The sequence below is a fragment of the Mustelus asterias genome, chromosome 8 (assembly GCF_964213995.1).
Source record: "Mustelus asterias chromosome 8, sMusAst1.hap1.1, whole genome shotgun sequence".
Classification (NCBI taxonomy): domain Eukaryota; kingdom Metazoa; phylum Chordata; class Chondrichthyes; order Carcharhiniformes; family Triakidae; genus Mustelus; species Mustelus asterias.
In genome coordinates, this window is record NC_135808.1 from 32041279 (window position 1) to 32113367 (window position 72089).

Below are 72089 nucleotides of genomic sequence, written 5' to 3' on the forward strand. Positions count from 1 at the left end.
ATCAGACCCCAACTTTTATACTCTATGCCCCATCCAATAAAGGCAAACATGCCATATGCCTTCTTCACCACCTTCTCCACCTGTGACGTCACCTTCAAGGATCTGTGGACTTGCACACCCAGGTCCCTCTGCGTATCTCCACCCTTTATGGTTCTGCCATTTATCGTATAGCTCCTCCCTACATTATTTCTACCAAAATGCATCACTTCGCATTTATCAGGATTGAACTCCATCTGCCATTTCTTTGCCCAAATTTCCAGCCTATCTATATCCTTCTGTAGCTTCTGACAATGCTCCTCACTATCTCCTCACTATCTTCACGACACACGACGGCGCAGAGTCGCTGAGCAGAAACTGATAGCCAAGTTCCGCACACACGAGGACGGCCTCAACCGGGATATTGGGTTCATGTCACACTATTTGTAACCCCCACAGCCTGCCTGGACCTGCAGAGTTTCACTGGCTGTCTTGTCTGGAGACAATACACATCTTTTTAGCCTGTCTTGATGCTCTCGCCACTCACGTTATTTGTATCTTAAAGACTTGATTAGCTGTAAGTATTCGCATTCCAACCATTATTCATGTAAATTGAGGTTGTGTCTTGATATGCTCTGTTTGTGAACAGAATTCCCACTCACCTGAAGAAGGGGCTTGGAGCTCCGAAAGCTTGTGTGGCTTTTGCTACCAAATAAACCTGTTAGACTATAACCTGGTGTTGTTAAACCTCTTACTGGGGAAGAATCGGCCAGGAATCCCATTCCTCATCAGTGAGGCCAGCTGGGAAGTCAGGGGGAGGGCAGGATGTGTCTCGGCTGTGACAGTCTCCATTGTCTCACAACATTCACTGTCTGGGTCTACACATGCTGAATGGCCACTCAAACAGAGCACTAGAGGCCAAAGTCCACAGTCTGTATTCCCGGTCTGTACCTTGAGGATCGGAGGGAATGTGAGAAGACAGCAGCTTGTATTTATAGAGTGTTTTAATACAGTCAAACGTCCCAAAGCGTTCCATAGAGATGTAATCAGAGAAAAATTAATGCCGAGGCAAAGAAGGTTATATGAAGAAGGGATGACCAGAAAGATGGCTACCTTTTTTTTTATTCTTCATGGGACACGGGCATTGTTGGCTGGCCGGCATTTATTGCCCATCCCTAGTTGCCCTTGAGAGTCCATTTCAGAGGGCAGTTGAGAGTCAACCACATTGCTCTGGAGTCACATGTAGGCCAGACCAGGTATGGACTGCAGATTTCCTTCCCTAAAGGACGTCAGTAACCAGATGGGTTTTTCCAACAATCGGCAATGGTTTCAAGGTCATTAGTAGATTCTTAATTACAGATATTTTTTATTGAATTCAAATTCTACAATCTGCTGTTGTGGGATTTGATCCCAGGTCCCCAGAACATTAGCTGAGTTTCTGGATTAATGGTCTAGTGATAATACCACTAGGCCATCACCTCCCCTGATTTAATCCATCAGCCATGCCACATGCATGTTCTCTCATCGGCCCAATTTCTCTTTTCACTCATAAAATGCCAATCGAAGACTTTTGGATTCCCTTTTGTGTTACCTTCCACAATCTTCTCATACTCTCTTCTCTTATGTGGTTTTCCAATTCCCCTCTGAACCTACAAGAGAAGAACTAGGAGCCGGAGTAGGCAATTCAACCCTTTGAGCCTGCTCTGCCATTCAATACAATCATAGCTGATCTCATCTCAACCTTCAGGAGCTTCAGAGTGAGTGAGATTTTAAAAATAAAACATACACAAAAGATCCTCAGACATTGTCTCAGACATGGCCTGGGGGATCGCTATAGTTTCACCTTAACTAAAAGGGACAATTGGACATATATGAGAATCTGTTAGAATGGGCGAACTAATCCACGCGGAGAAGTATAAACCCCTAAAAACAAAAATATAAATGTGTAACTCTGCATGGATGATACTCCAACCACATGGTGACTGGGCAGAATCCACAGGCAGCTCTGGGGGAAATGCAAATCTTTAAGTATTTGACTATCAGGAGCAATGGGAGAAACCTGGACACAGTTCGACTCATTACAACAAACAAAGGTGGATTGGCCATGCTAAAGTTTTCCTCCGTGTACCCTTCCACAGTAACTTCATCACGTTGCGAATGTAAGCCGACTGGGGACACGAATTAATTAATAAATAAAGAAATAAACCAATAAATTGTCAATTAAGCAATTTTTGCACGACCAACAAAAGACCAGCCCTCATATCAAACCCATAAACCATCCGAATAAACGGGAATGTCCCGACAACAACTTCCTCCGCCAACTAGTGCCCCCACACCAATCCAATAAATACTACTCGAATCCACACCACGACATCCTGCCCACCGTAACATAAAACACCCACAAAGAATAAAAAGTCACTCCAGCCCACCAACTCCGGGACCTCACCTCACCCACCCTCACAGGCACACACGGGAGACAAAAGCACCAAGACAGGGGAGGACAACAAGCCACCCTTCAATCAACAATCTACCCACCAACATCCCTATCAGGAAACCTCCAGGACCCTTTTTCCCACCACCTGACCTCTTCCCCCCCACACCCAGTAGCCCACCTACTACTCCCTCAGTAGCCCACCGACTAACAAAAATTTATTCCCCCCCCCCCACACCCACCTCCCAAAAAAACACAATCTGACTCAGCAACAGACACAAAACCTCCCCAGTCAAGAAACCCCCCCCCCCCAAAAAAAAACTCTCCAACACACACACACCACTTGGACATCCATCCCAGCCCCGGAAACATGTAAACACCAACCGAACAGCCCCCTCCTCCTAACACACACCCAACTCAACAACCACCCCTCCCCAACCACATAAAATACGACAGAAATAGACCATCACCATGTTTTCCTTTGTTCTTTCTTCCTCCTCCCCACCTACTCCTCTTCTGCCACACTGCGGTACTCCCCACGCACCACCCCACACAAGAAAAAAAAACTAACACGGATAATAATATATAATGTACAAGAAGAAAAAGGCCCAGGAGGCAAGGAGATAACAAGCCAAAAGATAAAGACAAGGCATCACAGGGAGCAAAAAGGGTTGGGCGTGAGCCGAAAGAAAAGTGGCAGAGCACGAAGAAAAGGGGACGTGTCCTCTCTCTGTCCGACCCCAAAAATCTCCTGCTCGTTCACCAAAGCCCTTCAATCCCTTACTAATTAAAAATCTATCCACCTCTTCCTTAAATTTACTCAATGTCCCAGCATGCACTGCACTCTGGGGTAGTGAATTCCACAGATTCATGACCCTTTGAGAGAAGTAATTTCTCCTCATCTCTGTTTTAAATCTGCTGCTCCTGAATCATAAAACTATGACCTCTTGTTCAAGGTTGCCCCACAAGAAGAATCATGCAGTCTACGTTTACTTTGCCAATCCCTTTTATCATCTTATGTACCTCAATTAGATCTCCTCTCATTCTTCTGAACTCCAGAGAGTCCACGCCTAAACTGCTCAATCTCTCATCTCTGGAATCAATCCCGTGAACCTCCTCTGAACTCTTTCTAATGCCACCATATCCTTTGCAAATATGGGGGTCAAAACTGTGCACAGTACTCCAGGTATAGTCTCGCCAATGCCTTATATAGTTGTAGCAATGTCTTACATTTATACTCTATTCCTTTAGTTGTAAATACCAAAATTCCACTTGCTTTCCCTATTACCTGAATACCAGTTTTCTACAACTCATGTACAAGGACACCCAGATCGCTCTGCACTGAAGCGCCTCAAAGGCTTTCTCCAGTTAGATAATTAGTTGCCAGCTCCTCTCTTGTATTTTCCACCTGACATGGGTCATAATCACATTTTTCCTCCATCACCTAAATCTCTGTCTCTTTTGTCATCCAGGGAGATCTGGATTTCTTTGTCCTGCCTTTCCTCTTTGTGGTAATACACCTTGAGGGCAGTTCCTCCATCCCGCTTTGCTGCTTTTGTAAAAACAATTTAAAATTACAAAGGGTTGTGAACGTAGCCCAGTCCATCACTCAAACCAGCCTCCCACTCATTGACACTGTCTACACTTTACACTGCCTCGGAAAAGCAGCCAGTATAATCCTACCCAGCTCCCTAAATCCTGGCAGCAGGAGCACATCGCTCTGTCTACCTGTGGCGTTAGTACTGATGTGGACCATGACCCCTGGCTATTCACCTCCACCCCCTCAGGCTGCTTTGCAGCTGTTCACTGACATAACTGACCTGGCATCAGGAAGTAAATATACCTGGATTCATGTCTGCAGCCACAGAAAGATCTGTTTGTAGCTCTAACTATTGAATCTCCGATCACTATTCCTGCTCCAGTCTTCTTTGTGTCCTCTGTGCAGCTGGTACCATGGACTTGACTCTGGCTGCACTCCCCCGATCAACCATCACTTCAATCAGTATTCAGAACTGAATACTGGTTGGGGAGAGAGATATACTCAGGGACTCCTGCTCTACCTACCTTTCTGTCACTTCCTGACATCACCCCTGAAACTCGAGACAGACAATGTTCCTTTTGGATGTGGATCAATTCTGAACTGTGCCTCAGGGGTGGTCAGGAGATTGCAGATGGGCCGAATGGTCTGTTTCTGTGCTTTAAAGACTGGAATCAAAATGAAGCAGGCTGGTAATACTTATCAGGTCAGGCACTGCCTCACTCTCGCTACACCAACCCGAGGATCGATAGTCTAAGTGAACCTTGTATTTTGTGAGATTTGGACACCCTCCAGTCAATCTCTGAGTCACCAGCAAGAGGAATTCCCAAAGTTCACACTGAGTCACAGTGTAACTCCATAAGTCCCAGAGTCACTCCCTGAGTAACAGACTCACTCCTCAAGCACTGGCTCCATTCTACACCCACTCTCTTTTCAGTTCCACCTTCGCATGTCCTTCCTCTCCCCTGTGACCCTCTCTAGTGTCCCTCGCTCTATTGCTCTCAGCTCTGTGTCCATCTCCCTCCTTTGCATGTACTGATCCCAGCAGTGCACGTCATCGCTGCCTTGGATACTGTGGGTCTTCCTCTTCTGATCTGCTGTCCAACACATCTGAGGCTACACATCCCACCCTGATTTCCGAGAATGCTATTCCCACATGAGCAATACACCAGAAAGTACGGCAAGCTGAAAGGCAGACGATGTTACAGTGGGAAACAAGCAGCTTGAGTGAAGATGCGAATATGAAGTTAGAAACTTGCCTCATTATCAACTTTTAAATTTTTTTTGTATGGGATGTGGGTGCTGCTGCAGCATTTCCTGCACATCCAGAATTACTCCTGACCACTGAGTGACCTTTTCAGAGGGTAATCAAGAGTCAACAACAGTGCTGCGGGTCTGGAGTAACATGTAGACCAGACAAGGTCAGGATGAAAGATTCTCTCAGTGAACCAGATGGGTTTTTACCACAATCAATGATAATTAATCACCATTATTAATGAATTCACCTTCATCGAGCTGTGTCTCAATGATTGAGTTGGATGACACAGAGAGAGCAGGAGACAGACAAACCCACGGCCCACCATCATAGAAATGGTGGCACAGGATAGGCTGGGGTCACGTTTCATGACTAAACAAAGAACAAAGAACATTACAGCACAGGAACAGGCCTTTTGGCCCTCCAAGCCTGCACCAACCATGCTGCCTGACTTAACTAAAACCCCCTACCCTTCTGGGGACCATATCCCTCTATTCCCATCCTATTCATGTATTTGTCCAGACGCCCCGTAAAAGTCACTATCGTATCCTCTTCCACTACCTACCCCGGCAACGAGTTCCAGGCACCCACTACCCTCTGTGTAAAAAATCTGCCTCGTACATCTCCTTTAAACCTTGTCCCTCGCACCTTAAACCTGTGCCCCCGAGTAATTGACTCTTCCACCCTTGGAAAAAGCTTCTGACTATCCACTCTGTCCATGCCTCTCATAATTGTGTAGACTTCTATCAGGTCACCCCTCAACCTTCGTCGTTCCAGTGAGAACAAACCTCTCCTCATCGCGAATGCCCTCCATACCAGGCAACATCCTGGTAAATCTTTTCTGCACCCTCTCCAAAGCCTCCACATCCTTCTGGTTGTGTGGCGACCAGAATTGAACACTATACTCCAAGTGCAGCCGAACTAAGGTTCGATAACACTGCAAAATGACTTGCCAATTTTTAAACTCAATGCCCCGGCCGATGAAGGCAAACATGCCATCTGCCTTCTTGACTACCTTCTCCACCTGCATTGCCACTTTCAGTGACCTGTGTACCTGTACACCCAGGTCCCTTTGCCTATCAATACTCTTAAGGGTTCTGCCATTTACCGTATATTTCCTATCTGTATTAGACCTTCTAAAGTGCATTACCTCACAGCTCAGTTTTAACATCTCTCTTCATCTCCTGATTCTGTGCACCCCCTCATGGGAGGTTAATATCAACACCATTCCCCTTCATATCTGACACATCAGGAATCTATGGTTCAAAGTGATGAAGTTTCAGAGGGGCAGCATTTTTACCCTCATCGTATGTTCCAGCAAAGAAATAAGGGAAGAGTTTCTCAGTGAATGTGTCAGTGAAAGTGTGGAGAACGGACATATCATCAGCATTGTAACAAGTCACCTGTCCCCACTCATAGTCCAGGAAAACTCCGATGGTTCTGGGATTCTCACTGGGGGTCAGGGGGACTGATGGGCCAGTGAGAGCTTCATATTCATTCCCGTTATTCAGCCACACAGCCCAGTAACCAGCTTCAGGACACACTGTTAGCTCTCCCTTCCTATTGGCTGACTCTCTGGTCACACCCACATCCCACTCAGTCTTGTTCCCGACCCCCACCTCCCAGTAATGTTTCCCCGATGTGAATCCCTCTGACCCCAGGACACAGCGACACACGTCAAATCTCTCCGGATTATCAGGGATAAGCTGGGTTCCTCTGTAACTGATGTTCACACTGCTCCGGTCCTCAGACAGGATGAGGTTAGGATGTGCTGTCTCTGGGTCCAGCGTCAGTGTGGCTGCAACTGGGAAATAAAAAGGACAAACAATCGATCTATTAAACAGAGGAAGCTGTGTGAACAGGTTACTAGCTGATGTCTGTGTATAAGGAATTGGCACAATGCATAATTTCTGCAAAAACAAATATCTCAGCCTGGGTACAGTGTACAGTTAGATATATTCCCAGACTCCAGTGTGTACAGTGAACAGATATTACAGACTGGGTACGGTGTACAGTTAGATATATTCCCAGACTCCAGTGTGTACAGTGAACAGATATTACAGACTGGGTACGGTGTACAGTTAGATATATTCCCAGACTCCAGTGTGTACGGTGAACAGATATTACAGACTGGGTACGGTGTACAGTTAGATATATTCCCAGACTCCAGTGTGTACAGTGAACAGATATTACAGACTGGGTACGGTGTACAGTTAGATATATTCCCAGACTCCAGTGTGTACGGTGAACAGATATTACAGACTGGGTACGGTGTACAGTTAGATATATTCCCAGACTCCAGTGTGTACGGTGAACAGATATTACAGACTGGGTCGGGTGTACAGTTAGATATATTCCCAGACTCCAGTGTGTACAGTGAACAGATATTACAGACTGGGTATGGTGTACAGTTAGATATATTCCCAGACTCCAGTGTGGACAGTGAACAGATATTACAGACTGGGTATGGTATACGGTTAGATATATTCCCAGACTCCAGTGTGTTCAGTGAACAGTCTACATCAACAGGGACAAAGTAGAAAGGGTCGAGAGCTTCAGGTTTTTAGGTACCCAGATCACCAACAATCTGTCCTGATCCCCCCATGCGGACACTCTAGTTAGGAAAGGCCACCAACGCCTCTACTTTCTCAGAAGACTAAGGAAATTTGGTATGTCAGCCAAAACTCTCACCAACTTACACAGATGCACCGTAGAAAGCATTCTTTCTGGTTGTATCACAGCTTGGTATGGCTCCGGTTCCGCCCAAGACCACAAGAAACTACAAAAGGTCGTGAATGTAGCCCAATCCATCATGCAAACCAGCCTCCCATCCATTGACTCTGTCTACACTTCCCGCTGCTTCAGCAAAGCAGCCAGCATAATCAACAACCCCATGCACCCAGGACATTCTCTCTTCCTCCTTCTTCCGTCGGGAAAAAGATACAAATGTCTGAGGTCATGTACCAACCGATTCAAGAACAGCTTCTTCCCTACTGCCACCAGACATTTGAATGGTCCTATTTCGCCTGAAGTTGATCTTTCTCTGCAACCTAGCTATGACTGTAACACTACATTTTAAACTCTCTCGTTTCCTTCTCTATGAACGATATGCTCTATCTGCATAGCGCGCAAGAAACAATACTTTTCACTGCATGCTAATACATGTGCCAATAATAAATCAAATCAATTATTACAGACTGGGTACGGTGTATGGTTAGACACATTCCCAGACTCCAGTGTGTACAGTGAACAGATATTACAGACTGGGTACGCTGTACAGATAGATATATTCCCAGACTCCAGTGTGTACAGTGAACAGATATTACAGACTGGGTACGCTGTACGGATAGATATATTCCCAGACTCCAGTGTGTACAGTGAACAGATATTACAGACTGGGTAGGGTGTACAGTTAGATATATTCCCAGACTCCAGTGTGTATAATGAACAGATTTTACAGACTGGGTACGGTGTACAGTTAGATATATTCCCAGACTCCAGTGTGTACAGTGAGGTGATAATCAATGATCGCAGTCTGAATGCTGACCAGCGATTCCTGATGGGTAGGCTGAGAGTTTGATTGTGAATTAAAAACCTGTTCAGATCCCCTCATTCTTCAGTCCCTCAAAGAACAAAGAACAAGAACAAAGAACAATACAGCACAGGAACAGGTCCTTCGCCCCTCCAAGCCCGTGCCGCTCCCTGGTCCAAACTAGACCATTCTTTTGTATCCCTCCATTCCTACTCCGTTCATATGGCTGTCTAGATAAGTCTTAAACGTTCCCAGTGTGTCCGCCTCCATCACCCTCTGTGTAAAATATGTCCTTCTGATATCTGTGTTAAACCTCCCCCCCTTCACCTTGAACCTATGACCCCTCCGTCACCACCGACCTGGGGAAAAGCTTCCCACCGTTCACCCTATCTATGCCTTTCATAATTTTATACACCTCTATTAAGTCTCCCCTCATCCTCCGTCTTTCCAGGGAGAACAACCCCAGTTTACCCAATCTCTCCTCATAACTAAGCCCCTCCATACCAGGCAACATCCTGGTAAACCTCCTCTGTACTCTCTCCAAAGCCGCCACGTCCTTCTGGTAGTGTTGCGACCAGAACTGGACGCAGTATTCCAAATGCGGCCGAACCAACGTTCTATACATCTGCAACATCAGACCCCAACTTTTATACTCTATGCAGTGAGATGTGTGATACTCTTATACTCAGTGAGATGTGTTATATTAATAACAGTCCTTTGAGTGATGTATCTGATGTTGCTGCCCCAGTGATTTATTCATAGTAACAGGCAACACCTTCTGGAGAGAGGATAAAGAGAGCAGGAAACTGTCCAGAGAGTGGACACAAAGCTGGGGAGTTTCCTACCTGGAGAGATGATCTGTTTCATTTCCTTCCACACTGCGTAGAGCAATGGGCCTCGAAATCCCAAGTATCTCCTTCTTCGTGCCTCCATTATCATCTTCTTCTTCCACTGAATCTCAAATGTTGTTATCTTCCTCATAAACATCATCTCTGCCATGTCCCCCTTCCCCTTCGTTAACCCGTAGCTGTGTGAATGGGATTGATTTAATCACTCTCTGCTGGATACAGACTGTGATCACAGTGTAAAACCCTGTGTGAGTTTGGAGTAGATACTCACCTTTCTCTCAATCTTTTCAGTTCCTGTGGGACAGAGAATCAGAAACATTTTAATAAATATACACGGTGCCATTTGGATTGAGTTAATTTGAATTTTTTCCTAATAAGGAGTCAGAGAGAGTAATTAGGATCTCAGAGTTTTCCTGGATACATTTCCGTTAGTGTTTCTCTGCTGTGATTTCAGAGACAGAAAATAACATTGCCTGTGCTGCCGGCTGTGTAGAAAAACTCGGTCTTCGGGATATAACAAATCTCCATGCTTTCTCCATTGCATTTTGATAAGTACATCTCATATCCTGCTGAAAAATATAGTTAAATCATGAATACTGGTCATTTGTACCTTGTTAGCTGACGGCACATCTGAGGAACCTATCATTCCAAATTTATAATTTAAAACTTACATCCAGTGAAAGATTAAACATAACTCTTTCCTCATGCAAATTGGACTTCTTAAAACAGGGTGACCTCAGCTGTACACAGTATTCAAAGTACAATCCAAGCATGGCTCAATATACACAAGAAGACAAGAAATAGAAGCAGGAGTAGGCCACTAGGTCCTTCAAGCCCGTCCCGCCATTCAATACAATCATGGCTGACCTACGCCGACCTCAACTCCTTTTCTGTGCCATTTCTCCACAACCCTCTATTCCTCGATCTATCAAGTATTTATCCACCTCCATTTAAGTTCTTCTAATGATCCACCTCCCACCAGCCTTTGGAGCAGGCAATTCCAGAGATTCACCATCCTCTGCGAAAAGAAATTTTTATGCACCTCAGTTTTATATGGCCGGCCCTTTATCTTGTAGCGGTATACCCTTGTTCGAGCCTCTCCCACGAGTGAAATCATCTCACATTGTTCGAGCCTCTCCCACGAGTGAAATCATCTCACATTCCTCCCTGTCAAGCCCCCTCAGGATTTTGTATGTTTGAGTAAGGTCACCCATCACCTTCTAAACTCCAAGGAATAAAGACTCAACTATTTAGTAGCTCTTGATAGGACAACACCTCATCCCAGGAGTTAGCCTGGTGAATCTCCTTTGGACTGCCTCCAATGTTACTGTATTCTTTTAAAGATAAGGGGACCAAAACTGTACACAGTATTCCAGGTGAGGCCACACCAACACCCTATACAATTGCAACAAAGTCTCCCTATTTTTAAACTTTGCAATAATGGCCAAAATGCTGTTTGCCTTCTTAACTGCTTGTTGGACCTGCTTGCTAGCATTTTGTGATTCATGCACGAGAACACCGAGACCCCTGCTTTCTTCATCCACCTGCAGTCTCGCTTCATTTAGATAATCATTTGCTTTTTGATTCCTCCTACCAAAGTGCATGACTTCACACTTCCGCACATTAAACTCCATTTGCCAGGTTTTCGTCCAGTCACCCAATCCATCTATATCCTGTTGCAGAATCACAATATCCTCATCACAACCTGCCCTTCCACCTATATAGATTTGAAACAACTTCAATGTTTGTAGATTATTTCTTCCAGTCAAGGTGGATGCAAGTTTACAATCTAATCACAACATTCTCTGGTGCTTGTGTCTGCACATGTGTGGGTGTGTGTGGATGTGTGCCCATGTATGTGTGTGCGTAGGTATGGTGTGTGGGTATATGCATGTATATGTGTGTAAGAGTGTATGTGTGTACCTGTGTATATGAGTGTGTATGCACTTGTGGGTGTGTGCATGTGTATGCATGTGTAAGCGTGTGCACATGTATGTGTGTGTGTGCATGCTGTCTGTGTATGCATTTGTGTGATGTGTGATGGTGTACACATACATGTGTGTGAGAGAGTCACAGTCCATGGATAGGAAGGAAAATTTGAGGAGAGTGGAAAAAGGTTCACCATTTTTGGTTTGGCAATGTCTCCCACTTGCACTTGACTATCTATCCTCTGGTTTGTTTCTATTGGATCCAGCTTGCCACCCCCATCCTCTATCCACCCCCCCATTCTCTCTCCCTCCCTCCTCCCTTCCCTGCCACACCCCCTGCCCCCCGCTCCTGCCCCATCTATCTAGTTTAAGTGATTTCTAATTGCTGTCTCAATGTTCCTCACAAACCCTCCCTGGTTTCAGTGCCCCATTTCTTCATTCCAAATCCCTTTCTGGGCCTTTTATTCTGGCTCCAGTCACAGTCAGTGTGAGGGGTTGTTAGTGTGGGACAGTCTCCTCAACACTCCTGAACTCAATCCTGACTGATCCCTTTGTGCCCTCAGTTATACTGCACACTGTGCATTGTTGTCATGGGGTTTGACCCTATTATAAAATGCAGTTGCAATCACACCAACAGTTTGGGGATTCGGTTACAAAGGGTCACCTTGAGAAAGGAGACGCTGTCTTGCTGCTCGATGTCTACACAAAGGTTCAATATCTTCCCCTCAAGTGAAGTCAGTTCCTCTTTAATTCTTCTCAGATTCTCCTCCATTGGTCGCAGATCTTCCTCCTTTTGTCTCCTCAGCCCTTCGATTAAATGTTTCTCTTTGTCTTCAAGATATTGATGGATTTTGGCAAACTGTGCGGAGATGCCTTGTTCCAGGGATCCAGTGAGTTGCTATGACAGTGAGAGAGATTGTTTAAACAGCGGGTTGTTAAAGGGTTGCAGTGTTGAAAGGGAGCTGAAGTCATACTCACCTCCAGTTCTGAAATCTCCCTCTGCTGCTGCTGTTTGAATTCACTTTGATTTTGCTTTTCATTCTCCATGGAATCCAAGGATAATTTCAGCTGGTCCTAAAAATGGAATCAGATCTCAGCGTGATCCATTGTAATGTCTGCTGTTATATCACAAACTGTGAGGACATATCAGATCCTGAGGGGTATTGATAGGGTGGATGCGGAGAGGATGTTTCATGTGGAAGAATCTAGAACTGGAGGTCATTGTTTACAAATAAGAGGTCCTGGTATTTAAGACAGAGGTGAGGAGAAATGTTTTCTCTCAGAGTGTCACGAGCCTCTCTTCCTGAAAAGACAGTGGAAGCAGAGTCTTTGAATATTTTTTTAAGGCAGAACTAGATTCTGGATAAACAAGGGGGTGAAAGATGATTGGGGTTAGGTGGGATGTTACAGTCAGATCAGCCATGATCGTATTGCATGGCAGAGCAGTCTCAAAGCCTGAGTGGCTTACTCCAGCTGTTATATGTGTTCATATGTTCGCCGGAATGGTCCTAGTTTGTACTCCTTCCTTGATAAAAGGCAGACTGAAAAGTATTGAATCAGACCAGCAACAATTTCAAACTAGAAAATGGCTTCTGATATAGAAAGTATATCATTAGTTACTGGACTAGTAATCCAGAGGCCTGTCCACCTCATACGTTGCTGTGATTCTCCAGTCCCGTCACAGTGAATGGAGATTTGGCTATGCACCAAATTCTCCATTCTCGCCGGCAGCGGTAGTGGGATGTGCAAGACCGGAGAATTCCGGCACTGGATTAAAGATACAGAGACATGATTTCATATCCCATCACAGGACTGTAAATATTATTTTCTGTAATTTGAAACTCTCAGTTAAAAGTTTAAAATCAATGATTTCAGGGCATCCTTTAGAGAAATCATAGAAATCATAGAAACCCTACAGTACAGAAAGAGGCCATTCGGCCCATCGAGTCTGCACCGACCACAATCCCACCCAGGCCCTACCCCCATATCCCTCCATATTTTACCCACTAATCCCCCTAACCTACACATCTCAGGACACTAAGGGGCAATTTTAGCATAGCCAATCTAGCATAGCGGCACGGTAGCCAGTGCTAACCACTGTGCTACCGTGCCGCCCCTGTTATGATGTGACTTTGCTGTAAATCAGTAAAGTTGAATGCAAATACAATCGTCCATTGTATCCTTTGCTTTCTGTCCAAGATCATGAACTGGAGCAGCTGAGATGAAGTATTTCCACTGATGAGTACATAAAATAAGAACATTTTCACAAAGTACTTTAAAAATCCAATTTCATATTCATAGAATGTACTCTGTGCTGTTAAATAATACACAATCTTCAATAATTTTATACAGAATGTTACTATGCTGCTTCATTGCTGTTTTATTCTTACTGGTGTCCGAGGTAATTTTGAAATGTTAAAATGGGGTCAGGTCGGAAGCTAATTTGGGAAACAGTGTCGGAACAGAATAGTTTCTACACCAGGAACAAATGATCTCTTAGACTCCTAACCATTGAAATTAAGTATTGAGAAGAAATGATCAGCAACAGGAGGAAGCAACATTTATCCATTAACTTCAAGCAACCCAATGAACAATTGGATGCAAATATCTGACTTTACCTTGTATATTTGACTTGCCATCTGGATCGGCAAAAATCTGTGGACTGAATGTGAGGGAGAATCTACACATTTGGCACAGATCAGAACCTCATCATCCTCACAGAACAACATAAACTTCTCCCCGTGTTTCTCACAGAGAGACTGCTCCCTCTCTGTGTCTCCATCCAGCTTCTCCCCGTGTTTCTCACAGAGAGACTGCTTCCTCTCTGTGTCTCCATCCAGCTTCTCCCCGTGTTTCTCACAGAGAGACTGCTTCCTCTCTGTGTCTCCATCCATCTTCTCCCCGTGTTTCTCACAGAGAGACTGCTCCCTCTCTGTGTCTCCATCCAGCTTCTCCCCGTGTTCCTCCGCCAGTTTCAGCTCCAGTTGCCTGGCTTCCTCACAGAGATTGGCCAGTACCCTGTTACTGGTGAAACCTCTCCGGGGGAGAAGCTGCTGACATTCCGGGCAGGACACAGCCTGACGCTGCTTTCCCCAACACTTCTGGATACAGGATTTACAGAAGTTGTGCTCACAGTCCAGCCGCACCGGCTCCACAAACAGAGACTGGCAGATGGAGCAGGTTAAACCCTCAAACAGGGATAAGATGTGTTTACTGACGGCCATCTCCGTTGTACTTCTCTATTTTTTTTGTCAATTTAATGTTAGTTTTTTTCCTCCCAGTTGAATGTCGAACCCACTTCACAATATGACTTTTTCCAGTCACAAGGCTGCTGTGCTCCAGGGAGTGAGAGACAGAGAAACAGGAGCAGATGCCTCTGTTCCCTGGAGAGGAGAGAGACTGACAAACACACAGAGTTACAGAAAGGCTTTCTTAGTGCTTTCGAAAGTACTCTCCAAAATCAGAAGCGGCTCTGAGAGTTCTCAGAGAGGCCTAAGGTTTGAGGATGTTATAAAGAGCTTTAATCCATTCATCTATAGTTCGAAGCTATTTCAAAGCAGATCTGGGCATCTCATACGGGAGTGTTTAGGTCTGGGATATAATTGTGTGCAGGATAGGGGCCTGGATACTTACCCCACAGCCTGGACCAGAAGAAGACCTTTGACAGAATATCACACTCTACATGATGGATGTGCTCTCCAAGTCAGATTTGGGGAGGGAATCCACAATTGGATCCAACTGCTTTACGCAAACTTCAATAGCGCAGTTTCAACCAATGGGTGGCAGTTTTCTGACCAAATCTGGGGTCAGGCAGGACTGTCCCCACTCCCCTGTTCATCTGTCGGATCAAAGCTCTTGCTGAGGCCATTCAGAAGGAGGTGGGCAGGAGAGGGCAGGCAATGCCAGGCAGCCGGCCATGTAGTCTGCTTGTAGTCAATGTCGCCTTTTTCTGCACAGATCCTTCCAGCTTGTCAGCTGATAGGCACCAGCGACCAGTTTGAACTGACCTCGGGAGCCAAAGTGACTCACAGCAAGAGCGAGGCCATGTTCTTTTATGAATTGGGCCAAGCGATCCTTTGTCCCCTTCATCGTCGGGTCAAACTGGGGCCAGGGTGTGAGCTAAAATCTGAAAGGATTGAGTAACCATTGTGAAACAAACATGAGAGTTGGGAACGATGCTCCATCTCTATTGCGGGAAGATCAGATGCCCAAGCACTCTCGGTGTCGGTCTAGCTAAGGCAGGTCTGGCCCACACCCCAGTCCTACGCTATGACAGTCACTGTAATAATCTTGTACTTTTTCTGGAGATTGAAACTGGACCTCCAGATAAAAATAGGGAAACCATACATATGTCAGCCCCACCCTGATGACCACCTTTGTGTAAGCCGAGCTGTGGAGCCTTGCAGCGCAAACGCCAACGTGTCAGCACGTGCTGTGATTTTACCTGTCCCCAGTGTTACAAAGGATGAGTCAATGACCACCTTGTCATGCAAGGCTCCTGTCAGTTCGACTGCGTCATACCATTTGTTCCTTATGGAGAATCTTATGTGGAAAAACTTCCTTCAACCACAACTCCGTTGGACTGTCTGCATGTCCACTCCTTGAGGCGACATGGGTAAATGACATGGTGGATCCAATAGGATGGTTCCCTGAGCAGACTGTCAAAGCCATCAGGCACAACATGTCACCATCAAAGCTTTCAAACGTGCACCAAGAGGTGGTTGGCTAGTAGTGAGAAAGACCCTGCCCACCAGTCCCTCCCTGTACATCTAGAGTCTCATCCCCTCTCCATATAGAGCATCATGGCAACGGAATGGGCAAGAGGCCACCACTTTACCAGCTTCTGCAACGTACCTTTGAAAAACAATCTGGAAAAATGATGCAGTGATTTTTGTTGAGGTTCACCCTGAGCGGTTTCATAATGCGAAACTCCCAGAAACATGCTCTAAGACTGCTGTGGGGCTGTTGGTTGTCATCCTTTGTTCCATTCAAGTAACCAGACCAAGTTTCAGAGTTTAAATCAGCTCTTTATTGCTAGCTATAGTTGGCACACTCGCATGTGGCAAACCAGAGCCTCAAATACAGGTTTACACAAACAGATACACTTCCAGATTCATTAACAGGTAATTAACATATACTAATCAAAGGGTGTTCATTTGCATAGGAGTTATCTATATGTCCACTTACAACTATTGATTAGGTTTACATCACGCATAGGATACTAATGTTAAAAACCTCTGCTTAATTATATTATCCAATCAGTGAAAAGATTTAAATATGCTGGCTGATCTAAGTTATCATAGTTACAAGTTGTCCTTAACACCCCAGCTTGTGCCTGGGTTTGTAGATATCAATTCTCTCTCCCATGTCTGGAGCATTCTGGGAGAAATCGATGCAGCAACATCTACTGAGAAGTGGGAAGCCGAAGATCTGGTATCAAAGAGAGGGTAAGCCCGAAACACTACATTGGTGTTTCCCACCCTCCCTCCTCATCTGGCCAAAAAAAGAAATGGGCGCAGACCTTACCGGTCAGAAAGTGACGTGAGACCAACGGACGCAGCTGAGTTGAGGCCTAGCTGAGAGGAACAGCCTGCAAGACCCGAATCAGCGCCTCATTTTCAGCCCCACCGGGAAGACCTTCAGGATCACTTCCTGCTGATGTTAGACTTTGAAAAGAGACAGAGGCTCCTGATTGGTTCTTGATTAGTCAGCTGACTCGTGTCCTTAACCCATTCTTTCCCAGGTTCACAAGAGTAGAATATGAGTTACGTTTTGTAAGGTAAGAGTTTTACTTTTTTTTCACAATTACTGGAGGGTAGCAAGCAAGACTCAATTTTATACCAACCTGTACTAATCAGGGGACACACTAATTTTACTGTCCTATTCGTGAGAGCAGCAGTAATTTTTGAGTGCCTAACTAGTATTTAACTTTTAATCTAACAATCGATAGAAGGAGAGAGATGTCAATTGGCGGGGTTGTGTGCTACTCCTGCGAGATATGAGGTTTCATGGACACTTCAGGACTATGTCTGTGAGAAGTGCATCCAGATGCTCACTGAATGCATGGATTAGTTAGAGCAACAGCTGAAAGCACTGAGGAGCACACAATTAGCGGAAATTGTTATAGATAATTGCTACAGAGATGTGGTCACACCCAAGGTGCAGGAAGATAGATGGGTGATGGGGTAGGCAGTCAGTGCAGGGATTCTCTATGTCTGTCCCCCAACTAACAAGTATGCCATTTTGGATACTGATGAGGAGGAAGGTCCATCAGGGGACAGCAACAGCAGTGGCCAGAGTGAAGGCACCATGGCTAGCCCTGCTTCACAGATGAGGGGTGCAAAGTGTAGCAAAGCAATAGTGGTAGGGGATTCAATAGTCAGGGCACAGGCGTTTCTGTGGCCGCGAAAGGGACTCCAGGATGGTAGTTTGCCTCCCTGGTGCCAGGGTCCTGGATGTCTCTGAGCGGGTACAAAGCATCTGACAGCGGGAGGGAAATCAGACAGATATCATTGTCCACATTGGCACAAATGATTTGGGTAGAAAGAGTAGCGAGGTCCTGCAGTTAGGTAGAAGATTAAAAAGCAGGACCACTAGGGTAGTAATCTCAGGATTACTCCCCATGCCATGTGCTGGTGAGGTTAGGAACAGGGAGATAGTGCAGCTGAACTGGTGCAGGAGGGAGAGCTTCAGATTTTTGGATCATTGGGATGTCTTCCAGGGAAGGTGGGGCCTGTACAAGAAGCTCGGGTACTATCTGAACTGGAGGGGCACCAATATACTGGATGGGAAGTTTGTTAGCATGGTTTTGGGTGGGTTTAAACAGGGGGGTGGGAATCAGAAGAGTAGGTCAGATACTGGGGATGAGCATGGGACCAAGGCCAGGCTAGTTAAGAGGAAGAGCAGGTTGGGGGAGGTCAAACTCAGTGGGGCTGGAGGTCTGGAGTGCATCTGCTTCAATGCAAGGAGTATAACGGGTAAGACAGCTGAACTTACAGCCTTGATTCATGCGCAGAACCTGGATGTGGTTATGGTCTCTGAGCCTTGTTTAAAAAAGGACAGGACTGGCAGCTAAATGTTATGAGATATAGGTGTTTTAGGCGAGACAGTGGGGAAGGCAACAGAGATGGGGGAGTTGCAATACTGGTTAGGAAACATATTACAGCTGTACAGAGGGAGGACACCTTGGAAGAATCATGTAGTGAGGCACTGTGGGTAGAGTTCAGAAACAGGAAGGGGTTGTTCACTATGATGAGGGTATACAACAGGCCTCCCAACAGCCCACGGGAAGCTGAAGAACGGATATGTAAGTAGATTTTGGACAGATGTAGAAATAATAGGGTTGTTGTAGTGGGAGACTTTAATTTCCCTCATATTGACTGGAAATCCCTTCAGGCTCCGGGCCCGGATGGTGAGGAATTTGTTAAGTGTGTCCAGGAAGGTTTTTTGGAATAATATGTAGATAGTCTGACAAGAGAGGGGGCTATACTGGACCTGGTACTCGGGAATAAGCCCAGCCAGGTCATCAAAGTTGCAGTGGGGGAACATGTGGCGAACAGTGACCACAATTCCGTAAGCTTTCGGATACTCATGGAAAAGGAGAAGTGTTGTCCTAGGGTTAAGGTGCGAAACTGGGGAAAGGCTAACTACAACCAGATTAGGCTAGATTTGGAGGCTGTTGTTTGGGAGAGGCTGTTTGAAGATAAATCCACATCTGGCATGTGGGAGTTTTTTAAGGAACAGTTGATCGGAGTGCAGGACACGCATGTGCCTGTGAAAAGGAAGGACAGGAAAGACAGGATTCTGGAACCGTGGATGACCAGGGAAATTGTGAGTCTAGTCAAAAAGAAAAAGGATGCATACATAAGGTCTAAGCAAGTAAAAACAGATGAAGCACTTGAAGAGTACAGGGAAAGTAGAAAAGAACTCAGGGAGGTAGGAGGGTAAAAAGGGGTCACAAAACATCCTTGGCAGCAGGACTAAGGAGAATCCCAAGGCATTTTATACATATGTTAGGAACAAGAGAGCAAGTAGAGAAAAAATTGGTCCACTCAAAGACAAAGGAGGGAAATTATGTTTAGAACCCAAGGTAGTGGGTGAGATCCTTAAATCAGTACTTTGCATTAGTATTCTCATAGGAAAGGGACACGTTGATGGATGGTGCCTCGGAGGGATATGTAAACTCTCAAGAGCAAGTCACCATTATGAGGGAGGAAGTGTTAGGTGTATTAAAAAGCATTAAGATAGACAAATCCCCAGGGCCAGATGGCATCTATCCCAGATTACTGAGGGAGACAAGCGAGGAAATTGCTGGGCCTCAAACAGAAATCTTTGTTTCCTTGTTGGCCGCAGGTGAGGTCCCAGAGGATTGGAGGATAGCCAATGCCCCGTTATTTAAGAAGGGTAGCAAGGGTAACCTGGGTAATTATAGGCCAGTGAGCTTGACTTCAGTGATTGTGAAATTGTTGGAGAAGATTCTTAGGGATAGGATATATGCACATTTGGAACTGAATGGTCTCACTAGCGACAGGCAGCATGGTTTTGTGCAAGGGAGGTCATGTTTCACTAATTTGATTGAGTCTTTTGAGGAAGTGACAGAAATGATTGACGAAGGAAGGGCTGTGGATGCTGTCTACATGGACTTTAGTAAAGCATTTGACAAGGTCCCTCATGGTAGGTTGGTACAAAACATTAAATCACACGGGATCAAGGGTGAACTAACTGGATGGATTCAGTGTGGGGCGGCACGGTAGCACAGTGGTTAGCACTGCTGCTTCACAGCTCCAGGGTCCCGGGTTCGATTCCCGGCTCGGGTCACTGTCTGTGTGGAGTTTGCACATTCTTCTTGTGTCTGCGTGGGTTTCCTCCGGGTGCTCCGGTTTCCTCCCACAGTCCAAAGATGTGCGGGTTAGGTTGATTGGCCAGGTTAAAAATTGCCCCTTAGAGTCCTGGGATGCGTAGGTTAGAGGGATTAGTGGTTAAATATGTGGGTGGGATTGTGGTCGGTGCAGACTCGATGGGCCGAATGGCCTCCTTCTGCACTGTAGGGTTTCTATGATTTCTATGATTTCTATGAGAACTGGCTTGGCCATAGAACAATAAGAAGTCTCACAACACCAGGTTAAAGTCTAACAGGTTTATTTGATAGCACAAGCCACAAGCTTTCGGAGCGCTGCTCCTTTATCAGGTGAGTGGGAGTTCTGTTCACAAACAGGGCATATATAGATACAAACTCAATTTACAAAATAATGGTTGGAATGCGAGTCTTTCCAGGTAATCAAGTCTTAAAGGTACAGACAATGTGAGTGAAGAGAGGGTTAAGCACAGGTTAAAGAGATGTGTATTGTCTCCAGCCAAGGCGGCCTTCACAACACACAACGCAGAATCGCTGAGCAAAAACTGATAGCCAAGTTCCGCACACATGAGGACGGCCTCAACCGGGATCTTAGGTTCATGTCACACTATCTGTAACCCCCATGACTTGCCTGGGCTTGCAAAATTTCACTAACTGTCCTGACTGGAGACAATTGAGTTTGTATCTATATATGCCCTGTTTGTGAACAGAACTCTCACTCACCTGATGAAGGGGCAGTGCTCCGAAAGCTTGTGGCTTGTGCCACCAAATAAACCTGTTGGAATTTAACCTGATGTTTTGAGACCTCTTACTGTGCTCACCCCAGTCCAACGCCGGCATCTCCACATCTTGGCCGTAGAAGACAGAAGGTAGCGATGGAAGGGTGTTTTTCTGAATGGAGGTCTGTAACTAGTGGTGTTCCGCAGAGATCCGTGCTGTGATCTCTGTTGTTTGTAATATATATAAATGACTTGGAAGAAAATGTAACTGGTCAGATTAGCAAGTTTGCGGATGATACTAAGATTGCTGGAGTTGTGGATAGTGATGAAGATTGTCAGAGAATACAGCAGGATATAGATAGTCTGGAAAATTGGGCGGAGAAATGGCAGATGGAATTTAATCTGGACAAATGCAAGAGGATGCATTTTGGTAAATCCAATTAAGATGGGAGCTATAAAATAAATAGCAGAACCATCAGGAGCATAGACACACAGGGAGATCTGGGAGTACAGATCCTTAAAAGTGGCAGCACAGGTGGAAAAGGTGGTGAAGAAAGCAAATGTCATGCTTGCCTTCATCGGCCGGGCTATCAAGTATAAAAGTTGGTAAATTACATTACAGTCCTATGAAACATTGGTTAGGCCGCATTTGGAATACCGTGGAATCTGGTGAACTGGTGCGGCAATAATAATCTCTCCCTCGATGTCAACAAAATGAAGGAGATTGTCATCAACTTCAGGAAGCGTAAAGGAGAACATGCCCCTGTCTATATCAATGGGGCCGAAGTAGAAAGGATCGAGAGCTTCAGGTTTTTGGGTGTCCAGATCATCAACAACCTTTCCTGGTCCCCCCATGGCGACACTATAGTTAAGAAAGCCCACCAATGCCTCTACTTTCTCAGAAGACGAAGGAAATTTGGCATGTCAGCTACGACTCTCACCAACTTTTACAGATGCACCATAGAAAGCATTCTTTCTGGTTGTATCACAGCTTGGTATGGCTCCTGCTCTGCCCAAGACCGCAAGGAACTACAAAAGGTCGTGAATGTAGCCCAATCTATCACGCAAACCAGCCTCCCATCCATTGACTCTGTCTACACTTCCCACTGCCTCGGCAAAGCAGCCAGCATAATTAAGGACCCCACGCACCCCAGACATTCTCTCTTCCACCTTCTTCCTTCGGGAAAAAGACACAAAAGTCTGAGGTCATGAACCAACTGACTCAAGAACAGCTTCTTCCCTGCTGCTGTCACACTTTTGAATGGACTTACCTTGCATTAAGTTGATCTTTCTCTATACTCTAGCTATGACTGTAACACTACATTCTGCACTCTCTCGTTTCCTTCTCTATGAATGGTATGTTTTGTCTGTATAGTGCGCAAGAAACAATACTTTTCACTGTATGTTAATACATGTGACAATAATAAATCAAATCAAATCCAATTCTGGTCACCACACTACCAAAAGGACATGGTGGCTTTGGAGGGAGTACAGAAAAGGTTCACCAGGATGTTGCCTGGCATGGAGGTATTAGTTACAAGGAGAGATTGAATAAACTGGGATCGTTCTGCCTGGAAAGACGGAGGCTGCGGGGTGACCTGATAGAAGTTTATAAAATTATGAGGGGCATAGATAGGGTGAACAGTTGGAAGTTTTTCCCAGGACAGAAATGACAATTAGAGGGGGGCATAAGTTCAAGGTAAGGGGGGGAAAGGTTCAGTAGAGGTGTGCGGAGGAAGTATTTTACACAGGGGGTGTGGGGGCCTGGAATGCACTGCAAAGCGAGATGGTTGAGGCAGGTACATTAGCGATATTTCAGACTTATTTGGATAAACACATGAACAGGCGGGGTATAGAGGGATACAGGTGGTTGGTGTAGGTAGGACAAAGTGATTGGCGCAGGCATGGTGGGCTGAAGGGCCTGTTCCTTGTGCTGTACTATTCTTTGTTCTTTGTATATCTGATTTAATGAATTCTCTCAAACTCGGAGCCTTTGTTAAATAAACAAAACTATATTCCGGGGATTTCCTCCCTTGTAACTAGGCCTTGACATTTACTCGGGTCTGCTTTAATGAAGACCAGTTGTTTTTCTCATAGCATCTGACGTGATTTTTAACCCTTTGTGTGATTATTAACCCTTTCCTTGACAAACATCGTCTGGAGCTGGAATCTGTCTCGACTTGGTGAAATGTGCTCTTTAATCTGCCCAAAACTCGTTGGTCATCCAGTGCACAAAGCTGTTGATGACCCAGTGTCCCTGACTGCCTCCAACTTCCCTCTGGTCTGAAACTTAACCGTTTGCTAATCTGTTTTGTTCCTTTGATCCTTTTTTCTGTATCGAAGTTGTTACTCTCTCCATCATCCCAAGGCCTTCAGCTTTGCCAATAAGTTTATTGGATGGTAATACATCAAGAACTTTTTTGAAAATTCATATGCACAAAATGATGGCTGGCTCAGACACGATGGACCGAAGGGCCTCTTTCTGGACTGTGAAGCTTCATGACTCTATAAACTGCACTACCATCATCAGCCTTGTTACTTCAGCAAAGAAGTTGATCCAGTCCATCAGAGTTTGCCTTTAACAATCACGCACTGAGTTTTATTTCTTAGAGTATTCTTTTCAAAGTGCCAATTAATTTGTTCCCTATTTTAAATGCTGAAAGGATGTTTTTCCATGTGGGAGAGACCAGAATGAGGGACAAGGTTTAAAAATAGGAGGTCTACCATTTAAGACAGAGACAAAGAGAACTTTTTTTCCTCTGAGGGTCATGGGTTTTTAAAACTCACTTCCCCGGAGAGGGGTGGAGAAGACAAGGTCATTGAATATTTTTAAGGCAGAGCTAAACAGATCCTTGACTAAGGAGGGAGTGAAGAGTCACTGGGAGACAGCAGAATGTAGGGTTACATGCCACAGTGGTTAGCACTGCTACCTCACAGCATAGGGGCACAGGTTCAATTCTGGCCTTGGGTGACTGTATGGACGCTCTCCCTGTGTCTGCGTGGGTTTCCTCCGGGTGCTCTGGAGTCCAAAGATGTGCAGGCCACGTGGATTGGCCATGTTGAATTGTCCCTTAATCATAGAGGTTTACAGCATGGAAACAGGCCCTTCGACCCAACTTGTCCATGCCGTTCAGTTTTTACCATTAAGCTACTCCCAATTGCCCGCATTTGGCCCATATCCCTCTATACCCATCTTAGCCAAGTAACTGTCCAAATGCTTTTTAAAAGATAAAATTGTACTCTCTTCTATTACTACCTCTGGCAACTCGCTCCAGCCACTCACACTGTCTGTGTGAAAAAATTGCTCCTCTGAACCGTTTTGTATCTATCCCCTCTCACCTTAAACCTATGCCCTCTAGTTTTAGACTCCCCTACCATTGGTAAAATATATTGACTACCTTATCTATGCCCCTCATTATTTTTTCGACATCTATAAGATCACCCCTAAGCCTTGTATGCTCCAGGGAAAAAAGCCCCAAGTCAAGGGGCTACCTACAAGTCAAGGGAGCTACCCAGAGGGCCCCCAGCATCTAGCCATGTGTTGTAACATCACCAAATCAAATCCTCATTGTTACTGTGATAGATCGAGGGTGACTCAATGTGGCTTGAATTAATAAAGGATTTATTACCAAATACAGACTAATATATATCAAACAATCTCAGACTAGATTACAATGCATTTGCTCTAATCGACTCCCTGGCTCCAACTGCAAGTCCCTCCTTGATCCGTGGTACGCGCCTTCCAGCTGATTTGCTCAGCTTCTCGCCATGGCGATCAATAGGGTCCTCACCTATCACGTGGCCCTCGGGAACCATCCCTCCTTAAAGGGCCATACTATCACACTCCTTCCCCCCAAAATCCCAAATGCATTTATGAAGGAACGAAGAACAGGATTCGTATATCACACAATAGGCTCTCGATAAAATGGCTAACAGGGAAACATCTGGAAAACTCACCAAAGATTTGATCAGTCTGGAGACTCCCAAGCTCTGGTAGGGTGTCTCAGTTCAGTGGTGAACTCTTCTACAGTTAAAGGGCCAGGCTGGACCGACAAAAGAGACAGACTATTTATTCCAGGATCTAGTGGCTATTCTGGCTCCTCAGTCTCCACAACTATCGGTTGCTCCGGTTCCAGATTCTCCACAGAAATCCCAGTAACCAGTCCTGGCATCCTTGAACTAACTGCAGGGGTCACCTTTAGACCCCCTATGTCGATTACTGCTCTCCTCTCAGGTGGTCCACGTGTTTCCTAAGCCAACAGCCTTGTACCTCCACTACATAGGAGACTGATCCTGTTCTCTCCACTATTTTACCAGCCACCCATACCAGACCTGCTGAAAAGTGTCTAATCAAGGTGGCATCCTCCACTTTAAACCCTTTGTTTTTTCCTTCCTGAATCATGATTTACCTTCTGAGAAGCTTGCCTGGCCTCCAACCTCCCTGCCAAATTTGGGAATATCAGCTGGAATTTTACCATCCCTCCCGCCACAGGAATCGGAGTGGGCAAGGGGTGGACCATGGAAAGGTCCATTGACCTCAGGGGGATTTTATGGTTTTGGGACGAGCTAAACTGTAAATCCCACCCATCATGTCCAATCGTGTTCTTAAACAGCATCCCATCGGTAACTCAACTGGCGCGACCCCTGTGGTCATGTTTGGGGTGGTGTTATATGATAATAGAAAACTGGCTACACTTAAAGGAAGAAGACTGCTTACTTGTTTTTTTATTGACGATTTAATACATTGTGTGTACCACACACTCATTTGATGCTGGTGATAAGGTGCCAACCTTACATGTTGAATGCTGCTGGACTTGTGAAATGTTTGGAATTATTTCGCTGTGAATGATGTGCCATTATCCCACTCCATCACATCTGGGATGTCATGGATAGCGAATATCTTCCTTAACTTGTCAATGGCGGCCATGGCTGTTGTGAACTTCATCAACTGCACATCTAACCACTTGGAGCGTGTGTGTCTACTAGAATTAAAAACACGTGACCTATAAATGACTCAGCAAAATCTATATTTAACCTGGCCACTCCCATGGATGCAAATTCTCCGTAAGAAGTTTAACAACACCAGGTTAAAGTCCAACAGGTTATTTGGCAGCAAAAGTGTGGCTTTTGCTACCAAATAAACCTGTTGGACTTCAACCTGGTGTTGTTAAACTTCTTACTGTGTTTACCCCAGTCCAACGCTGGCATCTCCACATCATGCAAATTCTCTGGCAGTGATTAAGCCTGTTGAGTTTCGCAACTGGGGCATTGACTAAGGATCCCTTTTAATTCCTTGTTCATGTCTAACTACCACACATAACTCCTGGCTAGGGCTTTCATTCTACTTTGACTTGGATGAGATGTAATTCTTGTAACAGGAGTCATCTCCCCTGGGGGGGGGGGGGGGGGACTATAACTCTCGCACCCTATGCATCCACCCCCCCCCCTACCCCCAAAACCACAGTAACACCCCATCTTCACAGGTTATTTCAGACCTTCGACATTGGTAGGGTTTGAACAACTCTGACTTCTCATACCGCTACCCCTGCAAGAACATCTTTTATTGCTTTCACCAATACAGGATCTCTTTGTGTTTGCTGGGCCTGGTTGCTTTGCTTTGTTTTGCTTTTAAATGACCTTTCTTGAAGATCACACAATTTTCTTGCGAGTGTTCTCCCCCACATTGAAAACATAATTTGGGTGGCACGGTGATGCTGTGGCTAGCACTGCTGTCTCACAGCACCAGGGACCCGGGTTCAATTCCGGCCTCGAGTCACTGTCTGTGTGGAGTTTGCACATTCTCCCCGTGTCAGCGTGGGTTTCCTCCAGGTGCTCCCGTTTCCTCCCACAGTCCAAATGTGTGCGGGTTCGGTGGATTGGCCATGCTAAATTGACCCTAGTGTCAGGGGATGAGCAGGGTAAATATGTGGGGTTGCAGGAATAGGTTCTGGGTGGGATTGTGGTCGGTGCAGACTCGATGGGTCGAATGGCTTCCTTCTGCACTTTAGGGATTTTATGATTCTTTATGATTTATGATATTTCAGCCCTCACTTTTTTTTTCAGGCACTGAACATATTAATTGTATATTTTACATGTGGCCTGACTCTTCTCTCATGATCATGAAGTGAAAGAGAGGGAGGAACTTCAAACAACTACAATCATCAGCAAAAGAGGACTGATAAGCCTCAGAACTTCAGTGATTTTAAGAAGCCAAGCTAAAAGTGTGATGTACCAGCAGTGGTGGAACATGACTCCAGATTTTTAATCTGCTCTGGATCTGCAATTCCAATTAGAGAGGTAGTTCACATCAGCTTACAGGAGGCTTCCATATGTCATCTTCAGGATTACACTTTCCTAAAGCATTTGAAATAACAAAGTTGCATATTTCCCGCTGTAAATTTAACCCTATATCTTAAGAGGTTTCTAAGGATCAACATTGCATCAGGGAGACTCTTAAAACTGGGATAAACAACACTGCTTAAAGTACAGAGCAAAATGCAAATAGACTTGAGTGGAGACTTGTTACAGACATTGCAAATCCATTTTATTACTCACAAATATACTTTTCACTGGAAATTAACAGCGTGTCATAACAAAACTGTAAGAAGATTTAAAAAAATAAAATCTTTAACTTTCTGCGCATTACAAATATTTTAAACATCTTTTTAGCATATTTAAAATAAAAATAACCTCCCCCCACCTCACAAAGAATGTCTGCTGCCTCTATCATCGCAGCTAGAGCAGAAAAAGTGTTTAAATAAATAAGTGTAAATACTCACCTATCATCGGGGCAAGTAGAGGCAGTTAGGAGAGAATGCAGCTCAGTGCTTCAATCCCAGCAACTTTAAAAACAGAACCAGCGATTTAACCTTTCACCACGCATGTCCATGCTTCTGTATTGAATCTATCCCAGTTAGCATAGGTCAGTGGTGGGTAACCTGTGGCCTATCACTGGCATAGATAATGACATTGTGGTAATGTTACTGGGACAGTAATCCAGAGCACTGTACATACTTAATCCATTGAATTAAAATTCACTCAACTGCTGTGTTAGATATGAAGTGCAAAGCATTTGGCCAAGCATTTTTGCCACACCCATGACAACCTCAGAATGCCCCAATGTGCTTTTCAACCAAATTAAACACTTCTGGCTGAGTGTGGCATCAAGGAACTCTATGCGGTTGTGTGGAATTTTAGTTTGGGATTGATTCACGGATATGGAGTTGGAAGATGGCAATAGGAGTAATTTTGAAAGGAGGTTCCTTGCCAGAAATCTTTGTGGAGTCTGACAGAAGGGTGTTGGGGCGATGGGGAAGTATCCTTAAATCCCAGATGTCTCTGTTAGCCTTCTTGGAAGTTTGAACATCAGTAGCAGCACCAAGACCTAGCTTGGTTGGTGATGAGAAGGGCACTCCCTGTCAGATTCTTTACACACACCCAAAGTCTCTGTGCCACTGCACAATGATGTGGAGATGCCGGCGTTGGACTGGGGTAAGCACAGTAAGAAGTCTCACAACACCAGGTTTATTTGGGAGCACAAGCCACAAGCTTTCAGAGTGCTGCTCCTTCATCAGGTGAGTGGGAGTTCTGTTCACAAACAGGGAATATGAAGACACAAACTCAATTTACAAAATAATGGTTGGAATGCGAGTCTTTACAGGTAATCAAGTCTTAAAGGTACAGACAATGTGAGTGGAGAGAGGGTTAAGCACAGGTTAAAGAGATGTGTATTATCTCCAGCCAGGACAGTTAGTGAGATTTTGCAAGCCCAGGCAAGTCATGGGGGTTACAGATAGTGTGACATGAACCCAAGATACTGGTTGAGGCCATCCTCATGTCTGCGGAACTTGGCTATCAGTTTCTGTTCAGTGATTCTGCGCACACGACAATGCAGAATCGCTGAGCAGAAACTGATAGTCAAGTTCTGCACACATGAGGATGGCCTTAACCGGGATCTGGGTTCATGTCACACTATCTGTAATCCCCACGACTTGCCTGGGCTTGCAAAATCTCACTATCCTGGGTGGAGACAGTGTATATAGCTTGAACAGAAATGTACTCCCTGTAATGAAAATATTGAAAAGCCTGTTATGTTCTCATTACTGAATTGAAGCACCTCAGATTGCATCTTGTTCTCTGGAGAAAATGTGACTTTACTGCTGTAACAATTTGAAATGTTTTGTCATGTTTCTTTTAGAGATTTTATCATTTATGTCAAAAATACTTCCATCGCCAGGGACCCATGCCTGTCTTCTTTTCCCTCCCCAAAGTCCAAGTCCCAAATCCGTACCCAGTTTTCCCAACTCCATACGGACACCCGCTACCAGGTTCCATCCCTACCACTGTTCCTGAACATGCCTAAACTGCCACAAAAATGACATTCCCTCTTCCTGTGACAATGACACTGCCCCTTCTTGTCCTCCCTGCTGACATTAACACTAAGACAGTGAGCCACACGACCCTCCTTCCACACCGCAGCGTCCATCTCTACAGGGACTGCTTCCCACTTAGTTCCATTCTAACATGTACAGTCCGAACCAGAGAACCTGCTGTAAAGTAACAACAATCAAGAAGCTCGACACCATCCTGGACAAAGCAGCACAAATGATTGTTACCCCTTCCACAAACATTCAATCCCTTCACCACCGATGCACAGCGAGAGCCACCTGTACCATCTACAAGATGCACTGCAGGAACTCACCAAGGTTACTGAGGCAGCACCTTCCAAACCCATGACCTCTACCATCTCGAAGGACAAGGGCAGCAGATACCTGGGAACACCACCACCTCCATGTCACTCACCATCCTGTCTTGGAAATATATTGCCGTTCCTTCACTGTCACTGGGTCAAAATCCTGGAGCTCCCTCGCAAACAGCAATTACAATTCGGGGACTGCAGGGGTTCAAGAAGACCGCTCATCATCACCTTATCTAATGCAAGTAGGGTTGAACAATAAATGTTGGCCTAGCGAGCAACGCCTACATCCCGTAAATAAAAATGAACTCCTGCAGTGACCCTGCCTGTTACCTCTGAAATCCCCACCAGAGTCTATCCACACTCAGTCCTTTTCCCCATCCTCAGCACTGTCCCTTAGCAACATCATCCACAGGCAGGGAGTCAGGATCCACAGGTACGCTGAAAGTAGCCCCAGCTAATACACCTCCCTCAACCACCCCACTCTCAGGCTTCGGACTGTTTGAAACAAGATTGGCTGGCTGGGATTTCCGACCTCCAGCCTGCCCCAGAATTCTCTGTGCTATTTTTCCCCATTTTGAGGAGAAGGTTACAGTAAATCTGGAACTGGGGGAATTTTAGACAGAGAGGGGTGGAGAGATCATTCTGCTCAGGGAAATCACACTGGAATTTCCAGCTCTTCCCCAGATTTGTATCCCCATTCAAAACTCTGGAGCAAAAACAAATGATTCCATTGGGTCTTTAGACACCTGACATTCAAAGAGGTAGATATTTCTCAGGTAGTTTTACTGATGCAGTCTGAGTGAAATGAAACTGAAAGTTCAGCGAATAACAGAAGCAGGAGCAGCAACGGAGATGGCAGTCAGTAAACACATCTTATCGCTGAGTGAGGATTTAACCTGCTCCATCTGTCAGTCTCTGTTTGTGGAGCCGGTGCGGCTGGACTGTGATCACAACTTCTGTAAATCCTGTATCCAGAAGTGTTGGGGAAAGCAGCGTCAGGCTGTGTCCTGCCCGGAATGTCAGCAGCTTCTCCCCCGGAGAGGTTTCACCAGTAACAGGGTGTTGGCCAATCTCTGTGAGAAAACCAGGAAATTGGAGCTGAAACTGGAGGAGGAACACGGGGAGAAGCTGGATGGAGACTCAGAGAGGGAGCAGTCTCTCTGTGAGAAACACGGGGAGAAGCTGGATGGAGACACAGAGAGGGAGCAGTCTCTCTGTGAGGAACACGGGGAGAAGCTGATCCTGTTCTGTGAGGATGATGAGATTCTGATCTGTGCCAAATGTGTAGATTCTCCCCCACATTCAGACCACAAATTCATTCCAATGCAGAAGGTAGTTCAAAAATACAAGGTGAGGGGCCACAGTGTGATGCCTGTCTCCATTTGCGCATTTGATTGTGATTTGGGCTGTTTGGTTGAATGAGTGAGTCTTGCTCAGTGTCCCCCATTCGCTCACTTCAACACTGACATTTCCACACAGTTCATTCTGGTGGGAAACATTAATTGTTCTCCAAACAAACACTTTTAAAGATGATTAGCAAACGAACTGAAGGCTTCTTTATTTGAAGACTATCAGGGTTACAGGAGATTGAATTAGTACGAGGAACTACGATGTTATTGCCATTACAGAGAAGGACAGAGACAGGGTTAAGGGAGGACAGGATTTACCCCAGTCCAAGGACAGGATTGGCAGCTTAACATTCCAGGATACAGATGTTTCAGGCGGGATAGAGGGGGATGTAACAGGGGTGGGGGAGTTGCACTACTGGTTAAGGAGAATTTCACAGCTGTCCTGCGGGAGGACACCTCGGAGGGCTCATACAGCGAGGCAATACGGGTAGAGCTCAGGAATAGAAAAGGTGTAGTCACAATGTTGGGGGTTTACTATAGGCCACCCAACTGTCAGCGGGAGATAGAGGAACAGATATGTAGGCAGATTTTGACAAGGTGCAAAAGTAACGGCGTTGTTGTGGTGGGGGATTTTAACTTCCCCTATATTGACTGGGACTCAGTGCTCAGGGAGTGGATGGGGCAGAATTTGTAAGGAGCATCCAGGAGGGCTTCCTGAAACAGTATGTAGATAGTCCAACTAGGGAAGGGGCCATACTTCATAGAAATAGAATCATAGAAACCCCACAGTACAGAAAGAGGCCATTCGGCCCATCGAGTCTGCACCGACCACAATCACACCCGGGCCCTACCCCCATATCCCTACAGATTTATCCACTAATCCCTTTAACCTAAGCATCTCAGGACAATTTTTTTTTTAGCATGGCCAATCAACCTAACCCACACATCTTTGGACTGTGGGAGGAAACCGGAGCACCCGGAGGAAACCCATGCAGACACAAGGAGAATGGGCAAACTCCACACAGACAGTGACCCAAGCCGGGAATCGAACCTGGGTCCTGGTATTGGGGCATGAGAAGGTGAAGTCGCATGGGATCGGAGGTGAGCTGGCAAGGTGGATACAAAACTGACTCGGTCAAAGAAGACAGAGGGGAGCAGTGGAAGGGTGCGTTTCTGAATGGAGGGCTGTGGCAAGTGGTGTTCATGATGTGGAGATGCCGGCGTTGGACTGGGGTGAACACAGTAAGAGTTTTAACATTTCCACTCCATCTGATGAAGGAGCAGCGCTCCGAAAGCTAATGGTATTTGCTACCAAATAAACCTGTTGGACTTTAACCTGGTGTTATTAAAACTCTTACAAGTGGTGTTCCTCAGGGATCAGTGCTGGGACCTTTGCTATTTGTAATATATATAAATGATTTGGAGGAAAATGTAACTGGTTTGATTAGTAAGTTTGCGGACAACACAAAGGTTGGTGGATTTGCGGATAGCGATGAGGACCATCAGAGGATACAGCAGGATATAGATCAGTTGGAGACTTGGGTGGAGAGATGGCAGATGGAGTTTAATCCGGACAAATGTGAGGTAATGCATTTTGGAAGGTCTAATACAGATAGGAAATATACAGTAAATGGCAGAACCCTTAGGAGTATTGATAGGCAAAGGGATCTGGTTGTTCAGGTACACAGGTCACTGAAAGTGGCAAAGCAGGTGGAGAAGGTAGTCAAGAAGGCATATGGCATGCTTGCCTTCATCGGACGGGGCATTGGGTTTAAAAATTGGCAAATCATGTTGCAGCTTTATAGGACCTTAGTTAGGCCGCACTTGGAATATAGTGTTCAATTCTGGTCGCCACTCTACCAGAAGGATGTGGAGGCTTTGGAGAGGGTGCAGAAAAAATTTACCAGGATGTTGCATTCGCTATGAGGAGAGGTTGGAGAAACTTGGTTTGTTCTCACTGGAACGACGGAGGTTGAGGGGCGACCTGATAGAAGTCTACAAAATTATGAGAAGCATGGACAGAGTGGATAGTCAGAAGCTTTTTCCCAGGGTGGAAGAGTCAATTACTCGGGGGCACAGGTTTAAGGTGCGAGGGGCAAGGTTTAAAGGAGATTACACAGAGAGTAGTGGGTACCTGGATTTCATTGCTGGGGGAGATGGTGGAAGAGGATGCGGGAGTGACTTTTAAGGGGCGTTTGACAAGTACATGAATAGGATGGAAATAGTGGGATATGGTCCCCGGAAGCGTAGAGAATTTTAGTTAAGTCGGGCAGCCTGGTCGGTGCAGGCGTGGAGGGCTGAAGGGCCTGTTCCTGTGTGTAATTTTCTTTGTTCTTTGAGAGTTCTCTATACACATTCCACCTGCTCATAGAATCATTGAGTCATTCAGCACAGAAAAGGCCCTTCAGCCAATCCAGTCTGCACCCACAGTAACTACCAATAAAGTCTCGCTGATCCCATTTCCTCCACGCGTCCTGCATCCATGAATGTTATGATATTTCAAGTGCTCATCCAAATATTTTTGAAAGGTTGTAAGGTTTCTGGCCTTCACTACCTTCCCAGGCAGCGCATTCCAGATTCCCACCATCCTCTGAGTGATTATTTCCCCCGCTAATCCCCTCTGAATCTCAGCATTTCTAAACAATAGTCAGAAAACTATAAGGAATTGAAGATTCTGCACAAGTGGGTGGCACAGTGGTTAGCACCGCTGCCTCACAGCGGTAAGGAAGTGGATTCAATTCCAGCCTCGGGTGGCTGTCTGTGTGGAGTTTGCACGTTTTCCCTGGGTCTGCGTGGGTTTCCTCCGGGTGCTCCAGGTTCCTCCCACAGTTTAAAGATATGCAGGTTAGGTGCATTGGCCATGCTAAATTGTCCCTTAGTGTCCCAAGGTGTGTAGGTTGGATGGATTAGCCATTGGAAATGTGTTGGGTTACAGGGATAGGGTAGGGAAGTGGGCCTGGTAAATTAATCTGTCAGAGAGTTGGTGCAAGCTCAATGGGCCGAATGGCCTCCTTCAGCAGCATAAAAGTTTATAATTGGTGACAGTGAGGAATTTGAGAGCTGTAGCATGTTGGTTGTGTGTGCACAGAAATGTTCCAACCTGTTTTTAAACAGCACCATTGTTTAATGCAGGTCAGGTTTCCTTAATTACAAGCTGTGTGTTGTGTACCTGCTGTTGCTTGGCTGCACTTGAGGATTTTCAGGGAATTCTTATCACTTGACCTCTTGGCTTCTAAACATCCCTCTGGCCTTCCATGCCATTGGTCACCCGAAGTGTCCACCCTCACATTCAGTGAGGCTAAACCTTACTAAAAATGGCAGAGTGTTGTTTCCAGCGAGTAAACTAGCGAGTTTCTCTCCAGACCTTACAACAGTGCCAAAAAAAAAATCAAGGGGTGTTGTTTCATGCTGAGATACAGGGAAACAGGGCCTCAACATGCTGGCAAAACCCGGCTGCAAAGTCAGCTGGAGAATAAACAGAGTCATTGGGTTGAATTTTTCAGCCAGTCCTGCAGACAGGATATTCTGGTCCCACCAATGGCTACCACCCACCCACCCGCAGCCTTTTCCCTGGCAGTGTGCCAGGGAAACAACGGAAAACACCATAGACATCGGCAGAAAGGGAAGGTTGTTATCAGTTTGGATGATTCTTGACAGTGGGTCAAAAAACCTTAATCCTCCATTTGACAATACTTTAAGACCTTAAACAAATGTGTGAAAAATAAAAAAAGAACCTTGAATTTTTTGCAAAATTATGCTTTTCTTAGATAGCTCTCAGTAGATTGCTGATACAGTGCCTCAGAGCACCAGGGACCCAGGTTCAATTCTCAGCTTGGGTGACTGTCAGTGTGGAGTCTACATATTCTCCTCGTGTCTGTGTGGGATTCCTCTGGGTGCTCTGGTTTCCTCCCAGAGTCCGAAAAACGCGCTGGTTAGGTGCATTAGCCATGCAAAATTCTCTCAGTGTATCCAAACAGGTGCAGGAGTGTGGCAACTAGGGATTTTCACAGTAACTTCATTGCAGTGTTAATGTAAGCCTACTTGTGATATTAATAAATAAACTTAAAAAAAGAGATTAAACTTCAATCCTGGATGAACTCCAGGATAATCCTGGATGATAAGTAATGCTAGCTGTTTTGTAATGTAGCTTTAAGTAAATTTCCTTTATTAGACAGTGTTACACTATTAATGTAGTGGAATATAGCGTTAAGTAAGTTTCCTTTATTACAGACCACTATTACTGTAGTATAATGTAGCTTTAACTGAGGTGATCAGATCATAGAATCCCAGATCATAGAATCATACAATCCCTACAGTGCAGAAGGAGGCCATTCAGCCCATTGAGCCTGCACCAACCACAATCCCCCCAGGCCCTATTCCTGTAACCCCACATATCTACCCTGCTAATCCTCCCGGACACTAAGGGACAATTTAGCATGGCCAATCCACCTAACCCGCATATCTTTGGAGTGTGGTGAAATCCGGAACACCCGGAGGAAATCCACGCAGACACAGGGAGAACCTGCAAACTCCACACAGACAAGCCGGGAATTGAACCAGGGTCCCTGGTACTGTAAGGCAGCAGTGCTAACCACTACTCCACACTCCAGGAAGCTAGGCGATGCTTACCTCCCCGCCCCCTGCCCCCCATTGAACATGTGGACAGATACTACAACACTACAGATTTAAATGTCTCATCTGTTCAAATCCCTCCAAGGTCTCTGTCATTTCCTCAGTCCGATAACCATCAAAAAGCATTTAGAACTGAACTCATATTTATCGAGCACATCAGAGACACTGCAAAGGGTTTTAGAATTGTGTGATAAAACAAGGTGTTTGATACACAGCCACAGTAAGGTGATAAGTCGTTCGAGACCAAACAAAGGTTTAATCAAAGAGGTAGGTTTTTAAGGAGTAGCTTAAAGGAGGGGAGTGAGGGAAAGAAACAGAGAGGTGTAGGGAGGGAATTCCAGTGCTTGGGGCCGAGACAATCAGAAGGCACAGCCTCCAATGAGGGAGCAATTAAAATTGGATGTGCTCAAGGGGTCAGAATTGGAAGAGCGCAGATAACTCCAAGGGGACGGAGGAGATTTGGTAGAAAGGGACAGATGAGGCCATGGAGGGATTTGAACAGAAAGGTGAGAATGTTAAAATCGAGACTTTGTTTGACCAGAATTCAATGGAGGACTGTGTGAAAGGTGAACAGCACTTGGTCAGAGTTAAGATGTGGGCGGCAGAATGTTGGGCAACAGATGATGTAAGATTTAAGGAGGGTAGAATCTAGGTGAGCAGGCAGGAATGCATTGCAATAGTCAATCGTGGAGTTCACAAAGGCAACTCTATGTAGTTTAAAGAGCAGCTGAGGTGAGGCGGGGCAAGAGGGTTGTCCAATGAGACTAAATAATTTGGTGCTGTGCTCTCTGGAGCTTAGCATAATGAAATCTCACTGAAACAGTTAAGATGCTGAATGAGCGTGTCCCTGTAGAAACCAAGAGGTTGTTTCCCTGAAGGGGAAGGGAGAGAGGGGGGATCTAGAACACAAGCATATTCTCACGATAACTGCTCAATCATGTAAGACTGAGATGAGGATTAATTACTTCACTCGGTCGTTGTGGAAATGTCTACCTTTTGAGGGTTGTGGATGCTTCTTTGTTGAGCATATTCAAGGCTGAGATGGCAAAAATCTTGATCTTTAATGGGATGTGGGTATTGCTGGCTAGGCCAATATTTATTGCCCAATCTTAACTTCCCTTGAGATGGCAGCAGCGAGCTGCCTTATTGAACCGCTGCAGTCCCTGAGGTGTTGGTACCCCCCACAGTGCTGTTAGGAAGGGGGTTCCAAGATTTTGACCCAACGATAGTGAAGGAACAGCGATATATTTCCTAGTCAGGATGATGAGTGCCTTGGAGGGGAACTTCCAGGTGGTGGTGTTCCCAGATATTTGCTGCCCTTGTCTTTCTGGTTGGTAACATTTGAGGGTTTGGATGGCGCTGTCAATGGAACCTTGGTGAGTTGCTTCTCTCAGCGAACCAAGGGATATTGGGAGCAGGTGGACAAGTGGCATTGAGGCTGAAGATCAGCCAGAATCATATTGAATGATGGTGCAGGTTTCTCGAGTTGTTCGGTCTACTCCTGCTCCTATTTCTTATGTTCCTAACTATTCATCATGGCAGTAAATTCCATGTTATAACTATTCTTTATGGGAAGAGATTTATCTTGAATTCACTATTGGATTTATCACTGACTTTCTCACTGTCCTCACAGATTTTCACATCTCAACGTCCTTCCGATCAAACCCACATCTCTTTTATATTCCATTGATTGATTTGAAGTTGTCGAATTGAATACCTTTTACTCTGCCAGTTATAAAGTGCTCGTGGCACATGTTAAGACCTCTCGCCTGACAGTTTGCAGACATTACAATGGATCACACTGAGATCTGATTCTATTTTTAGGACCAGCTGAAATTATCCTTGGATTCCATGGAAAATAAAAAGAAAAATCAAAGTGAATTCAAACAGCGGCAGGAGAGGAAGATTTTAGAACTGGAGGTGAGTATGACTCCAGCTCCCTTTCAACACTGCAACCCTTTAACAACCCGCTGTTTAAACAATCTCTCTCACTGTCATAGCAACTCACTGGATCCCTGGAGCAAGACATCTCTGCACAATTTGCTCAAATCCATCGATATCTTGAAGACAAAGAGAAACATTTAATCGAAGAGCTGAGGAGACAAAAGGAGGAAGATCTGCGACCAATGGAGAAGAATCTGAGAAGAATTAAAGAGGAACTGACTTCACTTGAGGGGAAGATATTGAACCTTTGTGGAGACATCGAGCAGCAAGACAGTGTCTCCTTTCTCAAGGTGACCCTTTATAACCCAAACCCCAAACTGTTGGTGTGATTGTAAACAGCATTTTATAATGGGGCTCAAATACTGTTGCTTCTATTGGCTTGTTAATGTAGTTATAACTATCATTTCCCTCAAGTAGCCAGACAAAATGACGGAGTGGTTCAAAATGATTTATTGAAGACTATAGCTACAAGGACCCTGATTAAGCCGTTAAAGCCAGTCAGAGTGCAGAGTTCAGAAATACACAGGTAGTTGTAGATTCAAATTCGATTACAAGTAATTAGCATATATCAATCAAAGTATAGGAGTTATCTCTATCCACCCACAGTTATCATTCATAAGATACAGTTATGAAAACCAATCCCAATCAGCATACACTTGCTTAATTATAATATCCAATCAGTATGAGGTTTTAATTGCAGCAGTAGGTTATTGTTCCAACTATCTTTGGACACCCCAGCTGTGTCTGAATGTTAGAACAAAAATCAATCGTCCCATTTCCAAATGCCATGGTTTAATGGCCTCTGCCAGACTAAGACATTGTCCTCATTTTCTGCTCATCCGAAAGATCTGTATACTCAGACAGTCATCCTTTGTATAGCACCTTACTATCCTGATGTGCATATCTCTGCTGTTAAACTGTGTGCTTGCTTTTTCATGGTTTAACACTTTCACTGGACACAGTTATTAATATGGCTACTATTCTCCGCCATAACTTCTAGTATGGCTATCATTCCCCCCCAAACCCCATCACATTTGTAAATGTGAGGTCATCCATTTTTGGCAGCAAAATGGACTATTATTTAAATGGTGAAAAATTGCAGCATGCTATTGTGCAGAGGGACCTGGCTGCCCTTGTGCAGGAATCTCAAGGAGTTGGTTTGCAGGTGCAGCAGGTAATTAAGAAGTCAAATGGAATTTTGTCCTTTATTGCGAGAGGGATGGAGTTTAAAACAGCGAGGTTATGTTGCAGCTGTAAAAGGTGCTGGTGAGGCCACACCTGGAATACTGTGTACAGTTTTGGTCTCCTTACTTGAGAAAGGATATACTGGCACTGGAGTGGGTGCAGAGGAGATTCACGAGGTTGATTCCGGAGTTGAGAGGGTTGACTTATGAGGAGAGACTGAGTAGACTGGGGCTATACTCATTGGAATTCAGAAGAATGAGGGGAGATCTTATAGAAACATATAAGATTATGAAGGAAATAGATAAGATAGAAGCAGGGAAGTTGTTTCCACTGGCAGGTGAAACTAGAACTAGGGGGCATAGCCTCAAATTAAGAGGAAGCAAATTTAGGACTGAGTTGAGGAGGAAGTTCTTCACGCAAAGGGTTGTGAATCTGTGGAATTCCCTACCCAGTGAAGCAGTTGAGGCTACCTCATTGAATGTTTTCAAGGCAAGGGTAGATACATTTTTGAACAGGAAAGGAATTAAGGGTGAGCGGGCGGGTATGTGAGTCCACGAAAAGATCAGCCATGATCTTATTGAATGGCGGAGCAGGCCCAAGGCCAGATGGCCTACTCCTGCTCCTAGTTCTTATGTTCTTCCAACAGTATATAATGTGCAGTATAACTGAGGACTGTCAGTCAGGATTGAACTCAGGAGTGTTGAGGAGACTATCCCACACGTCAGCACTTCACACTGGCTTGATGAGGTTTGATGAACTCTATAAAGGATATATTTCCACTTGTAGGGAAGATCCAAACTGGGAACCAGAATTAATGAAACAGATAGGAAAACTCTGTTTACCTCGATAGGAATGGATTAATATGGAGTACTGTATTAACACCAGCATTAAACAGATGGGCCAAATGGCCTGTTTTCCTTTCACTGACTCTCTGTATTTCAATAGAATTGCCTCATAGCTTCTGAGCTTTGGATCATTGTAAGTGAATGTTCCATTGGGTAATTATCTTGCAGTGGGAACCATCCAAAAAATACGATTAAAACCACAAACTTCAGAAGGTTTCAACTGTGTAACCAGGATAGTTATCCAGGGAAAGTTAGAGTTTTCTATGACACTTCTTCCAAACCTGTTCTGAACAGTTCCCCAGAAAGCTCAGATAAACACAAAACGTTCACACTCTTTCTCTCGCACAGCTGCTGCCAGACCTGCTGCGTTTTTCCATCGTTTTCAATTTTTAATTCAGGTTTCCAAATGCACTATTTGGCCTTTATCTTGGGGAATGTGGTCGGTGCAGACTCGATGGGCCGAATGGCCTCCTTCTGCACTGTAGGGTTTCTATGAATATTGGTGACAGAATAAATTGTCCTATCAGCTCTGTCACCCCACCAATGCTTCTGCTGATTTGAACTCAAAGGTTAACAGGAATGGAGAGGAGTGTTAGTTGGGTGAGCAAGCCCATATCTACCAAAGTCAAAATACAACCTGCAGTATGATAGAAATGTTGAGAAGTCAGGAGGCCAAAGAGGATTGAGACAGCAAGTCAAAACTTTGTAGCCTGCAAGTATGGATAGTGATGATAGAGGCTCCCATTTCTTTTCATCGTTTAGCTGACCAGTAGTCTCTCCTGCTCTGGCTGCCATTGGCACGTTGGGAAGAATTTGTAGGTTGACATTCTCAATCTATTTTGCTGCGTTATGAACATACCTTCCTTGGCCATCAGATCCTGGGGTGGGACTGGAACCTGGAGCTTCTGGCTCAAAGGAAGTGGTGCTACCCACTGCGCCACAAGACCTCCCCATGCAAAGGCCTATTGGACATGTGGTTAAAGGGTAAGACCGCACGAGGGTGAGCGTTCCAGTGCCTAAGGTTTTTATCCAACAAATGTTGAGAGATTAGTCCTTGCTGCCCTTCCATAGACCTCTCACCCCATACGCTGTTTCTATACACAACTTAGATCACTTGGCCTAAGTCTCACACATGCCTCACCAAATCAGTTACGGAGAAAACACAATGAGAGTAAATTTCACGGTCCCATCTGCCATGGGGAACTTCACGGGCTGGACAGAAAATTTGACAGAGCATTTAAAGATCCGTTAACCTCAAGTGGGAATTTCCAGTCTTGGGGTGGGTGGGAGTGGAAAATCCCCTCCAATGTCTTACAAAGATGGTCAGTTACCTACGTAGTGTGGACTTCCTGACTCCCTGTCTGCTCTGCTATCTCCTTAATACCTTCTTTCTCCAAATTGTGACCACAGTTAGGATTTTACGATTTGTGATTATGAGGTGAGTCCTCATAGTATCTTTCCCATCATTCCTCTGTGTTGGCGAACTTTCCCATTATGCCCGAAAGACTCCCATAGTTGACTTTAAAGGTGTTAATATCCAAACCACATTTACCTATTTCTAAAGCTGTAAATGTACATCTTAATATGAGTCTGAATGTCAAATTATTTCATTCCTCTGAGTCAGATGGCGTTAGCTGACCATGCAATCAGGTGACGCAATGAGGGTGGGACGGGATCACTGATAGCCTGGTGGTGGAATTGATGAACTAGATGGCTTCACATACCCAAAAATAGTTTGTGACCCAACACCTGAATATCTCTGACAGGTTACTGAGGTTTCCTCATTGAGCAGACACTGAGATCACGGTTCCAAGGTCAGAGTTGCACAGACCAGCGAGATGCCCTGAGTTACTGGGAACAAAGTGAACAGGGATGAAAGGATCTGATCAATGAACCTTTAAAGTCTTCAACAAAAGAGCAAACTCTGTCCGAGCATTTGGGGTTGGACATGGAAGGGAAGAGGGTGATATCTGATGCGGTATCAAATCAGTGGAACACATCACTGAAAACTCCACCCAGATCCCTTCACATTTAACTAAAATCACTGATTCTACATCATTGAAAATTACAATCTAAACAGCAGCGTCATATTCATTAAATGTTTCTGATTCTCTGTCCCACAGGAACTGAAAAGATTGAGAGAAAGGTGAGTATCTAATCCAAACTCACAGAGGATTTTACACTGTGATCACAGTCTGTATGCAGCAGAGAGTGATTAAATCAATCCCATTCACACAGCTACCTGGATAAAGGGGAGGATGAGGAAGATTCAGACGGGAGTATAATATTAAAGAGGAGTGACGATGAAGAAGATGAATATGGATTTGAAGATTCAGATTCAGATAAAAGTGATGTCTTTAAACTGAATGAGGAGATAGTGATGTTTCCAAGACAGAAATATGCAGGATTTCAAGGCTTGTTTCTCTACCCAGTGTGGAAGGCAATGAAACGGATCATCTTTCCAGGTAAGAAACTCCCCAGCTTGGTGTCCACTCTCTGTACAGCTTCCTGCCCTCACCCTCCCTCTCCTGAAGGTGCTGCCCGTTACTGGGTACAGATCACTGGGGCAGCAGCATCAGGGATCCCACTCAAGGGAATGTTCTCAATGTGAAATCTGAGATTGAGTGATCCAAGCATTGAGGGGATCAGAACATCCTCTTACTTGACATCCAGTCACTCAGACGCAGATTTTCACCACTTCAGAGCCTCCCGGCCCTGGTGAAAACGCTGAATGAGCCCAGAAATCCCAGGCCTCTTCCCCGAACGCAGCCCCTCCATTTCCCTGGGTGCTCGGGTAGGGGTGTATTACCAAGGCAGCTGATCCTATAAATGATCAGTTGCCTCCACAGAAGTTGGATTGTGGTAGGCCGGGACTATGAAACCTGGAATGCGCAGATTAGACCAGGTAAGAGCTGGTGGCGGCACGGTGGCACAGTGGTTAGCACTGCTGCCTCACAACGCTAGGGACCCGGGTTCAATTCCAGCCTTGGGTGACTGTCGGCGTGGAGTTTGCACGTTCTCCTCATGTCTGTGTGGGTTTCCTCCGGGTGCTCTGATTTCCTCCCACAGTCCAAAGGTGTGCAGGTTAAGTGTACTGGCCATGCTAAATTGCCCCTTAATGTCCCAAGATGTTTAGGTTAGGAGGATTAGCAATAGGAAATGTGTGGGGTTACGGGTAAAGAGCCTGGATGGGATGCTCTGGTGGAGGGTCGGTGGAGAATGGATGGACTGAATGGCCTCTTTCTGCGCTGTAGGGATTCTATGATTCAGCCCGTAGCCAGTATAGAGAGCTCAGGGACCTTCAGCAATGTTAAACGTTTGCATGATTATGTATGAAAAGTGCATCAACTCATTGGAGCTGTCAATGAAATATCCAAATGATACGAGGTGAGTTGGGATGAAGGAGTAAAGGTAAAGAATGGTAGGTGGGGGGCACAGCAGTCTGTAAAGGGTCGAGTGCATGATGAGCATGGGGCAGGAGGCGGCAGAGACTTGCATTGATGGAGAATGGGGTGTACATGGGGTTTGATGGCAACAGTGCCGTTTTCTTGTTTCAATTTTTTTTCATTTATATAAATACAATGCTGGAACCCAGAGACAAGCTAACATCAAGATTAAATCCATAATATGGTCATGGCTAATCTCAACTCTGCCTCCTCTCCACATCCCTGCCCAGCAAAGGAGGAGGAGGGAAGGAAGGTGAAGATGAGCCCGAAACGAGATCAGCCGTGATTGTATTGAATGGCAGAGCAGACCCGAGGGGCTGAATTGCCTATTCCTGCTCCGAGTTCTTCTATTTTCCAGTCTCAATCCTCGGGGAGGAGGTGAGGGAGCACAGCTGGAGTCTGGGAATATATCTAACCGTACACCATACCCAGTCTGTAATATCTGTTCATTGTACACACTGGAGTCTGGGAATATATCTAACTGTACACCGTACCCAGTCTGTAATATCTGTTCACTGCACACACTGGAGTCTGGGAATATATCTAACTGTACACCGTACCCAGTCTGTAATATCTGTTCACTGCACACACTGGAGTCTGGGAATATATCTAACAGTACACCGTACCCAGTCTGTAATATCTGTTCACTGTACACACTGGAGTCTGGGAATATATCTAACAGTACACCGTACCCAGTCTGTAATATCTGTTCACTGTACACACTGGAGTCTGGGAATATATCTAACTGTACACCGTACCCAGTCTGTAATATCTGTTCACTGTACACACTGGAGTCTGGGAATAGTTAATGATATTGAAATTATGGGTGGGGTGCTGAATGCAGTTATAAACTGTGTCCTTGTAGATTCTTCTGTGCAAAATGATTAACCCGCTCTCTCCTTCCTTTTCTCCAGCTCCTGACTCACTGACGCTGGACCCAAATACAGTGCATCGTGACTTCATCCTGTCTGATGGCCAGACCTGTGTGAAATTCAAGAATTCCCGGTTTCCTATTAACTCAGAGAGGTTTGATGAGTGTCGTTGTGTCCTGGGGTCAGAGGGATTCAAATCCGGGAAACATTACTGGGAGGTGGAGGTCAGTGGTACATATGCAGTGGGTGTGGCCAGAGAGTCAGCCAAAAGGAAAGGAACGCTCACACTGAATCCTAACGAAGGGTATTGGAGTGTGGGGTGGAGAAATCATAAATGTGGAGCAAATGAACAATATTTTGTCCCACTGACTACGAATGTGACCCTCAGAACCATTGGAGTTTTCCTGGACTATGAGGGGGGACAGGTGATCTTTTACAATGCTGATGATATGTCTGTTCTCTATAATTTCACTGATAGATTCAGTGAGGAACTCTTCCCTTTTCTCTATCCTCAATCTCGCGGTATGGGTGACGGGGCTCTTAAACTCCGTCACTTTGAACCGTAGAGTCCTAAAGCGTTGTATGAGTTTGCAAAGAATTCAGATCGATAATTAGCCCTCATCGAGAATGTCAGAGGTCATCTGAGGTTTAAAACTGATATATGTGAGGTGCGGTGAGGTTATACCTGTATGGGGAAGACGGGAGGAGGGGGGGGGGGGGGGGGGGGGGGGGGGAGGTGGCGCGGGGAGTGCCCCAATCTTAGCATTGTGTTGGGGGGTGGGAGCAGGGGTCCCAGTGTCTTGGGGGTGGGGGGTGGGGGGGTGCAGTGTCTTAAATATAACTTTGATATCGGGGAGCCTTGTAAAAAGGGCTCAGAATGTCAGTGTTACCAGTGTGTTTAGGTCCCACCAGCTGGCTGCATGATCCTCACCAGATCTCTGAAATTGCACAGAGTGCTATTTAATCTGGTGATAAAAGGCGCCTGTGAAGCCAGCGTGTTTCTCACTGCTTTTCTCTCCTGATCCAACAGTCTGTGCAATTTTGGGGAAATTCTGCCCCTTGATTTCTACATTGTTCTATATTGTCACTACGGTTTGGTGGCCTACCAATGTTTGGTACCCATTTCTGTTTCTTAGCTGGTACTCAGAACCCTTTCTGCCACCCTAATTATAGAACCTGCCAGAACTCTGGTCTTGCCTGGTTCAGATGAAGACTGCCCCAATGGTACGGCTCTCAGTTTTCCCAGCACTGGTGCCAATGCCCCATCAATTGAAACCCATTATTCCCACACCAAACTTTGAGCTACGCATTTCGTTCTCTGATCTGATTTACCCCATTCCAATTTGCTCATGGCTCAGGTAATAATCCAGAGATTTCTAGCGTTGAGGGTTCGCTTTCTAATTTAGCCTCTTGCTGCTCACACTCTCTAAATGGAACCTCTTTCCTAGTTCTACCCCTTTCCTGGTCTCACCTTTGTCGTTGGTGCCTACATGGAGCCTGACAACTGGATCCTCCGCCTATCATTGCAAGTCCCATTCCAGCTCTGAGCAGATACCCCGAACCCTGGCACTGATCAGGCAGCACAGCATCTGGACTCAATGCTCTCGACTGCAGAGAACTGGATCTAACATTCTGACTGTACTGTCCCAACAAGCAGGACATTCACATTAACTTCCCCTGCTTGAATGGTTTCCTGTAGTACAAAAGGTCGTGAATGTAGCCCAATCCATCAGGCAAACCAGCCTCCCATCCATTGATTCTGTCTACACTTCCCACTGCCTCGGCAAAGCGGCCAGCATAATTAAGGACCCCATGCACCCCGGACATTCTCTCTTCCACCTTCTTCCTTCGGGAAAAAGATACAAAAGTGTGAGGCCACGTACCAATCAACTCAAGAACAGCTTCTTCCCTGCTGCTGTCAGACTTTTGAATGGACTTATCTTGCACCCTGGCTTTGACTGTAACACTACGTTCTGCACTCTTGTTTCCTTCTCTATGAACAGTATGTTTTGTCTGTATACTAATACATGTGACAATAATAAATCAAATCAGATCAAATCAAAGCCACAGTGCCCTGATCAGTTTGCCCACCCACCTTGCAGCCCACGCTTTCTTTCACGCAATCTGCAAAAACCTGGACCCTGCTGGATAATTGCAAAGGCTGAGACTCCTCCACCTCTCCTCCTTAGTGCCCAGACCTGCCTCACTAGCAGCTGCACCCTCCCCTCCCTCGCCATGAACTGGATTAGACACCTGGCAGAAGGTGTCCTTACCCCCCTCCCTGATGTATTGCAGTTCCTCATCGCTCGATCTCCAGCTCAGTGATTCTGAGCCAAGGTTCCTCCAACTCCGGCGCGACTGACGTCCTTGAGTTGAATCTCACAGGTGTCCGTGAGTTCCCACATTCTGCAGCTGCAACACAGCACCTGCCCGACCAACTTTGTAGAATTTGGTTGATCAATTGCTTTACTGGTATAAATTTTAACGAATGTATCTTGTCCTAACTGTGCTTATATTCTTTTGTTTCAATAAATGCATCAAATTCCAACTGGGAGTGACTCACTAACAGCTCAAACTCAGTTGCATTCCCAGAGTCAGGGAAGGGAGATTCTCCCCCGAGGTTTGAGCCATGGAACTAAGTGACCCAAAATAGCACAAAACTGGCAATGCCAGTCCTGTGGGTGACTTGGCTCAGTCAGTGGCACTCTTGGTCTTTGAAGCAGACTCTGACGCCCAGAATCCCTGGGGTGGTGCCAGTCTCTGGCACATTAGAGTCGGGAAGAGGGGGAGCTGGAATTCATCCTCAAATCAGTCACAGGCTGGTGAGAGGGGCAATAGAAATGCAAATTCTTCCTTGCAGCGACCTGCTTCATTGGACATTCCTCTCAGCCTGACAGTGAAAGTAGCATCGCAGGAAATCTCAGAGGCTGCTACCTTAGTGTCACCACCTCCCACACTTTTATATTGAATTTTTCAATTGGTATCCATTCATCAGCCATGGTCTTATTCAATGGTGGAGCAGCCTCGATGGGCTGAATGGCCCACTCCTGCTCCTACATTCATATCTTCCCATTTTCTTGTTTTCCCTTATCACTTGCTTCTATGTCATATCCTCCCTGTCCTCGAATGCATCATCCCCCAGCTCTGTACCCTGATAGTTCACTCTTGGGGGGCCATTTGGAGGGGGTACAGTACCAGCACTGACTGAACCATGAGCTCAACGAACCCTCACGGTGCCTGTATCCTGCACATCAGCACAGGTAGATGTGCTCACCTGCCCTGGTGTTGCTGGTTAGCTGTGGCAGCCACTTTGTCCAGCGGGAGGGTGAGGGAAGTGTGATCCGTGAACATGGGGCACAATGTGTTTGAGGGATGGACCTCCTGCAGTTGAACAGCTGGCAGCACGTGCCAACCATGAGGCAGGAGATCAGATGCACACATGGCAGAGAAACGGAGCACAGCACAGGAACATCAATCTCTAGCCAGGAACCAAGATGTGGCAAAACAAAACTGATAAACGAGTAATACAGAGTCACATAGGATTACAGAATCCCTACAGTGCAGAAAGAGGCCATTCAGCCCATCAACCCTGCACTGACAGCAATCCCACCCAGGCCCTATCCCCATAACCCTAAGTATTTATCCTGCTAGTCTCCCTGACACTCAGGGGCAATTTAGCGTGGCCAATCAACTTAACCCGCACATCTTTGGACATGGAATTAACAGTTAAGTGCCGAGCTCGATGGAAGATCACTGGTCTGAAATATTCACTCTATCCCACTTGCCACGCATGCTGCAGCATTTTCTCATGTCCAGCCTCTGCAGTGTTTTGCTTTTACAATGCAGATATAAATATAATCGGGAGATAAGCAATGCTGGAATTAAATTTGAGCCTGCATTATGAGGAACTGTTGATGCAGAGGTATCGTCACTGGACTAGTAATCCAGAGACCCAGGGTAATGCTCTGGGGACCAAGGTTCGAATCCCGCCATGGCAAATGCTGGAATTTGAATTCAATAAAAATTGCTATTAAAAATCTAATGATGTCGATTCTTGTAAAAACTATCTGGTTCACAAATGTCCTTTCTGGAAGGAAATCTGCTGTCCTGACCTGGTCTGGCCTATATGTGATTACAGGCCCACAGCAATGTGGCCTCGCAAGCCAATCAGTTCAAGGACTATTGGGGCTGGGTCAGTGACTCCCACAACTCACACAATAATAAAATGCAGTCGTTCTTCGCGGCAGAGGAGGTGGAAGACAGGAGGAGGTTGGAGGGAAAGGGATGGATTTGCAAGAGTTACGATCCACATGAGAGCAACACAACTGCCTCGAAGATCTCGGTGATAGCGGTAAAAGTGATGCTTGTTGACGAGGCACAATAAATAAATGGTCAAGGGCCCCCATCGCAAACCATTTACAGTTTTAAAGTTTTGTTACCTCGCTCACCGGTTTCAAGATGATGTGTTGCTGGAGTTCGCTCCCCCCGATTGAGGAAGTTCCGACAGCATCACCATGTCTGTGTGATGAGGTCACCGCGTCCGGTTTGAAACAGCGCAGGAAATCCAGACGGTTTGTACTTGCAGTCACTGCCAGCCACTCGAGGGTGACCCTTTCTGAACACTTCATCGAGGTATTTGGTGACAGGTGAATGAGAGCAATTCAGACAGAATGATAGAATCCCTACAGCACAGAAGGAGGTCATTCGGCCCATCGAGCCTGAACTGACAACAATCGCACCCAGGTCCTATCTCCTTAACCCTCACATATTTACCCTGTTAGTCTCCCTGACACTGAGGGGCAATTTAGCATGGCCAATTAACCTAACGTGCACATCATTGGACTGTGGGAGGAAACCGGAGCACCTGGAGGAAACCCAGGCAGACACAGGGATAATGTGCAGCCTCCACACAGAGTGCCAAATTGAAGCCTGGCGCTGTGAGGCAGCAGTGCCAACCACTGTGCCACCATGCCGACAGCAGGATATGTGATCATGAGGAGAACACCCTCATACTCCAGGGTCAGGAATCACTCTGTCTCCTTCCTGGACAGCAACTGTTCATGATCATTCTCTTCACACCTCCCCCAGACACATCTCTTTTCATCTTGTCTCATTACCATCTTTTTCCTCTCGTATCGTCATCCCTTTTGTCATTTAATCGCTCCCGCATTCGACCCCATCAGCCACCTTCCGCAATGTAGTCTCCCCTCTCCCCCATTGACATTGAACACCCAGTAATGTGATGACTCCTCTCCTGCTCTAATTCGAACGGAATAGATTTTGTCTTGTCCCCCTCAAATACACCAGCCCTTTTAACAGCTTTCTTTAATCAAACTGTCAACTTTTACTCCTTCCCTCATTTCCTGACGAGCTTGTAGTCGGGAATTTTAGATTCCTGTTCCTCCCTGTGTGTGTCCGGCTCTCTCTTGTTGCCACTAAATTCCAGGTGGTGATCTGTAGCTGCAGCTCAACAACCCTATTTAGCAATGCTGAGTGCATTTACCCAGGTGTGCTCAGACTCCGGGAGGAGGCCTTGTGGTGTAGCGCTCGTGTCCCTCCCTCCGGAACAGAAGCTGCAGATTCAAATCCAACATCGGGACTCATTGGCCATGGAAGCTCAACAGGCTGACAGCTCGGGAATCTTTCCACCACTTTCCCCAAAGGGTGAATAAAAACAGCATGGGTGTGAAGATAAGGGATTCGATGGTTATGGGGATAAGGCGGGAAAGTGGAGTTGAGGATTAACGAATCAGTTCAGTGCTGATCTCATTGGCTGGCAGAGCAGGTTCGATGGACCGAGTGGCCTATTTCTGCTCCTGCATTTTATGATCTTATACGCTTAAGAAGCACCTTGAAACCCATGCATTTCATCACCCCATTTCTCTATCTCCATCTCCCCTGCTCCCACTATCCCCTCCTATTTTGGATGTATTCTTCACTCTCGTGCTGTCTGTCTCTCTCTGTCCTCCGTGTCCCTTCTTTCGCCTCTCCAATGCTTCATCCTGTTTCACTACCCCCAAAACCTCTAATGTGCCAAATTAGTTTAAACTCTCTGATTAGAAGCTGGGGATGGGGGGACGCACCAGAGCAGAGGAGAAGGATAGTGTTGGCACTGTTTCCAGTTCTATGCCTGTCATGCCTTTGGAACAGATTCAGATTAACTTTCTTGCTTTATATGTCGTGGCTGGGCAGTGTGGGGTGTGCCCAGTAATCTGGAGGCACACTGAGGTGGAGGAGGAGGTAGACTGTGAGGGAACCTCCTCGATATATAATGGGACCCAGGGAAGGGGAATTCAAACTATACGGGGACATCTGGATATTGTATGGGACAAGCAACATAGATACTTCAGGGGAGAGGGAGGCAGACTGCGAGGGCTGCCAGGGTTATATTATGGGACCCCACACACACACACACACACACACACACACACACATGGACGCATGCATTCACACACACACATACATGCGCACACATGCACCACATACGCACATACACACATGCATGTGCTCACGCGCGCACACACACACGATGTGCACACATACATACACACATGGACGCACACGCACGCATGCCCACACGCACACACATACATACGATGCACACACATGCGGACACACGCACACACAGAACGAGAGGTTTATTAAAGTTTTTGCTGGCATGTTAACAGAAGGGTAGTTAAAGAGGAACCAGTAGATGTAGTATACTTGGATTTTCAAAAGATTAATCAGCAAGATAAGGTGCTGTGGGGTGGTGGTGATATAACAGATATAATAGTGTGGATAGGGAATTGTGTACTGGGCGGGAAGCACGGAATCGGGATAAACAGGGCATTTTCAAGTTGGCAGGCTTTGGTGACTGGAAGGTCACAAGGATCATTGCTGGGACCTTGACTATTTACAATCTTTACTCATAAATTAGATGAAAAGGCAGAGAGTAAGCTATCTAAATCTTCTGAAAATACAAAACGAGGTGGGAATGTGAGTTGTGAGGTGGAATAAAGAGGCTGCAAAGCGATATGGTCAGAATCTCTGGCTTTTCAAGCTGGGGGGATTCTTTGGTCCCACTTGTAGCGCACTCACACGGGTTTCCCAGGAGCATGGGATGGGACCAGCGAATCCCACTGCCAGCAAACTGCGGGCCGCCTCCCACTGCCGAGAGGTCAGAGAATTTGTCCATGGACAGGCCACATGAGTGGGTAATAACATGGCATCTAGAATATAATCTGGGGAAGCGTGAGGTTATTCACTTTGGTGGTAATAATAGGAAAGCAAACTTTTTTTCTAAAGCACATGAAGCCTGTAAATGCTGGTGTTCAGGGTGCACTTACATAATGAACACACACAGTTAGCAAGCAGTTAGGAAGGCAAATGACACGTTGGCCTTCGGGGGGATTGGGGAGCTCTGCCATTCAAACTGTGGATCACGACCCCCACTGAGGTTGCAAGATGAGATTCCGGGGTCGTGAGCGCTGAGGCAGCAATGGCTGCCATGGAGCACGAAATGACTGCTAACTCTTGTGTTTTATTTTCCACAGGATGACAGGTGTTGATTCCTGCTGCAAAAGAAGGCTGTGCAAGGGGAGGGTTTGAAAAAATGCCTGCTGGTTAAACGTCTCATTACCCTCCTTCCCGACAGTGCTGTGGGTGTACCTAACCACGTGGACGGTTCAAGAGGGCAGCTCACCTTCACTTTGTGGAGATGGTGATGAGGATTGTGAATGATGGCAGCAGAGTCACCAAGCGTCAACCTCTGATGGTCTCCCGCCATCGCTGTTATCAGAGAGGGCAAAACACTTCTGTTTTGGGACGTCACAGAGAAACTGAGGATCTTGAGAATTGCCTGGGTACCTGAAGCATCGTGACAAGCGAGCCAGCCCCATTCCCGCTTGTAAAGGGGAAAATACAAGGGGGGCACACTCTAAAATGGCAATACAAGAAAGCACACTCTAAAATGGCTGCTTGGCACATAAAGGGTTAACTGGGAAAGCCAAAAGAGCAGACACAGGCTCCTGCTGTTCAGAAAAACCTAACAGACAAGCCATTTCCAAATCACAGACAGTGACTCATAGCAAACAAACACCTCAGGAAGCCAAAGCCAAGGGTCAAGACATCTTTTAAGATAAGGAAACCCCAAAACAAAGAGCTTAGATTAATGTTAAAGGAAGGCTGGAAATATGAATGCGAGGGAACCGATTAGCACCTGAACGAGACGAAACTAGCCATTGATAGACACAGACATAAGGAGATGTACCCATTCATAAAATGTTAAATGTCTATACCTGTTTGTACTCTTGTAAACAAGGGGAAATGTACCCATTCATGAAATGTTAAATACTTGTACTCACTCAAACAATGTGATAATGTTCGAATCACCGGTATGCCCATTGTGTAAAGAGTATAAAAATGAACCGCTCCTGACATACTATTGAGAGAAGGTTTTCTACAGACCATGTGCCTTGTCTCCACGGATCCGTTTAATAAATCGTATTTTCTGAATCTCGAAGTCTGACTACTAGTGGATTTTTCCCACAACAAATGGCGTAGTCGGCTAGGATCCTATTACTGGTGAGACCGATTGGCCACGGTCGCAACCGGGGTAGAGATCACGGAATCTGTGACAGTCGGACTGGATCGGAAAATACGGTTTATAAGGGGGAAATATTTGTACTGTGTATTTGTGATAGTATTTGTTATAGTGATAAGTACTAACTGCTGATAGGAATAAATAACTGATTTGTGCTGATCGACAAAAGGACAAGGTAGTGCCTGTCTCAAAAGCTCTGCCTTAGACTGGCTATTAAGAGCAGAAATCTGCCACGTGAAGGTCAGGAATTGAAGTGAGTGAGAGACACCAAGGGCACGAAAGGATTATGAAGCACAAAAGGGCAGAAGTCGGTTTAACATCACCCTCTGTAGTGGCGAACAGACGCAGAGGTGCCAGCTGATTGCATGAATGTATTGAAAAGTTGGGAACTGTACTGTCAATGTGGTGAAAAGCGGGGCGGAACAGGAGTTTGATCAACTCTGACCTAAACCGAAATCCGGTGGAGAAGCACATTGCCGAAGTGGTAATCGTGGAAGCCGTGAGTATAACTTAAAACCCTGTAACGGCAGTAAAACACGGTGTGAGAATAGTAATAGTGGCCGGGGGTAGTGAAGTCCCTACGGTAGTTAGCACACTTTGCTAAGAGTAGTAATAGTGGCCGGGGGTAGTGAAGTCCCTACGGTAGTTAGCACACTTTACTAAAGAATAATCGTGGCCGGGGTTAGTGAAATCTGCGAAATGGCAGATAGTGAAGTTAAAAGGGGATCTGCAGGTTCCCTGATTGAAATCTACATGACAGACAGGAAGGAGTTAATAAAGAGAATGCAAAAGGATGGCTGGGATACTTCTCAAACCTTAGAGCAGCAGAGAAAGTGGATAGATAAAGTAAAAAGAAACAGAACGAAGAAAATAGGAATAATGTTAACACATCAGTTAGCAGGTCTAATTGAACAAACAATTGCCTCTACAAGGAAATGGAGAGAGGACAAAGAAAGAATTAGAGAATTAGAATCCCAAGTGAGGGAATTGGAAAAACAAAACCAGGTTTTAGAAAGGCAAGGGGGAGGAGAAACTGATCCTCTACCTTCTTATGAGTCTACCCAGCAAGGGCCAACGGCACCCTCAGAAGAGTGGGAACAGCTGGAACACAACTTAGCGCCCATAACTAGAGGGGGGACAGCAGTGCGACCCAAGGCAAATTATAAACCCTTTACCCCAGGGGAAAGACAGCAGATAATGGCTTCCCTGGGCAAATTACAAACCAGAAGCGCGAACACTACATTCTGGGAAGAATTAGACACAATCTGGGTAGGACATCAATTACACCTAAGAGACGTACACCAGCTGGTCAGGGCAGCCTGTCCAGCGGATAAGTGGAGGCAGGTAGCAGGGGGACCCGTTGCCCCTATAGCACAGGACTATAATGGGGGACGGTGGATACTTGTAATCTCCCTAACAGCAGAAATAGATACCCAACAGGCACCCTTCTTACAGTTTAAAGAAGAAATTCAGAGGGTCTTAGGGAATGCTCCCACTAACTGGAGCAGAATTACCACCACAAAGCAGCTAAAAGGAGAAGGAGCCTCTGAGTACGGGGAACGGTTGTTCCGAATATACCAAGAGTGCTCAGGACATGGGAATCCAGGGCGAGGAGATCGAGCGTTCATCCAGGCTTTTAAGGATGGACTCTCTAGTTCTCACCAGGTCATCCTAAAAGTGGGAGGGATTATGTCCCAAGATTACGATGAATTGGTAGAATGGGCTAGTGGCATACCTGCAGATGGATAGGAGTGATCTTAGTTTTTGTATTTCAGTGTGTTTGTGAGATCTGGTAGCTTGTCGAATGTAGGTGGTTGTTGTTGTAATTAGATTGAGAGCAGGGAGCTGCAGAAGCCTCTTTGTTCCTGTGGAATGTTTGCTTCAGGCAGTCGGTGCAGTGTATTGCACCTTGGTTTAGCCTCAGGGGGCTGGGAGAGTGTTAAAACTGTAAAGATTAAAGTGATAGGATTTCTTGAATTTACTTCTGTTTTGAGTTAATTACAGTTTGGAAGAAAGAAGAATAAAAGCGAATGTCTTAATCAATGTTCTGTATTCTCTTTGAATGTTTTACACTCATCCCAGTTTGAAATGATAAGTTTGAATGAAAAAGGATGTGCTGTGGAATGACTTTTGGAAGCTTCCATGTGTGTGTGTGTGTGTGTGTGTTTAAACAAAGTGGTTGCGTGGATGCTTTGTTGTTGTTTGCTTTAATGTTTTAATGTTAAGAAAGGATTTAAACCTTGGAAGGAAGCATGTGCTCTTTCCTTTGTCTTGAAGTAGAAATTATAAGAGTTAGTTGAGGAGTTAAGAGGAGAAAATAAGTTATTTTGTGGAAAGGTAGAAAAGCAGGAACAAAAGACTAAGGTAAATATATTGTCAGTTTAAAGTATATCAAGTCAGTGAAATACAGTATTAATCGCAGAATATCGCGATTTACGAACGTCAGATAGTTTGGTATTCTGAACTAGTTAAAATTATGTACTGCCGTCGGAATTTCATGTGCCGTTTATTGTTCAAGGTTTGCCAAATATAAAAACACTGCAAAGCTTAAAACCTAGCCAGTTAAGAAACCAAACTGTTCCTAATCAAATAGCTGGTATGTATTGTACCTGCTTTGATTTTGATTCGGCGCCTGTTACTTTTCCTAGAGTGCGGGAGTTTCGATCTGGAGCTCAGTTTAAAAATAGAAACGGCTTGAATTAAAAGGGTTTGGATATCACGGTTACGATGTGTAAAGTGGTATGATACAACTGCCGCTTGATTATTGATATTATACAGTATAGCACTGCCATATAGACACAAGAATAACATCAAATCCTGAAAAGCCTTAACCAACTTTGTATGATATATTTATATACTATATTGTGTATTGATAAAGACAATTATTTTGTGAAGTACTGTGGTGCGGCACTTGCACGCAAACAAATGATCAAATTAGAGTTAATGTAAGAGTACTCATGTAAAGATCGGAACTGTATGGCATGTGATTTTAATGGGGAAAGCAATGTCTTTTGATAAGATTACATACAAATGAATGGATGTCCAACTGCAGCCAAAAAAGGCCAGTACAAAGTGTTATTTAATTCACACTAAGCTTGCTATGGAAGGGGGATAAAGAGTTAAAATGTATACTGCACTAGCTAAAGACATATGAACATCAGGGAGAAGGTGGACAGAGGTATTGCCCACTATTTTAAAGAAATCTGGGATCTGTTCTGGGACCCTTGCTGTTTGTCATTTTCATAAATGACCTGGATGAGGAAGTGGAGGGATGGGTTGGTAAGTTTGCTGATGACACCAAGGTAGGTGGTGTTGTGGATAGTTTGGAGGGATGTCAGAAGTTGCAGCGAGACATAGATAGAATGCAAGACTGGGCGGAGAAGTGGCAGATGGACTTCAACCCGGATAAGTGTGTAGTGATCTATTTTGGCAGATCCAATGGGATGAAGCAGCAGTATAATATGAAGGGTACCATTCTTAGCAGTGTAGAGGATCAGAAGGACCTTGGGGTCCGGGTCCATAGGACTCTTAAATCGGCCTCGCAGGTGGAGGATGCGGTCAAGAAGGCGTACGGCGTACTAGCCTTCATTAATCGAGGGATTGAGTTTAGGAGTCGGGAGGTAATGCTGCAGCTTTATAGGACCCTGGTTAGACCCCACTTGGAGTACTGCGCGCAGTTCTGGTCACCTCATTACAGGAAAGATGTTGAAGCCATTGAAAGGGTGCAGAGGAGATTTACAAGGATGTTGCCTGGATTGGGGGGCATGCCTTATGAGGATAGGTTGAGGGAGCTTGGTCTCTTCTCCCTGGAGAGACGAAGGAATGAGAGGTGACCTGATAGAGGTTTACAAGATGTTGAGAGGTCTGGATAGGGTAGTCTCTCAGAGGCTATTTCCAAGGGCTGAAATGGTTGCTACGCGAGGACACAGGTTTAAGGTGCTGGGGGGTAGGTACAGAGGAGATGTCAGGGGTAAGTTTTTCACTCAGAGGGTGGTGGGTGAGTGGAATCGGCTGACGTCGGTGGTGGTGGAGGCAAACCCGTTGGGGTCTTTTAAGAGACTTCTGGATGAGTACATGGGATTTAATGGGATTGAGGGCTATAGATAGGCCTAGAGGTAGGGATATGATCGGCGCAACTTGTGGGCCGAAGGGCCTGTTTGTGCTGTGGCTTTCTATGTTTATTTAAATTAAGAGCTACCACAAACCGGACAACCGGATTAACCCCTTATGAACTAATGACAGGACGGGCGATGCAATTACCAGAAAGCATCATAACAGGTGGGACCGATGTCGGTCCACTAAAAGATAAAATCAAAAGATACGTTCTGGACCTGAGCACCCAGCTAAAAGGGATGCGCAAATTGGTAAAAGACAATCAGAAAATAAAAGATGCAGAGAGAGAGCTTGAAATGCTCCCTGACGTCCCAACAGCGGGAAGTCGCGTCCGAGTAAAAACATTACCCGACAAACCAGGGTTTGCACCAAAGTGGAATGGGCCACATGAAATTATAATTAGTGGGGACACCTGTGCCTGTATAGACATAAGAGAGAAAGGTGTCTGGAAGCACTGGACACAGCTGAAATTATACAAAGGAGATAAGTAGCTAAATTGATGAACTAACAGAACTGCTTTCCTCGACACAGGCAAAGACTGCAAGCAAGAGCCGGCGTGCGCGGGTTAATAAATGAAATAACTGTAAAAAATTGAATTGTAGTGTTAAGTTTTATAACTGTTGCGAAAATGTATGTAATCGCGTATGTAATTGTATTATTTTGCGTTGTGGCAACTGTAAATCTGACTGGGCTGGAAGATAACTTGTTTTACAAAGCTCACATACATTTACATGGGAATCGAACTGTATGTTACCCATTAACACAATCTGTAGAAGCCCTATTTGTAGCCACCCCTGGGTGGACCCCTCAAGACTTATATACTGTAGATACATCAGAGACACCCTGTAAGGGACAAATTGGCAAATATAAAAGAGGTTTACAGGGGAGATGTGTGGGACTTGTAAACCCCACAAATCCTACATGCGAGGGGTCCCAACAGGAGGGAGGAAAAGCTTGCCCAGACACTGCAAGCTATCCGCTTTGTTTCACGGGGCAGGGATGGGGATGTGCCTATGCCTTAGTCCCTAAGAATGATTCTTGTGTACAGACACAGTGTGTCCGTCAACATTGTCGGATCAACAAGGGACAGATTACTTGTATTTGTGACGAACGAAAATGTTTAAATATAACCGCGGGAAGACAGCTTATTTGCGGGCAATGTAATGGGACTCACGTAAGTTCAGCCAAATGGACATACCCCTTTGATACCTACCAGGTGGTGGGATCAAACGGGAAGCCAAATAAATTGAACAATTGGCAATATGAGCAAAATCACAACCGGGACCACTAAATGTTACCGGGCTAAGAAGGGGTATGTATTCCTCTTCAATGGTACCTACATGACAGAGACACCAAACCTCCCAAACCGTTTTGCGGTAGGAACAATCGGGCCACTGACTGTTCCATGCCCTCAGAAGGGGTGCATTCGGAGGAGAATAGTAACCCGGGCTATTAGCAGGGAATTCTGCGCTGACTGGGAAGCCCCGGGTACACTAGGATCCTCACTGGGGTATGGGTTCCTCGGAGCTTTATCTCTAGGGGGGTCAGCCGGGGTAATTGGAGCAAAGAATAGAAACCATATTGTTTGTGGACTAACAATCCTGGGAAACAGCACTTCAAAAGCATTGGAGGCTGTTAACCAAGAAATGGCTGAACTAAGATTGTGTGCTCAGCAGACACGATACGCAGTGGACTACCAGTTAGCACAACAAGGGGGAGTATGTGTAATCATAGGCAACAAATGCATAACCCATGTCACAGATGAGTCTGACAATATTACACAGGTCATCAATGACATCAGGACGCAACTTGATAATTTTAGACAGGGACCCAAAAGAGGAAGTAGTTGGCTGGCATGGCTGGTGGGAGAATCCTGGGAATCGTACCTGTTACATGGGTTGATTATACTCATTGTCATTATACTTGTCTGTTGGCTGACTGCGGGATGCCTTAAAGCCTGTTTTAAAATAATGTTGACAAGAATTGTGCCAGGAGCCAGTGTGTATATCGAAGAAGAGCCCCTAATGAAGATCCCCGAAGACGTCAGAAGAAATGAAGATACTGGAAGAAATAAAGACATCAAAAGAAGCAAAGAAGGAGAGAAGAACGAAGACCTGTATATGTGAATGTATGATTGTTGGTCTGAGGATTGTCCAAGCTATAATTCGACCAAAGGGAGGGACTGTAAAGGGGAAAATACAAGGGGGGCACACTCTAAAATGGCAATACAAGAAAGCACACTCTAAAATGGCTGCCTGGCACATAAAGGGTTAACTGGGAAAGCCAAAAGAGCAGACACAGGCTCCTGCTGTTTGTGAACAGAATTCCCACTCACCTGAAGAAGGGGCTCAGAGCCTCGAAAGCTTGTGTGGCTTTTGCTACCAAATAAACCTGTTGGACTTTAACCTGGTGTTGTTAAACTTCTTACAGAAAAACCTAACAGACAAGCCATTTCCAAATCACAGACAGTGACTCATAGCAAACAAACACCTCAGGAAGCCAAAGCCAAGGGTCAAGACATCTTTTAAGATAAGGAAACCCCAAAACAAAGAGCTTAGATTAATGTTAAAGGAAGGCGGGAAATATGAATGCGAGGGAACCGATTAGCACCTGAACGAGACGAAACTAGCCATTGATAGACACAGACATAAGGAGATGTACCCATTCATAAAATGTTAAATGTCTATACCTTTTGTACTCTTGTAAACATGAGGAAATGTACCCATTCATAAAATGTTAAATACTTGTACTCACTTAAACAATGTGATAATGTTCGAATCACCGGTATACCCATTGTGTAAAAGTATAAAAATGAACCGCTCCTGACATACTATTGAGAGAAGGTTTGCTACAGACCATGTGCCTTGTCTCCATGGATCCGTTTAATAAATCGTATTTTCTGAATCTCGAAGTCTGACTACTGGTGGATTTTTCCCACAACACCGCTTACCTGGCCTCAGCGATCTACAGCCTCGATCTCCTGCTCAGCAGGTCAGGAACCATCAGTCCAGGAGGAGAAGGGAGGGAGGGAGGGAGGGCTTGCTGTTCGTATCAGCTTCCACAACGTGCCCTGCTATAGCAGTGGCAGGCAGAGTGACTGCGGCAGTCACAATTAAAACAGGGCACGGGGTCAACCTTCCTGCCATGGGAGGGGTTCTGGATGATTCTGATCTCTGGCTGGAGAGAGAAGACAGCCAGTATCTTCACCCTGATGGGTGTTTGAGGAACGGCTGGTTAGTGATGCCATCAGTGCGGGTTTAATTCCCGTACCAGCTGAGGTTATCCGTGAAGGCCCTGCCTTCTCAACCTTGCCCCTTGCCTGCAGTGTGGTGACCCTCTGGTTAACTCACTACCAGTCAGCTCTCCCCTTCAAAGGGGATAGCAGCTTATGGTCAACTGGGGCTATGGTGATGTTTACATTTACGTGTGGGTGGCATCGCAGCCTCTGAGCCAGGAGTTCCAACTTCAAATCCCACTTCAGGACTTGGTGACCACAGAAGATGCGTTTACACCAAGGCCAAAACAGATTGATTATCAACTGGCCAATCCTTCCAATATGCCCAAGGCAGGGAATCAGAGTAGCAGAGTGTCCGGGTCAGCTATACTTGATGTGGAGAAGTGCCCTTCAAGCAGTAGCCGCCGGTGACAGGATAGTGGCCTGTTCCACGATAAACTAGCTGTGGAAACATTCAGGAGCATGTTCCTTATCTCTCTCCTGCAGTGCCAGGCGTGGAAAGAGAAAAGGAAGTAGGGTGTATGTCCCAATCTCTCTCCAGTCCCAATCTCCTCCCCCCCCCGCTCCCCCGTCATCCTGCCCAGCCCCAATCTCTCGCCCCATCCAAATCTCCCCCCAGTCCTAATCTCCATCCAGTCCTCATCTCTCCCCCGGTCCCAATCTCCCCCAAGTCCTGATCTCCCCATCCTAATCTGCTCCCCCAGTCCCAATCTCTCCCCCAGTCCCAATCTGCCTCCCAGTCCCAATCTGCCTCCCAGTCCCAATCTCTCCCCCAGTCCCAATCTGCCTCCCAGTCCCAATCTCTCCCCCAGTCCCAATCTGCCTCCCAGTCCCAATCTGCCTCCCAGTCCCAATCTCTCCCCCAGTCCCAATCTCTTCCCCCAGTCCCAATCTCCCCCTGGTCCCAATTTCCCTCTGGTCCCAATCTAACCCTGGTCCCAATTTCTCCCCAGTCCCAATCTCTCTGCCAATCCTAATCTCTCCCCCAGTCCCAATCTCCCCCCACCACCCCTGGTCCCAATCTCTCCCCTGGTCCCAGTCTCTCCCAGTCCCAATATCTCCCCCAGTCCTAATCGCTCCCCTCCCCCGCAAGACCCAATCTCACCCCAGTCTCAATCTCCCCCCCCCAGTCCTAATCTCTCCCCAGTCCCAGTCTTCCCAGTCCCAACCTTTCCCCCAGTCCCAGTCTCTCCCAGTCTCAATCTCCCCCAAGTCCCAATCTTTCCCCCAGTCCCAATCATCCCAGTACCTAAGAAAGAACAAGCAGCGTGCCTCAATGACTATCAGCCATTGGCTTTGACATCCATCATTATGAAGTGCTTCAAAAGGCTAGTCATGGCACGAATCAATTCCAGCCTCCCGGACTACCTGGATCCACTACAGTTTGTCTACCGCCGCAACAGGTCCACAGCAGACACCATCTCCCTGGCTCTGCACTCAACCCTGGAACACCTAGATAACAACGACACCTATGTCAGTCTCCTATTTATTGTCTACACTCAGCCTTCAACACCATTATTCCCACAAAATTCATCTCCAAACTCCGTGGCCTGGACCTCGGCAGCTCCGTCTGCGACTGGATCCTGAACTTCCTAACTCACGGACCACAATCAGTAACGATAGGCAACAACACCTCCTCCACAATCATCCTCAACCCAGTGCCCCACAGGGCTGTGTTCTCAGCCCCCTACTATACTCCTTATACACCTATGGCTGAGTGGCCAAATTCCTCTCCAATTCGATTTGCAAGTTTGCTGACGACACCACCGTAGTGGCTCGGATCTTAAACAACGAAGAGACAGACTACAGGAATGAGATAGAGAATCTGGTGAACTGTGTGGCAACAATAATCTCTCCCTCAATGTCAACAAAATGAAGGAGATTGTCATCGACTTCAGGAAACGTAAAGGAGAACATGCCCCTGTCTACATCAACGGGGACGAAGTAGAAAAGGTCGCGAGCTTGAGGTTTTTAGGTGTCCAGATCACCAACAACCTGTCCTGGTCCCCCATGCCGACACTATAGTTAAGGAAGCCCACCAACACCTCTACTTTCTCAGAAGACGAAGGAAAAAGCCAAGACTCTCACCAACTTTTACAGATGCACCATAGAAAGCATTCTTTCTGGTTGTATCACAGATTTGGATGGCTCCTGCTCTGCCCCAGACCGCAAGAAATTACAAAAGGTCATGAACGTAGTCCAATCCATCATGCAAACCAGCCTCCCATCCATTGACTCTGTCTACACTTCCCGCTGCCTCGGCAAAGCAGCCAGCATAATTAAGGACCCCACGCACCCCGGACATACTCTCTTCCACCTTTATCCTTTGGGAAAAAGATACAAAAGTCTGAGGTCACGTACCAACCGACTCAAGAACTGCTTCTTCCCTGCTACTGAATGGACTTACCTTGCATTAAATTGGTTTTTGTCTACACCCTAGCCATGACTGTAACACTACATTCTGCATTCTCTCGTTTCCTTCTCTTTGAATGGTATGCTTTGTCTGTAGAGCGTGCAAGAAACAATACTTTTCACTGTATATTAATACATGTGACAATAATAAATCAAATCAAATCAAAATCAAAATCTCTCCCCAGTCCCAATCTCTCCCGTCCCAATCTCTCCCCAGTCCCAATCTCCCCCCAAGTCCCAATCTTTCCCCCAGTCCCAATCTCTGCCCAGTCCAATCTGCCCCCCAGTCCCAATCTCCCCCACAGTCCCAATCTGCCCCACAGTCCCAATCTCCCCCACAGTCCCAATCTCCCCCACAGTCCCAATCTCCCCCCAGTCCCAATCTCCCCCCCAGTCCCAATCTGCCCCCGAGTCCCAATCTCCCCCACAGTCCCAATCTGCCCCCGAGTCCCAAACTCCCCCCCAGTCCCAATCTCCCCCACAGCTCCAATCTCCCCCCCAGTCCCAATCTCCCCCCCAGTCCCAATCTCCCCCCAGTCCCAATCTCCCCCACAGTCCCAATCTGCCCCAAGTCCTAATCTCTTCCCCAGTCCCAATCTCTCCATTCCACTCTTCACACTCCCCCCACTCCAAATAATTTGGGGAGAGTGGGTGGGAGAAGCAGCTAAAGAAGCCATTTGAGAGGAGAAACTATTCCAAATACTCTGGGGGGAATTCCCTTTAGAAATTCTTCTCCTCAGGTGTTGATGCTTGTGTTGAGCTAATGGTCTGAATGCGTGGGCAGTTTCAATCCCGCTCACTGTTATGGTAACAGGGTCAGTCAGAACCTCCTCCACCTGCTGGTAAGTCGCCCCCAGCTCAGAAATTTTAAAGCATTGAAAAGCATTGAAACTCAACCCGTTTGCTCAAATCAGTCACAGGCTGGTGAGAGGGGCAATAGAAATGCAAATTCTTCCTTGCAGCTATCTGCTTCATTGGACATTCCCCTCAGCCTGACAGTGAAAGTAACATCGCAGGAAATCTCAGAGGCTGCTACCTTAGTGTCACCACCTCCCACACTTTTATATTGAATTTTTCAATTGGTATCCATTCATCAGCCATGGTCTTATTCAATGGTGGAGCAGCCTCGATGGGCTGAATGGCCCACTCCTGCTCCTACGTTCATATCTTCCCATTTTCTTGTTTTCCCTTATCACTTGCTTCCATGTCATATCCTCCCTGTCCTAGAATGCATCATCCTCCAGCTCTGTACCCTGATAGTTCACTCTTGGGGGCTATTTGGGGGGGGTACAGTACCAGCACTGACTGAACCATGAGCTCAACGAACCCTCACGGTGCCTGTATCCTGCACATCAGCACAGGTAGACATGCTCACCTGCCCTGGTGTTGCTGGTTAGCTGTGGCAGCCACTTTGTCCAGCAGGAGGGTGAGGGAAATGTGATCCATGAACATGGGGCACAATGTGTTTGAGGGATGGACCTCCTGCAGTTGAACAGCTGGCAGCACGTGCCAACCATGAGGCAGGAGATCAGATGCACACATGGCAGAGAAACGGAGCACAGCACAGGAACATCAATCTCTAGCCAGGAAACAAGATGTGGCAAAACAAAACTGATAAACTAGTAATACAGAGTCACATAGGATTACAGAATCCCTACAGTGCAGAAAGAGGCCATTCAGCCCATCAACCCTGCACTGACAGCAATCCCACCCAGGCCCTATCCCCATAACCCTAAATATTTATGCTGCTAGTCTCCCTGACACTCGGGGCAATTTAGTGGACATGGAATTAACAGTTAAGTGCAGAGCTCGATGGAAGATCACTGGTCTGAAATATTCACTCTATCCCACTTGCCACGCATGTTGCAGCATTTTCTAATGTCCAGCCTCTGCAGTGTTTTGCTTTTACAATGCAGATATAAATATAATTGGGAGATAAGCAATGCTGGATTTAAACTTGAGCTTGCCTTGTGAGGAACTGGTCATGCAGGGGTATCATCACTGGACTTGTAATCCAGAGACCCAGGGTAATGCTCTGGGGACCAAGGTTCGAATCCCGCCATGGCAAATGGTGGAATTTGAATTCAATAAAAATCGCTATTAAAAATCTAATAATGACGATTCTTGTAAAAACCTATCTGGTCAGGCCTACATGTGATTGCAGACCCATGGCAATGTGGTTGACTCTTAAATGGCCCAGCATGTCAATCGGTTGGCATGCTGGGCAACTGGGGATGGATCAGTGACTCCCACAACCCACACAATAATAAAATACAGTAGTTATTCGTGGCAGAGGCATGTGAGGTGGAAGACAGGAGGTTGGAGGGAAAATAATGGATTTGCAAGAGTTACGATCCACATGAATGCAACACAACTGCCTCAGGAAGCTCTCCCCTCTCAGTGATAGCGGTAAAAGTGAAGATTGCTGAATAGGTACAATAAATAAATGGTCAAGGACCCCCATCGCAAATCATTTACAGTGTTAAAGTTTTGTCACCTCGCTCCCCAGTTTCAAGATGGTGTGTTGCTGGAGCCCCCCCCCCCCCTGACTGGGGAGTCAAAAACTTGCATTAATTGAGGAAGTTCCGACAGCATCTGTCTGTCTGCGTGATGAGGTCCCTGTGTCAGGATTGAAACTGCACAGGGAATCTGTCCTGGGAGTGATTGATGGGTGCAGTGCAGAGGGAGCTTTACTCTGTATCTAACCCCGTGCTGCACTTATCCTGGAGTGTTTGGAGAGGCCTGTGTCGATGTTTATGTTTACATTTATTTATTAGTGTCACAAGTAGGCTTACATTCACACTGCAATGAAGTTACTGTGAAAATTCCTGAATCGCCACACTCCAGTGCATTTTCAGACACGCTAAGGGAGAATTTAGCATGGCTAATGCACCTAACCAGCACATCTTTTGGACTGTGGAGGAAACCGGAGCACTCGGAGGAAACCCACACAAACACGGGGAGAACGTGCAAACTCCGGTATCTAACCCCGTGCTGTATCTGTCCTGGGAGTGTTTGATGGGGACAGTGTAGAGGAAGCTTTACTCTGTATCTAACCCCGTGCTGTATCTGTCCTGGGAGTGTTTGATGGGGACAGTGTAGAGGGAGCTTTACTCTGTATCTAACCCCGTGCTGTACCTGTCCTGGGAGTGTTTGATGGGGACAGTGTAGAGGGAGCTTTACTCTGTATCTAACCCCGTGCTGTACCTGTCCTGGGAGTGTTTGATGGAGACAGTGTAGAGGAAGCTTTACTCTGTATCTAACCCCGTGCTGTACCTGTCCTGGGAGTGTTTGATGGCGACAGTGTAGAGGAAGCTTTACTCTGTATCTAACCCCGTGCTGTACCTGTCCTGGGAGTGTTTGATGGCGACAGTGTAGAGGGAGCTTTACTTTGTATCTAACCCCGTGCTGTACCTGTCCTGGGAGTGTTTGATGGAGACAGTGTAGAGGGAGCTTTACTCTGTATCTAACCCCGTGCTGTACCTGTCCTGGGAGTGTTTGATGGAGACAGTGTAGAGGAAGCTTTACTCTGTATCTAACCCCGTGCTGTACCTGTCCTGGGAGTGTTTGATGGAGACAGTGTAGAGGAAGCTTTACTCTGTATCTAACCCCGTGCTGTACCTGTCCTGGGAGTGTTTGATGGAGACAGTGTAGAGGGAGCTTTACTCTGTATCTAACCCCGTGCTGTATCAGTCCTGGGAGTGTTTGATGGCGACAGTGTAGAGGAAGCTTTACTCTGTATCTAACCCCGTGCTGTACCTGTCCTGGGAGTGTTTGATGGAGACAGTGTAGAGGAAGCTTTACTCTGTATCTAACCCTGTGCTGTACCTGTCCTGGGAGTGTTTGATGGAGACAGTGTAGAGGAAGCTTTACTCTGTATCTAACCCCGTGCTGTACCTGTCCTGGGAGTGTTTGATGGAGACAGTGTAGAGGGAGCTTTACTCTGTATCTAACCCCGTGCTGTATCTGTCCTGGGAGTGTTTATGGCGACAGTGTAGAGGGAGCTTTACTCTGTATCTAACCCCGTGCTGTACCTGTCCTGGGAGTGTTTGATGGCGACAGTGTAGAGGGAGTTTTACTCTGTATCTAACCCCGTACTGTACCTGTCCTGGGAGTGTTTGATGGCGACAGTGTAGAGGGAGCTTTACTCTGTATCTAACCCCGTGCTGTACCTGTCCTGGGAGTGTTTGATGGCGACAGTGTAGAGGGAGTTTTACTCTGTATCTAACCCCGTGCTGTACCTGTCCTGGGAGTGTTTGATGCAGACAGTGTCGAGGAAGCTTTACTCTGTATCTAACCCCGTGCTGTATCTGTCCTGGGAGTGTTTGATGGCGACAGTGTAGAGGGAGCTTTACTCTGTATCTAACCCCGTGCTGTACCTGTCCTGGGAGTGTTTGATGGGGACAGTGTAGAGGGAGCTTTACTCTGTATCTAACCCCGTGCTGTACCTGTCCTGGGAGTGTTTGATGGGGACAGTGTAGAGGAAGCTTTACTCTGTATCTAACCCCGTGCTGTACCTGTCCTGGGAGTGTTTGATGGGGACAGTGTAGAGGAAGCTTTACTCTGTATCTAACCCCGTGCTGTACCTGTCCTGGGAGTGTTTGATGGGGACAGTGTAGAGGGAGCTTTACTCTGTATCTAACCCCGTGCTGTACCTGTCCTGGGAGTGTTTGATGGGGACAGTGTAGAGGGAGCTTTACTCTGTATCTAACCCCGTGCTGTACCTGTCCTGGGAGTGTTTGATGGGGACAGTGTAGAGGAAGCTTTACTCTGTATCTAACCCCGTGCTGTACCTGTCCTGGGAGTGTTTGATGGGGACAGTGTAGAGGGAGCTTTACTCTGTATCTAACCCCGTGCTGTACCTGTCCTGGGAGTGTTTGATGGCGACAGTGTAGAGGAAGCTTTACTCTGTATCTAACCCCGTGCTGTACCTGTCCTGGGAGTGTTTGATGGGGACAGTGTGGAGGAAGCTTTACTCTGTATCTAACCCCGTGCTGTATCTGTCCTGGGAGTGTTTGATGGCGACAGTGTAGAGGGAGCTTTACTCTGTATCTAACCCCGTGCTGTATCTGTCCTGGGAGTGTTTGATGGGGACAGTGTAGAGGGAGCTTTACTCTGTATCTAACCCCGTGCTGTATCTGTCCTGGGAGTGTTTGATGGGGACAGTGTAGAGGGAGCTTTACTCTGTATCTAACCCCGTGCTGTATCTGTCCTGGGAGTGTTTGATGGCGACAGTGTAGAGGAAGCTTTACTCTGTATCTAACCCCGTGCTGTATCTGTCCTGGGAGTGTTTGATGGCGACAGTGCAGAGGAAGCTTTACTCTGTATCTAACCCCGTGCTGTATCTGTCCTGGGAGTGTTTGATGGAGACAGTGTAGAGGAAGCTTTACTCTGTATCTAACCCCGTGCTGTATCTGTCCTGGGAGTGTTTGATGGCGACAGTGTAGAGGGAGTTTTACTCTGTATCTAACCCCGTACTGTCCCTGTCCTGGGAGTGTTTGATGGCGACAGTGTGGAGGAAGCTTTACTCTGTATCTAAACCCGTGCTGTACCTGTCCTGGGAGTGTTTGATGGCGACAGTGTAGAGGGAGTTTTACTCTGTATCTAACCCCGTACTGTACCTGTCCTGGGAGTGTTTGATGGCGACAGTGTAGAGGAAGCTTTACTCTGTATCTAACCCCGTGCTGTACCTGTCTTGGGAGTGTTTGATGGCGACAGTGCAGAGGGAGCTTTACTCTGTATCTAACCCCGTGCTGTACCTGTCCTGGGAGTGTTTGATGGAGACAGTGTAGAGGAAGCTTTACTCTGTATCTAACCCCGTGCTGTATCTGTCCTGGGAGTGTTTGATGGAGACAGTGTAGAGGAAGCTTTACTCTGTATCTAACCCCGTGCTGTATCTGTCCTGGGAGTGTTTGATGGCGACAGTGTAGAGGGAGTTTTACTCTGTATCTAACCCCGTGCTGTACCTGTCCTGGGAGTGTTTGATGGCGACAGTGTAGAGGGAGCTTTACTCTGTACATAACCCCGTGCTGTACCTGTCCTGGGAGTGTTTGATGGCGACAGTGTAGAGGAAGCTTTACTCTGTATCTAACCCCGTGCTGTACCTGTCCTGGGAGTGTTTGATGGCGACAGTGTAGAGGGAGTTTTACTCTGTATCTAACCCCGTGCTGTACCTGTCTTGGGAGTGTTTGATGGAGACAGTGTAGAGGAAGCTTTACTCTGTATCTAACCCCGTGCTGTACCTGTCCTGGGAGTGTTTGATGGAGGCAGTGTAGAGGAAGCTTTACTCTGTATCTAACCCCGTGCTGTACCTGTCCTGGGAGTGTTTGATGGCGACAGTGTAGAGGGTGTTTTACTCTGTATCTAACCCCGTACTGTACCTGTCCTGGGAGTGTTTGATGGCGACAGTGTAGAGGGAGCTTTACTCTGTATCTAACCCCGTGCTGTACCTGTCCTGGGAGTGTTTGATGGCGACAGTGTAGAGGGTGTTTTACTCTGTATCTAACCCCGTACTGTACCTGTCCTGGGAGTGTTTGATGGCGACAGTGTAGAGGGAGCTTTACTCTGTATCTAACCCCGTGCTGTACCTGTCCTGGGAGTGTTTGATGGCGACAGTGTAGAGGGAGTTTTACTCTGTATCTAACCCCGTGCTGTACCTGTCCTGGGAGTGTTTGATGGCGACAGTGTAGAGGAAGCTTTACTCTGTATCTAACCCCGTGCTGTACCTGTCCTGGGAGTGTTTGATGGCGACAGTGTAGAGGGAGTTTTACTCTGTATCTAACCCCGTGCTGTACCTGTCCTGGGAGTGTTTGATGGAGACAGTGTCGAGGAAGCTTTACTCTGTATCTAACCCCGTGCTGTATCTGTCCTGGGAGTGTTTGATGGCGACAGTGTAGAGGAAGCTTTACTCTGTATCTAACCCCGTGCTGTATCTGTCTTGGGAGTGTTTGATGGAGACAGTGTAGAGGAAGCTTTACTCTGTATCTAACCCTGTGCTGTATCTGTCCTGGGAGTGTTTGATGGCGACAGTGTAGAGGAAGCTTTACTCTGTATCTAACCCCGTGCTGTACCTGTCCTGGGAGTGTTTGATGGAGACAGTGTAGAGGAAGCTTTACTCTGTATCTAACCCCGTGCTGTATCTGTCCTGGGAGTGTTTGATGGCGACAGTGTAGAGGAAGCTTTACTCTGTATCTAACCCCGTGCTGTATCTGTCTTGGGAGTGTTTGATGGAGACAGTGTAGAGGAAGCTTTACTCTGTATCTAACCCCATGCTGTATCTGTCCTGGGAGTGTTTGATGGCGACAGTGTAGAGGAAGCTTTACTCTGTATCTAACCCCGTGCTGTACCTGTCTTGGGAGTGTTTGATGGCGACAGTGTAGAGGAAGCTTTACTCTGTATCTAACCCTGTGCTGTATCTGTCCTGGGAGTGTTTGATGGCGACAGTGTAGAGGAAGCTTTACTCTGTATCTAACCCCGTGCTGTACCTGTCCTGGGAGTGTTTGATGGAGACAGTGTAGAGGAAGCTTTACTCTGTATCTAACCCCGTGCTGTACCTGTCCTGGGAGTGTTTGATGGAGACAGTGTAGAGGGAGCTTTATTCTGTGTCCTGTTTTGTATCTGGCCTGGTCATGTTTGACGTGGACAGTATAGAGGGAGGTTGACTCCATTTGTACACTTTGACACAGGGTGTGTGAGTAAAACGTGACTGGATAGGAACAAATAAGATTGTGAGAAGTATTGACAATGTGGAGGTGGACAGGTTGTTTACTCTTGTGGAAGAATCTAGAACCAGGGGTCACTGTTAAAAATAAGTGGTCACCCATGTTCGACAGAGATAAGGAGAAATCTTTTTCGATCAGAGTGTCGTGAGTCTCTGGAACGATCTTCCTCAAAAGGCATTGAAAGCAGAGTATTTGAATATTTTTTAGGCAGAGCTGGATAGAATCTTGATTAACTGGAGGCAGGTGGTGTGAAAGGTTATCGGGGGGTCGACAGGAATGTGGGGTTGAAGTTACAATCAGACCAGCCATGATCTTATAGAATGGTGGAGCAGACTCTGGAGGCCGAGTGGCCTTCTCCTGCTCCTAATTCATATGTTTTTATGTATGGAGCTGACATAAGGATCTCTGGCTCTGTTCTGTACTAAGGGGGAGTGGGAGAGTGTACTTGTTGGCAGGCGGGGATAGGGAAAATCCTGGAACGTGGGCATAAACTGATCCCGACTGCATTGAGATGTAGTGATTTATGTTGGCAAAAGGAGCATTTAAATAAATTTAGACTTGATTTAATTTAGTTGAATGAATTCTAATTACTGCATCCCAAATTAACCTTTAAGCTGCTCAAGTTCTACAGATGTAACCATCGGGCAAAGACTCAGACAGTGAATTAGCAAATAACAAGTTTATTGAACATACGCAAAAGAAAACAACAATATACTTTTCAATGAACTAAAGACTAATCTATTTACTAATAAATAGAAAGAAAAGGCATACTTGAGTTTGGCAGAAGGGACAGACTGCTGAAGCTTTTTAATCTTTTTAGATCAGAGAGTTGATTGGCCTCATTTGAATTTCAGCAAAAGCCCTGGCAGTTAACTGTTCCCTGGTGCACAATGGAGTGAACCCATCTGGTTCACTAATGTCCTTTCAGGAAGTCCTTTTCTGGTCTGTCCCACATGTGACACCAGATCCACAGCAATGTGTTTGACTTTTAAATGATTTGATTCTGAATTACTTATCCTTCAATTCCACAGTAATTGAGGTACTTTCTTCTGATGCAAACATTTCATTCTCGGCGATGATTACTGGACAGCACGATATTAACATAGCTCATTGATTAGTAATATCAATATGGCTTGTTTTTTGATCTACACTAATTTGATCTGCTTGATTTTGTTAAAAGGTTTCTAGTAATGGTCAAGTTAAGCAGTTAACTTAAATCCTGTTAAAGTTAAATCGAATCACCAGGCCAGCCGAAATGGGGTTTGGTGAGGGGAGTGCGGTGGGGATAGGGGTTAAATTCCTGCTACTTTTGACTTACAGGCAGCGCTGAGAAAGCAATTCCTATTTGATTCGACTGCTGCCATCTCCATTTAGCTCCCAGGAATGTCTCACGGAGCAGTATTAAATTTCATTAGGATTCCCAATGACACTGTGAGAGAGGGACACACACAAGCCCGTGACGTGACACGCTGCCACATTAATGTATCTACGGTGGGCAACAGGGCTGACACATCATGACATTGTAGTTTTACTCTCCCCTCCACTCCTGGTCCTCTCCCACCCCTCATTGGAGAAGGGCAGGAAAAATATTGATCCCATTTTTTTTTGTTTTTATTCCAATTAATTCAAATCAAGTCCAATTCAGAGTCTCAACAAGTTGAGACATTCCCGATCCATGCTGACAAGACAGGGCTCTCACCTCCTGTCTTGGGCCTGATCGACATGATCCAAGCTGATTGGAGTAGGCATAGCTCCTCCTCCAAGGCTTGATCTCATTTGCATCTTAGCCAAAAGGCCGAGATGCCGCTTTTAAAAATTGCTTCAAGTGAAGTTAAAATGTAACCGAATGACTTCAACCAAGCACAGCATGTCGATACTACACTTGATCTTAGCCAAAAGGCCGAGAAGCGTTTTTCTGCATGTTCTCACATGAAGTTAGAAATCTACTGTTCAAAATGACGCAGTTTAAGGGG

General features: G+C 46.0%; 3 protein-coding genes and 1 non-coding gene across 4 annotated transcripts in view; 1 reads left to right on the forward strand and 3 right to left on the reverse strand.

The window, feature by feature from the left end:
• Positions 1-6455: 6455 nt before the first annotated feature.
• On the reverse strand, positions 6456-14731 carry LOC144496980 (zinc-binding protein A33-like). The gene is made up of 7 exons (XM_078217642.1): positions 14477-14731; positions 14126-14320; positions 12486-12581; positions 12172-12405; positions 9851-9873; positions 9577-9758; positions 6456-7003 (listed from the first exon to the last, which is right to left on the reverse strand). Exons 1-7 carry the CDS (start codon positions 14729-14731, stop codon positions 6456-6458), a joined length of 1533 nt encoding a protein of 510 aa, XP_078073768.1.
• Positions 14732-30630: 15899 nt separating this feature from the next.
• LOC144497705 (zinc-binding protein A33-like) lies at positions 30631-45598 on the forward strand. Its single transcript, XM_078219148.1, has 7 exons — positions 30631-31128; positions 37584-37679; positions 37760-37993; positions 41857-41879; positions 41972-42198; positions 44094-44275; positions 45500-45598. Exons 1-7 carry the CDS (start codon positions 30631-30633, stop codon positions 45596-45598), a joined length of 1359 nt encoding a protein of 452 aa, XP_078075274.1.
• A 25184-nt stretch (positions 45599-70782) lies between these two features.
• Positions 70783-72089, reverse strand: part of LOC144496976 (zinc-binding protein A33-like) — an 8159-nt gene continuing 6852 nt past the window's right edge. Inside the window, exon 6 of the mRNA XM_078217637.1 lies at positions 70783-72089. This exon is cut by the window's right edge and continues 503 nt beyond it. Coding sequence (XP_078073763.1) covers positions 72060-72089 — 30 coding nt within the window. The 3' untranslated portion in view covers positions 70783-72059.
• LOC144498067 (U2 spliceosomal RNA) lies at positions 71837-72028 on the reverse strand. The gene has a single exon (XR_013498631.1). It is a non-coding gene; the product is annotated as a U2 spliceosomal RNA (small nuclear RNA).

Coding starts and splice junctions, on each gene's coding strand:
- LOC144496980 (XM_078217642.1), bottom strand. CDS start 14,731: ATGGCCGTCAGTAAACACATCTTATCCCTGTTTGAGGGTTTAACCTGC. Junction 14,321..14,476: donor GGCAACTGGAGCTGAAACTG/GCGGAGGAACAC, acceptor GAGAGGAAGCAG/TCTCTCTGTGAGAAACACGG. Junction 7,004..9,576: donor GAAACAGATCATCTCTCCAG/GTAGGAAACTCC, acceptor TTTATTTCCCAG/TTGCAGCCACACTGACGCTG.
- LOC144497705 (XM_078219148.1), top strand. CDS start 30,631: ATGGCAGTCAGTAAACACATCTTATCGCTGAGTGAGGATTTAACCTGC. Junction 41,880..41,971: donor CTGAAAAGATTGAGAGAAAG/GTGAGTATCTAA, acceptor CCATTCACACAG/CTACCTGGATAAAGGGGAGG. Junction 42,199..44,093: donor GAAACGGATCATCTTTCCAG/GTAAGAAACTCC, acceptor CCTTTTCTCCAG/CTCCTGACTCACTGACGCTG.